The sequence below is a fragment of the Herpailurus yagouaroundi genome, unplaced genomic scaffold (assembly GCF_014898765.1).
Source record: "Herpailurus yagouaroundi ecotype Mexico unplaced genomic scaffold, PumYag 159, whole genome shotgun sequence".
Lineage (NCBI taxonomy): Eukaryota > Metazoa > Chordata > Mammalia > Carnivora > Felidae > Herpailurus > Herpailurus yagouaroundi.
In genome coordinates this window covers 21,029,095-21,101,183 of record NW_024412400.1, presented here as the reverse complement: position 1 = coordinate 21,101,183, position 72,089 = coordinate 21,029,095, and the positions used below count along the sequence as shown (strand labels likewise).

Genomic DNA, 72,089 nt, shown 5'->3' with positions numbered 1-72,089 from the left:
TCACTTGAGAGGAGTGTGCCTTCTCCTTTGTCAGATATAATGTTCTGTATATGTTAGATCCATTTGGTCTACAGTGTTAGTTAAATCTGCTGTTTCCCTATTGAGTCTCTGTATTTAAGATCTATCCATTGTTGAGAGTAGAGTAGTAAAGTCTCCAAATATTCTTATACTGTTATTTCTCCTTTTATCTCTGTTAGTTTCTACTTTATGTACTCAGGTGCTCTGGTGTTGGTGCATAAATACTTACAATTGTTATAATTGTTATATGTTCTTAATGTATCAACCCCTTTATCATTATATAATTGCCTTTGTCTTTTGCCATTTTTAGTTTAAAGTCTGTTTTGTTTAATGCAAGTATAGTAGGCTACCCTTGATATATATATATACACATATATATACATATATATACATATATGTATACATACACATATATATGTATATATATATATATTTTTTTTTTTTGCTAAAGTACTTTAAGAGGGTTATTCTGCATTCTTGGACAATTTATAGATCTTCATTTATTTAAGGTCAAATATTACAGTTTTATTAGTTTCCTTTGGTGGTGTCATATTTACCTGATTTTTCATGATCGTTTGTTCCTTACATTGCCATTTGACCATTTTATTAAGTAGTCTTCTCTTCAAGACCTCACAGATTTGCTTTGACAGACACAGTTTTTCACCAGTCAGTTCAGTTTGGATTTCTGGACATGTCTGCTGGCAATGTTCTAGGGCAGGTGGGACTTCTATTAGATTCCATTTGGGAGCAAGGCAACTATTTAAGCACTAGGATAAGGAATGGGGTGTTCGTGTGCCACTAACTTATGACAGCTGGATAGAACTGCTGACTTGTTTCTTTGCCCAACTGAGGCTATAGGATGGGCTTCTGAGTTGCCTGGATTCTCTGGTCAGGCTTACCTAATGATTAGTACTAGATACTATACTCAGCTCTAGTTGGTGCTATGAATTAGCTCCCTGCCCTGGAAGGGCAGTAGGAGAAAACCCAGGACCTACACATTTCATTGTTTGGAACCCAAATCATACAAGAGTGTGTACTGAGTGTCTTGGTCAGGTGAAGAACTGTTTGTTTCTATAGACAAGAAAAGCCACAGGTTGTGTTCTCTGTTCAAGTGCCACTGTAAACAGGGCTGTCAGATTGGCTATGCAGCTTCCCATGTTCTCTAGAAAGGTGTTTTGACTGCACAGGCTGTATTCAGCAATAAGTAGGGCTATTATTTATTATGACTGTGCAGACATGGGGAAGGAGAAGAATCTCCAGGGCCACTGCTACTTTTATTTGTGATGACTCAAGTCAACCCATGCTCACAGGCCCTCGTGGAATAGGGACACTTGCTTTGCTCTGGGGGCAATATATCCAATTACCTCTCAGCTCAAGAGGTGCCATGTTATGCAGCTTCTGGGTATTCTCACCAGCCTTCCTTTTAGACACTTCATAGCAGGTGGCATTGTGATTAAGTTTCCTCACTTTCAGGTAACTCTGTCACAGCCTTTCTGGTTGGGAGAGTCTGGGAACCATTTCCGAAGCATGTGGAGTTATGACTCAGCATTTCTGCCTAGGTGTGGGGAGACCAGGCTCCAGGGACAATGAAACTCCTCATTTGTGGACCCAAATGAGGCAGAATTGCATCCTGCTATATTTTTTGCTCAAACTGTGCAAGTTAGTTCTGCAGGTGAACAAAGACACTAATTGAGACTACTACTTGGACAATGCAGGTAGGAATTTGGCCTGCCAAAATCCATGTACTGGTTGTTGGAAGTTCCTCTTTGCTTTTCTACCACAATCAGATTCCCAGTGGTTAAACCCTGTAGATTCCCCTGCAAGTCTCATGGGTCGAAACCAAGGTAGGGTCCCCACTAAGCAACCCACAATGCTGGAGGTACCAGATGTCATCCATGGGCTCTCTTTCCCCACCTCAGGAACTATAGTCTCAGGAGAGACCTCTCCACGTGATACTGCACTGGTCTGGGCAGTGTGGTCAGAGAGTAGCTATTCTCCATAGCTTTCTAATGCAGTCTGTATTTGTCTCTGTGGTGCATGAAGGGGCTTCAGCCTCACTGCCCTGTTTTAGGATTCTTTCAGTGGTGTCTTGCCAGGAATAGTTGTTAGTTCTTCTCATGAGGGGGAACAAAGGTATAAATAACCTATATCATTATCTTGGTGGTTTTATTCTATGCCTTTATTCTTCATTGAGTATTGCATCAGACTAATCTGATCCTATTCCTACTCTATTACTATCAATTTTCATCACTTCTATCACCCAAATTCCTTAGAAGTAGGTCTCTAAATAACTTTTTTATCAGTTTTTATTTAAATTCCAGTTAATAAACATACCATGTGACATTAGTTTCAGGTATACAATACAGTGGTTCAACACTTCCATACAACAAATGGTTTTCATCACAGCAAACACACTCTTTAATCCCCATCATCCATTTAACCCATCCCCTCACCCACATACCTTCTGGTAACCATCAGTTTGCTCTCTATAGTTAAGAGTTTGTTTCTTGGTTTGCCTCTCTCTCTCTCTCTCTCTCTCTCTCTCTCTCTTTTCTCCTTGCTCATTTGTTTTGTTTTTTAAAGTCCACATATGAGTGAAGTCATATGGTACGTGTCTTTATCTTACTGACTTATTTCACTTGGCATAATATTCTCTTGCTCCATCCATGTAATTTGCAAATAGCAAGGTTTCATTCTTTTTTATGGCTGACTAATACAAATACCACCTCTTCTTTATTCATTCATCAGTCGATGGACACGTGGGCTTTTCCCATAATTTGGATATTGTAAATAATGCTGCTATAAACATCAGGGTGCATGTATCCTTTTGAATTAGTACTTTTGTAGTTTGGGGGTAACCACCTACTACAGAAATTACTACAGCAATTGTAGAATATATCTAATCTTAATTTAAAAAAAATTTAAGTTTATTTATTTTGAGAGAAAGAGAACACAAATGGGGTAGGGGCAGAGAGAGGAAGAGAGAATTCCAAGCAGGGGCTTGACTCGCAAATTGTGAGATCATGACCTGAGGCAAAATCAAGAGTTGGATGCTTAACCAACTGAGCCACCCACTTGCCCCTATTTTTTTTTTAACTTTTTGAGGAATTTATATACTGTTTTCCAAAATGGCTGCATCAGTTTGCATTCCCACCAACAGTGCAAGAGTCTTCTTTCTCCACTTATTTGCCAGAACCTGTTGTTTATTGTGTTGTTGATATTAGCCATTCCGACATGTATGAGGTGATACTTCATTGTAGTTTTGATTTGTATTCCCCTGATGATGAGCAATGTTGAGCATCTTTTCATGTGTCTTTTGGCTATCTGTATGTCTTCTCTGGAGAAATGTCTATTCCTGTCTTCTGCCCATTTTTAATGGTATTATTTGGCTTGCGAGTGTTGAGTTTGGTAAGTTCTTTATATATTTTGGATACTAACCCTATGTCAGATGTGTCATTTGCAAATATCTTCTCCCATTCAGTAGGTTACCTTTCAGTTTTGTTGATTATTTACTTTGCTGTGCAAAGGTTTTTATTTTGTTATAGTACCAATAGTTTATTTTGTATTTTGTTTTCATTGCCTCAGGAGACATTGAGAAATAAGTTGCTAAGGGTAATGTCAAAGAAGTTACTGCCTATATTCTCGTCTAGGATTTTTATGGTTTCCAGTCTCACATTTAGGTCATTAATCCATTTAAAGTTTATTTTTGTGTATGGTGCAAGGAAGTGGTCTAGTTTGATTCTTCTCCATGTTGCTGTTCAGTTTCCCAGCACCATTTGTTGAAAAGACTGTCCTTTTCCCATTGGATATTCTTTCATGCTTTGTCAAAGATTAGTTGACCTTATAGTTGTAGGTTCATTTTTGGGTTTTCCATTCTGTTCCATTGACATACATGTCTATTTTTCTGCCAGGGCCATGCTGTTTTGATTGCAATGGCTTTGTCATAAAACTTGAAGTCTGGAATTGTGATGCCTCCAGCTTTGCTTTTCTTTTTCAAGATGGCATTGATTATTCTGGGTTTTTGTGGTTCCATATAAATTGTAGGATTGTTTGTTCTAGTTCTGTGAAAAATGCTGTTGGTACTTTGATAAGGATTGCATTAAATCTGTAGATTGCTTTGGGTAGTGTGGACGTTTTAACAATATTTGTTTTTCCAATCCATGAGCATGGAATGGCTTTCCATTACTTTGTATCATCTTGAATTTCTTTCATTTATGTTTTATACTTTTCAGAGTAGAGGTCTTTCACCTATTTGGTTAGATTTATTTCTAAGTATCTTATGGATTTTTGTGTAACTGTAAATGGGATTGATGCTTTAATTTCTCTTTTTGCTGCTTTATTATTGGTGTATAGAAATCCAACAGATTTTTGTACATTGACTTTGTGTCCTGCAACTTTACTGAACTTGTGTATCAGCGCTAGCAGTTTTTTTGGTGGAATTTTTCAGGTTTTCTGTACAGGGTATGATGTAATTTGAAAATAATAGAAGTTTGACTTCTTTCTTGCAGATTTCCATGCTTTTTGTTTTTGTTGTCTCATTGCTGTGGCTAGGACTTCCAGTACTGTGTTAAATAAAAATGATGAGAATGGACATCTCTGCCTTGTTTCTGATGGTAGAGAAAAAGCTCTGTTTTTCCCCACTGAGGGTGATATTAGTTGTGGGTTTTTCATATATGACCTTCATTATGTGGGGGCATGTTGCCACTGAACCCACTTTGGTGAGGGTTTTGATGATAAATTGAAGTTGAACTTTGTCGAAAGGTTTTTCTGCATCTGTTGAAATGATCTAAGGTTATTATCCTTTCATTTATTAATGTGATGGATCAAACTGATTGGCAAACATTAAATTACTCTTGCAATCCAGGATAAACCCTACTTGATCGTGGTGAATGATTTTTTTAACGTATTGTCAGATTCGGTTTACTAGTCTTTTGTTGGGGATTTTTGCATCTATGATCATCAGGGATATTGGTCTGTAGTTCTTTTTGTGGTGTCTTTATCTGGTTTTGGCATCATGGTTAATTATGGCCTCACAGAATGAATTCAGACGTTTTCTTCCTTGAGAATAGGTATTAACTTTTTTTTTAATGCTTTGTATAGGCACGTGGGTGGCTCTGTTAGTTAAACATCCAACTTGTGATTTTTGACTCAGGTCATGATCCCATGGTTCATGAGTTCGAGCCCTATGTCAGGCTCTGTACTGACAATGTAGAGCCTCTTTGGGATTCTCTTTCTCTCCCTCTCTCTCTGTTTCCTTCCCTTGCTCACTCTATCTCAAAGTAATTAAACATCTTTAAAAAAATGGTAGAATTTGCCTGTGACGCCATCTGGCCTTGGACTTTTGTTTGTTGGGACTTTTTTCATTGATGATTAAATTTCTTCACTGGTTATCCATTCAAATTTTCTATTTCTTCCAGTTTAAATGTGGATAGTTTATGTTTCTAGGAATGTACCTATTTCTTCTAGGTTGTCCACTTTGTTGGCATATAGATTTTCATAATAGTTTCTTTTTTATTTTTTTAACATCTTATTTTTTGAGACAGAGACAGAGCATGAGCAGGGGAGGGGCAGAGAGAGAGGGAGACACAGAATATGAAGCAGGCTGCAGGCTCTGAGCTGTCTGTACAGAGCCCAACTCATGAACTGCAAGATCATGACCAAGCTGAAATCATAGGCTCAACTGACTGAGCCACCCATAATATAATATTCTCTTATAATTGTTTGTACTTCTGTGGTATTGTTGTTAATTTTCCTCTCATTTGTGATTTTATTTAATTGGTCCTTTCTCTTTTTGATAAGTCTGGTTAAAGGTTTACCAATTTTATATATTTTTTTCAAAGAACCAGCTCCTTGTTTTATTAGTCATTCATATTTATATTTCTATATCATTTATTTCTGCTCTGATCTTTATAATTTCCTTCCTTCTGCTGGCCTTAAGCTTCATTTTTCTTTTTCTGGATCCTTTAGGTTTAAGGTTAGGCAGTTTCGTATTTTTCTTGCTTCTTGAGGTAGACCTGTATTACTGTATACTTCCCTTTTAGGGTTACTTTTGCTGCATCCCAAAGGTTTGTTTGAACTGTGTGTTTTCATTTCATTTGTTTCCACGTATGTTTTTTAATTTTTTCTTTTATATCTTGATTGACTCATTCATTGTTTCGTAGAATGTTGTTGAACTTCCATATATTCATGCTCTTTCCAAATGTTTTCTTGTGGTTGACTTCTACTTTCATAACATTGTGGTCAGAAAAGTTGCACAGTATGGCTTTGATCTTAATTTTGTGGCCCAATATGTGATCTTTTCTGGAGAATGTCTTACATGTGCTTGAAAAGAACATGTATTCTTCTGTTTTAGGATGGAATGTTCTTATATGTCTCTTAAGTCCATCTGGTCTAGTAGGTCATTCAAAGCCATTTTTTTGTTGTGGATTTTCTGCGGATTGTCTCTCCATTGATGTAGATGGGTTGTTAAAATCCCCTATTATTATTATATTATTATTGATTAAATTCTTTGTTATGAATTGTTTTATGTATTTGGGTGCTCCCATGGTGTGTATGTATATTTCCAATTGTTATAGCTTCTTGTTGGATTGTCTCCTTTATTATTATATAGTGCCCTTGTTTGTCTCTTGTTACAGTTTTTGTTTTAAAGTCTAGTTTGTCCGGGGCGCCTGGGTGGTGCAGTCGGTTAAGCGTCCGACTTCAGCCAGGTCACGATCTCGCGGTCTGTGAGTTCGAGCCCCGCGTCAGGCTCTGGGCTGATGGCTCAGAGCCTGGAGCCTGTTTCCAATTCTGTGTCTCCCTCTCTCTCTGCCCCTCCCCCGTTCATGCTCTGTCTCTCTCTGTCCCAAAAATAAATAAACTTTGAAAAAAAAGTTAAAAAAAATAAATAAAAATAAATAAAGTCTAGTTTGTCCAATGTAAGTATTGCTACTCTGGCTTTCTTTTGATACCCATTTGCATGATAAATGTTTCTCCGTTTCCTCACTTTTTATCTGCAGGTTTCTTCAGGTCTGAAATGAATCTCTTTGAGGCAGCATATAGATGGGTCGTTCTTTTTTTGTTCTTTTCCAATCCATTCTTACATCCTATGTCTTTTGATTAGAGCATTAGTCCATTTACACTGAAAGTAATTATTGATAGATATGTATTTATTGCCATTTTATTACTTGTTTTGTTGTTTCTTGAGATTTCTCTGACCCATTTTTTCTTTCTCACTTTTTATTTCTCCTTTGCATTCAAAGAGGCCCTTTTAATATTCTTTGCAGGGATGATTTAGTGGTCAGGAGCTCTAATTTTAATTTTTGTTTTTCTTGGAAAAACTTTATCTTTCCTTCTATTCTAAATGATAACCTTGCTGGATAGAGATTCTTGGTTGCAGATTTTCCCCATGCAGTACTTTGAATATATCATGCCACTGCCTTCTGGCTTGTGGTTTCTGTTGAAAAATCTCTAGCTAGGCTTGTGGGTTTTCCCTTGTAAGTTAAGTACTTCTTTTTGTCTTCCTGCTTTTAAGATTTTTTCTTTATAACTTGCAAGTTTAATTAAAATATTTCTTGGTGTTGCCCTGCTTTAGTTGATTTTGATGGGAGTTCTCTGCACCTTCTGGATCTGGATATTAGTTCCTTTCTCAGATTAGGGAAGTTTTCAGCTATTATTTCTTCAAATAAGTTTTCTACCCACTTTTCTCTTCTTCTGGGATGCGTATGATATGAATGTTACTATGTTTGATGGAGTCACTGAGTTCCCAAAGTCTATTCTCATGTTGCTTTTCATTACCTTGTCTTCTATGTCATTAATTTCTTCCTCTGCTTCTTCCAGCCCACTGTTCATTGCGTCAAGAGTAATTCTAATCTTGTTTTTTAAATTATTTTTTTGATGTTTATTTTTGACAGAGAGAGAAACTGAATGTGTATGTGGGGCAGGAGGGGACAGAGGGAGAGGAGACACAGGATCTGAAGTAGGCTTCAGGCTCTGAGCTGTCAGCCCAGAGCCCAATGTGGGGCTTGAACCCATGAACTGCAAGATCATGACCTGAGCAGAAGTCATACACTTAACTGACTGAGCACCCAGGTGCCCCTATGAATCTAATCTTGTTTATTGCACTCTTCATCTCTGATTGATTCTTTTTTTAACTCCTATCTCTATGGTAAGGGTCTCACTGAGGTCTTCTGTTCTTTTTCCCAGCCTAGTGGGTATTCTTATGATCATTGTTTTGTATTCTCCATCAGGCATGTTAGTTCTATCTGTTTCACTTAGGTGTGTAGCATGGCCTTATCTTTTTCTTTCATTGGGGATAAATTCCTATATCTTTGCATTTTGTCTGAGTTGCTGCCTTCTCTGTATTTGAAAAGCCAGTTATATCTCTTGCTGCTGAAAGTAATGTCCTTATGAAAAAGAGGTCATGTAGTATCCAGGGCCTGGCACTTCAGGGATTATCACTGATGTGTGCACTCTGCTTTTATGTTCTGGCTGCTCTATCCTTCAGGCCAATTATCTAAAGAAGCTCTCCTTGCCTGCTGTGGGAAATGTTTGGTCCCTGGCCTGGATGTGGTGACTTTTAAGTAGGTGTGCTCTGGTCTGCTTGTGAAATGAGACTTGTCACCTCCTCTACAGCAACTGGGACCATGCAGAACTCACTGGTTGGGAGACATGGTGTGGGCAGTGGTTTTTGCTTATCTTCTGGGGTAGGTCCTGCTGTGCTGGGACTGAAGCAATAGTGACTGAGAAGGGTAGTTGCACCGAGTAAAAAGGGGTGGGGCTTGGTGTATGCAAGATAGAAAGCCAGTGTTGGTGCTGCCCTATTCCCACAGGTTGCTCTGTATTTATGCTGAGGGGTGGGGGTGAGAAATGGTGCTCACCAACTTCTTTGTTCCCTGAGAGATGTCTTCATGAATGCTTCCTCTCAGGGACACACTCTGAGAAGAGTGAATAATCTCCCCCTGTATGCTCCAGGTGCTCTTCAGATAAATGTTTCCATGCTTTCTGCCCCTGAGTTGTTTGACTTCCTTCTTTCTAGGAGCAGTGCATTGCCCTCTAGGCTCTATCCCAGCCAAGACCATTGACCTTTAATGCTTCAGGCTTTAAGCCCTGCTGATTTCAAGAACTCCTAAAATTCAGCCCCTCTCATTTTCCAAGCCAATGGCTTTGGAGAAATACTCTTTTTTGTGCATTCCCATGTGTGTGCCTCTCTTTCTCACCCTTCTTTGCAACCGTGGCTCCCTCCTGTCTGTACCACCTGTGATCTCTTTCTCCTCTAAACCACATTTGTGCATTTCCTACCTTTTTCAGTGTGGCCTTTTCTCTCCCTTTAATTGTAGAGTTTGTTTTGTCATTATTCAGGTCTATTTCTAGGGTATTGAGGATGATTTGATAGTTATCTAATTATGTTCACAGGGGCCTAGAGACCTCCTACTCCACCACCATCTTCCTCTACCCTGGTCTCTAGATTCCTTTAACTTCAGACAAATTCTTCCCCCAAATGCTTCTGCCTTGTTAACACCAGTTTCCCTTTACGGTTGACACAAAAATTGATTTAAACCTTCATATATGGTTCATGTTTTGTCCACAACAAGAATGTCTTCTTCCTCTTTTTGGACATTCTTAACTTATCTATGGTTTATCCTCAGGTCAGTCAGTCATTATTTCTGGATTATATCCTCTCTTATCACTTCCTTTAACTCCTCAGGTTTTCCAGGATTCAAGTCTGACAGTGATTAATGATAGAACCTACTAGTTTTCATTGAATAATAAAGAAGTTTGTATATAACGGTGACTTTTTAATTGTTTTGTTTATAAATATATCGACTCTCCATTCTGCCTACTAGGTTGTTATTTGGGTCTTTTGCTGCTTTTAGAAAACATTGTAGTAAAAATTTCCTAAATTTGTAAAAGGTTTTCCATTTTGGTTGGGATGCTTAAAACAAAAGAATGACTTTGAGAATTATATTTTCAGGAAAGGACCCAGTGTGTCAGATTTCTGTCGGTTATTTGAGGACAAATGGATGTTGTAGGAGAAAACAAAATACACAAACTCAAATTACACCGTATATACATTACATATTTCTGTTTTAAGAATGGATAAGGCAACATACATTCACAAAATTTAGTGCCCCAGAGTTAGATATTTGTATATTTCCCTGGTTTAAAATCTTATTCAAAGAATCCTAAATATAAATGAGCCAAACATTCAGCCAATGAGATGCCCACGTGTAGTTCATCTATTGTTTTAGATGTGAGTCATGCGCATTGGTACAAGATGGAGTATCATATGTCAAAGCATATGCCTGCACTGTAGCCAACTGCAGATAACATATGCTTGGAAATAAAATATTTGTGAGCCTTATTGCTTATCAAAAATTAATGAGAGCAACTGTGTGTGTTTATACTATTTTGGGTTTATAAACAGATCAGCAGGGTTAATTGTAGAAACTGTTTCTGCAGAACAGTCATGTGTAGCTTTTTCAAGCTGTGATGTTTTCTTTCAACATCTCCACTCTGAAGCCCGCACACACACACACACCCCTCCCCACACAAGCTCACACATACAAACACATTTACTATGGGGGTGGGTGAGTATTGGAATCACTATTAATAGATACTGTGGTTAAGATTTTCTTTGCTCCATGGTGTAAGAGCTTAATCACTAAAAGTTCACTTGTGGAAATACATTTCCACTAAAAAATAACTTGTGTAAACTTGAAATAGAAGCCATAAAAATGTACCATACATATATCTGTGTAAGTCTCCTCATTCATTAGGTGTATTCACTTACGTGGCCTTGTGCAATTTTAAAGTATCTGGTGCCAGATGTGTTTATCATAATTTTATGGGTGAAGGAATTGAGGTTCCATTAGGTAAAGTTACTTTCATAGTTGATTCAAAGCCTTACCTGATGCCTCCACCTCCAGGGTAGTTTCCACTGCCTGTAGCTGTTCAGCATCATTTGAGGATGATATTAATAACCAGCTGATGTTTCTATTAAATGCTTGACCGAGTGTGAGAACTGGGATGGTTGTATATGTCATCAGCATCAGAATTGCTATTTATAGACTTCAAGAGAATGTTTGGTATAAGGAGGTTTGGTTGCACCATCAGGGCATGTGGTGATGTCTCTGGTCCTTGGAAAACCAATAATATAAGTAAGCTTATTTTCCAAAGCAATGACATTTCCTCTTTCTAAGCAAAACTATCTGAAACCTGAGTACTCAATCTAACTTCATGAAGTGCTTCACAGCTGATAGATGGTGCGTCTTCTCTCTAAACCTCGAAATTTATTCATCATCCAAACATTGACAATTCTATTTCCATAATATCCATTATTCCACCCTCTGTTCTCTCTCCCACCTACACCATCTTAAGTCAGGACTCCATCACCTCTCTCCAGGACTCTTGCTAATGTCCTTTGATATTCTTGACTTCAATATGTCCTTTCTCAATTCTACTTTGCACACCGCCATGATAGTTCTTAGTGCAAATCTGAGCATGTCTCCTACAAAAACCATTTGTTCTCAAGAGTCTTCTGAGCACAGAAAATTATGGGTTTTTTTTGTAATGGGATTAGGAATAATCAGCATTTTTCTATATTACCTAAGTTTGTTTTGATGTAACATTGTTTCATGTGCATATTGTATGTTTTAGGCCCTGCCTAACTCTTTAAAGCTACCATGCCTAACTCTTTAAAGCAGGTACCGTGTAGGCCATACTGCATAAAGAAGACTTATGGCACAATTGGCTATTTCATTCTTGGTCTAGAACAGCACTGTCCAAACCGTGAATGTAATTTTAATGTGCTAGTAACTATATACAACATTTCAAATAAACTGGTTAAATTAAGTAGTGTTTTTATTCAATTTAATATGTGTAACATATTCCTACTGATTCAATAGGTAATCAATTAAAAATTATTAGTGAAATATTTCCTATGTTAATACTATGTATCTGAAATACAGTAAGTTGGTTTTTTACTTAGAGCACATCTCAATTCAAACTAAAGAAATTCAAATGCTCAATAACTACATGTGTCTACTGGCTACCATATTTAACAGCACAAGGGTAATACTTATTTCCCAACTGTTCCCTCTTTCCTCACTTTTATGGCCAGACTTTTAGAACATGTCTATCCTTGCTTTCTGGACTTAATCACCATTGAATATTTTCAACTGCAGCAGTCTAACTTTTGCCCCACTTTTACACTGAACTGATTCTTGCTAAAGTCCTTAACAACTTCTTTGTTGCCACATATAATACCAATCCTTTTTTTCTTAAGTAGGAATTCTGAATCAATTAAGTTCCAACCAGGAATACAAGAGCCATGCCAGTTATTTCAAATGGAGGAGATTTAATACAAGGAAACTGTTACAAAGATGGAAGAATTAAAATCTCAAATATGTTTGGGGTATTAATTTTAAAAGAGGAAACAGAATGGCACAAAATAAAGTTGGAAAATTATTCATAGAAGGATGATACGTAGTATTGTAAGCCATGTTTAGGAATTTGAGTATTTGAAGAGCTTAGGGAGCAAGAACAAAAAGCAAGTTAGTACAGGAAGGAACTACAGGAAACTTTAGTAACCATCCCTAGGGTAGGGTAAATATAGTTCTGCCACAGCTCAGGAGCACACTTGGAGCTGGCACTGGTGGAAATGAATGTTGCTATTGTTAAAACTACAGCTTGGGAACCTTTGACATTGGGAGAGCCCACAGTCCCCACCAGACGTGACCACTGGTAGAGACATGATCAGAAAGAGTGACAGAAAAATTCAGTAGTTTCTCCCTTTCTTACAGCTTCCAATTTCCAGTAGGCCTCTCTCATTGCCTAAACTGAAATGGAAGTCAACTAATACAGTCTGGGGAATGTAGTTTGGAGTGGCTCACTCCCCTGTAATTCACAGCTGAGCACACAGAATGGGAATGAGCTGAATACAAATAGGTAAATGAAATCTGACCATTCTAGTAACATTCAGTACAGAAAATATTTTTCTCTATCTATGAACACTTCCACTCAATCTCCTTACTAGACTTTTCTTTCTCATAAATATTAACACTAAATATTATTCAAAGTCTTTTTTCTAGTGGATGATTTCATATACTCTCCCTGGATCCCCATGCCAACAATTATTTTCTTTAAAATGATGATTCTCTAATCAATTCCTCTATTTTCGCTGAATTTTGGATCCAAACCAAACAAACTGCCCACTGGAGAACCTTACTGGGATGTACCATGTGTATATAAAATTCAGAACATTCAGAATGGAAGTCCTTCTATCTCCTCTCAATAACTATCTTTATCCTGCATCATAGTTACTGCATCTTAGCCAATGAATGACATTCCATCATAATCCAGGCAGAAACTCTCTTTCATTCCTGCATCTAATCAGCAAGTCATGTCTACTCTGCTAACTAAAGACCACCCAAAGCTGTCCGTTTCCAGAACCCACTGGAAGTTGAAGTTATCATCATCTCTCACTTGCTTACTGCATCAGTTTCCTATTTGGTCTCACTGTGTTCAATATATTTTCCACTTAAACCACATTGCAGTTTAAGAGACTGTCTTAATTTACAGATCTAATTCCATTCTTTTTCTGCCTACAACTTCTGGACCTGTAAGATCTTCTCAGTTTATATATCTAGCCACATTCCATGTCATTTCCTTCTCTCTTTGGATGTCACCACTTAGATAAAACTGAATTACATTTCCTCTTGTCGCTTATTTCTTGACCTTGGGGCTTGGTCTTTCTTTTGGGTGGCACAAATCCCTCCCCCACTCCTTTGCTTCACTCCTCACTCTGCTCTTTACATGAACACTCCTACTTATATTGTAAATCTCAGAATTAAGTTTCTTTATCCAAGAAGATGACCCTGGTACCCTTAAATCTCAATCCATCATTGAAGAAAGTTTTTTTTTTTAACGTTTATTTATTTTTGAGACAGAGAGCATGAATGGGGGAGGGTCAGAGAGAGGGAGACACAAAATCTGAAACAGGCTCCAGGCTCTGAGCTGTCAGCACAGAGCCCGACGCGGGGCTTGAACTCACGGACCGCGAGATCATGACCTGAGCCCAAGTCGGCCGCTTAACCGACTGAGCCACCCAGGCGCCCCGGAGAAAGTTTTCTCTATCTTAAGTATTTGTTGTCATCATCCCCCTCTAAAATGCAAGCTCTTGTCAGTTTTCTTCCTTTATTGTACAATATGTGCCACTTAATAGATATTCAATAAATATTTGTAAATAAATGAATGGCTAAATGGAGACATGGATGACTTCTCTAGCATCCTTTAATATCTTTGCTGTTTATACTCTGATAGATGGCTTCAACACAGATTGCTCATTGTATTTTAGTCCATACTATCTTCTTGAACATAGCACATGAATTTTAAAAGGGAATGTTCAATCAAGTCTTTTTTTTTTTTCCAGTATTCCTTTTCTGAGTAATCAATAGAGAGACAGAATAAAGGACCAATAGGGGATTTATAACTTTCTTGATAATTGTGTTTCCCAATGTGTGGTTCTTCATTTCCTTAGTATTACTGATGACCGGGAGATTTCACTCACTTTTGCAGTTCTCAGAGCCCAATATTTAGTTGGTGTTCTGTGACTGTTAGGTAAATGAAATAAGTGCATACTTAATGAGTAAAAATTTGTGTTCTAAGGAAAAATTCTTGGCGTAAATTTTGCTCAAGAGTCACCTTCTTAAGAAAGAATACCAATATCGACATAAGAAAGCAGGTCATTGGGTTTGGGAGTTGTTGCAGTTGCTCCGTGAAAGCATGAGAGCATGGGGCTTATGCAATTGCCCTGAAAAACTAATGATTCTTTACAAATGTTCACGAATTCAGCAAACATTCACTTTTCCTGAATTGGATGCTTAAAACAAACAATTAACAAGGGGGAAAAAACCCCTCTGAGAGCTCTATTTTTAATATTTATTCCATTTTTTAAAAACTTGATTTAAGACTATTCGCAGACACAAATTAGCGTTCTTTAAGATGTCTCTCTCCCCATACAAGCATAAAATTGGAAAGGGGCAGTGAAAATTCTCTTTTTCAGCCTACCCTCCAACACCACGACTTTAAAAACAGATAAGCAAATTGGTGCCCGGAAAAGCCTGGTGACTTTCCCAAAGTCACAGAGTTCTTAAGATGCTACTGGAACTTAAAATTAAGTTTCCCTGGGAAAAAAAAGAGAGAGAGAGAGAACAATAACTAACATACACTGAGAACTTGCTATGTGCAGTAGTCCCCCTTATCCATAGAAAATAACATTCCAAGACTCTCAGTGGATACCTAATATTGCAAATCGTAACACACCCTGTATATAATGTTTCTTTTCTATACATGTATAACTATGATAAAGTTGAATTCATAACTTAGACACAGTAAGAGGTTAACAATAATAAAATAGAACAATTATACCATATGTTGTAATAGAAGTTATGTGAAGACCATCTCTCTCTTGCAAAATACCTTCTTATACTATACTCACCCTTCTTGTGATGATGTGAGATTATTAAATGCCTACATGATGAAATGAAGTGAGGTGAAGAACATAAGCATTGTGATGTAGCATTAGGCCACTAATGATGTGACAACAGTCATAAGGAGAATCATTTGCTTCCAGACCACAGCTGACTTTAGGTAACTGTAGAAAACTACAAATAAGGGGGAGCCACTATATTTGGAAATAGCTGAGCATTGTAGCTTTGGGCCTCCTTTCAACATATGCAGTTATCCTTAAAAAGACTGACTGTAACCTAAATTTCTGCCAAAATGTATTGGCATACATGAGGTAGATGCTGAGCACTACTTGAAGTTATGAGATTGAAGTGAAAAGGGTAAACTAAAAATAGTGCATACAACAAACTGATAGAACTACCTTGTCTTCTTACCCTTAGAACCCCAAATTACAGTGACACATTTCAAGATAATTTTATTTAGCCTTTTCTCTAAGTGCCTGCTGAGGAAAAAGGTGGGGGGGGGCGGCATTTCTCAGGCAGCAGAAAATTTGGGGAGAAAATTGGAAACAAAGTGAAAGAGGTGAGCTAGGATAGCAAATTTGCAGTTGAATGTAACAGTAAATTTACAGGAGACTGCAAAACAGTCTCCAATGGAATAGTTATATGTATTGCATCTCTACTGATTTCTACCCATTTTTTCCTATTAGGACTAGTGCGTGGTATCTGCAGTTGATCCATGCAGTGCTCCACCAGGTGCTAAACTGTCAGTTGGGCAACCACAAATCTTCAGTGAAGTCAGGAACAAATGTGTTTATTAGCATCTCCATTTATTGTCAAGGAATACACCCACCTTACTCCTTGCCCACCCCTCCATCTGCACATTGCTGGCAAAGGGAAAAATCAAGCTGAAAATTCTCTTTGAGGCTCCTTCCTTCAACCAGTTTTCTGAGTGAAGATGCTCCTCCTGGGAGGGACATCTCAGTTCCACGGAAGGGTTAAATAATGCTGGGCAGGGAGCCAGGCTCCTATGGCGAAGCCACACAGCCCTGAACTCTTCTAGGAAGGTGAATGCATCCCCTAATGAAGTGCAGCTGATGGGCTAATGCAGCAGAGCAGCTCCCTGAGCAGTTCTCAGCCTGCAGTCACAGGAAGCTCAAATCCATGTTTTTAATTCACTTGCTCTGATTATAATGGATGGGGAGAAGATGCAAAGCACTCTCCCTTTTTCAGAAAAGCCTTGGAGGTCATCAAGTGTCCCAACCCTTTCAAGAAAATAGTAAACTTGGTTAAATCCAATTGAGGACAGGTTCCTGGGGTTTATCCTTGGCAGAGGAGCTAGTACATTTGTATAAACTACTCAGATCTCAAATACTCCTCAGTTTCTGATGAAAAGAAATTGTTCGTGGATCAGATAACTTGTATTGGCCAACATTTGAGTGAGTAATTACAGAGGAGAATAGTTAAAATGGTATGTGTTGTCCACTTGAAAGAACTAATATCTTCTAGGAAAAAATTTAGGCCAATATATAATATTTGGCTACACTTACTGAATAATGGACACATTTTTATTTGTTCACACATAGCCTTTCAGGGGATATCTGAAGGTTAAAAATGTATAAATTCCCCTTTCCTAATAAAAACTTAAGTAAATTGGCTTGGTCTAGCAGTCACCTGAGTTGTATACTATATAGACTTAAAACTGGAATTCTTCCTTTCTTTCTTTCTTTCTTTCTTTCTTTCTTTCTTTCTTTCTTTCTTTCTTTTTCTTTCTTTCTTTCTTTCTTTCTATTTATTCTTTTCTTTCTTTCTCTCTCTCTCTCTCTCTCTCTCTCTCTCTTTCTTTCAGGGGTGCATGACTGTCCTCTGAAGCCCCTGGAATCTCAGAAAAAGATGTGATCACACAGGCCCAAAGTCAGAGACCTGTAAAAGAGTGATGGTCCTCTTCCCTGCTCCCTAAATGACCCTAACACATGGGTTTTGCAATCATTTTGATCAGTTATGAGGTTTGTGATTTGAAATGATGAATTTGATATTATTCAAATAAATATTTATTAAGCATCAATTATGTTTCTTTGCTATCTATGGTGATATTTAAGACAGGAATCTTGCCCTCAAAACTTTTCTCAACTTACTTGATAATTTAAAATGCATTTGAAAAAGTTATAAAAAATTAGCTTATCCTAAGTGGCGAAGATAGGAATTACACAAAGTCAGAAGGTGAAAAAAAAAATAGTAAGGGGATGTATTTAGAAAGAGAATAGGGCTGCAGTCCCAAAGAATGAATGAACTATCAGTAGCAGAGGAAGGGATGGACCAATTCAGTGCATGAAATAGAATATTATCAAATATATCAGGCATAGTAGTATAGAGAACAGTGATCTGTGAAGAATATTACTTTGTTAGTAATTTCTTGGAGATAAAGTTGGGTACGTAATGTGATCCTGTTAACAGGCAGGTAAAAATGGGTTCCTAAGTTGCTGAGTGCCTAAAAACTATAATTTTTGAGAGAATTACTCTAGAATTTCTTTGAAATTGTTTTTAAGGTCATAAGAACACGTTTTTCTCATGGGTGCTCTCAGTACTTTCTTGCAATTAAAGTGTGTAGAAAGTTCTCCAAAGTTGTACTGACTGTGACCCAAATTCTAATCATCTTAGACTTACTCTGGCGTTCTTTCTCTACCTTTTTTCCCCACCCTTACTTTCATTCTAGGGACAGTTTCATGGAGACTATAGCGCATGGAGATGAATGTAGCCATGTCCTGCCACTTTATTGAAAATTGACTCTTTCTATTCCAGTCCCAGTTCTCAAAGCCACCTCATGCATAAACAGTATAAGAAATCATATTTGAAATAGGGTCAAATGAAAACCTCAAGAATAACCAGTTATTCTCCAGGATTAAAGCAGTTGCCAGAGGACTTCAGCTTGAATGCAATATGTTCCCTAATTCAGTGAACATGAATTGGATGGCTTCTCTGAGCCTTGGAATATACCGTAAGAGGTAAAGCACAAACCTACTAGCAACTTACCATACCTAGCATCCAGTTTTTCCCTTGAGTGAATTAACAACAGTGGCATAGAATCAAGCATTAGCCTCTTAGAATAGGAATTGAAGTCTGTAGGTGTGATTTATGAATAGTTGTTAAATGTCTTCTGCCATGATGCTATTAGCCAGGAAGGAATTGTAGGGTTGGTGGGTACAGTTCTAGAGAGTAGAACCCAGGGTATATGGAACAGTAGAGAAGGGGCACCTAAACAAAATTATTTATCATTACATGTTTGATCTGAGGCTCCGTCTGCTCCCAGTACTGTACGGGAATAATAGTACATTCTTTCTTACATCTGATTCAAGGCCCAGTTGCAGAGTGTAAACACGTATGTCCTGAACATCCCAGAGGACCTTGAGAGTAGAACCTGTAAATGTTATTTTATTATAGATTAGGAGATCCTAAAATTACATGTAGCTATCAGGAAAGTTGGAAAGATAAATTCTGTGGATGGGTCTGGCTACCCTTACCTGGAAGAATAAAAGTCAGGCAAAGGAGACTATGGGAAAAGAGAAAAAAAACATTTCCCTTTCTTTCTGGGTTAGCATTGCCAAAAAGGGAATATCAAAATAATTTCATCTGGCTGATGAAAACGTAGGGTGAAATATCCCAGGCAGAGAGCTGCACTGCTCAAAGAGAATTAATTTTATAGTTTTCTGCCATTTTTTTTTTCTTTCCCTCCTCTCCCCCATGGAAGTTCTTCTGTCTTATTCACATACTGGTAGAATAAAATGAGCACATAGTCTGCTGTTTGGAGCTAGTGTTGTGCAGTCATTTTCTTTGGAAGACAGATTAGGACTAATTACACATGCATCTTTCTTATCAAGCTTTGACAATCTGGATATTTGGTGGCAGCACGAGAAGAGGTTGGCTGATGGAGGCTTTGAGTACAAGGGATGCTTTTCAAGGCCAAGAGCCTTAAAGAGGCATCTGGTATTATTTGTCCTATTGCTTGCTCCCTGCTTCTCCTACATCAGTGCTATTAAAATATGGCTAATGACCAGATTTATTGGAGGAACATTTTTTTCTTAAATGTGTGTTCTCCACCTCCACTTTAGATTTTGTGAATAAGAGTTTCTCAGGATAGGTTTGTATAATCTACAGTTTCAAAAATATTTCCCAAGTATTTCTAATTATCATCTAAATTTTGCATCTGTAATCTGAGATAAGACTTTAAACTAGTGGGGTAACCTAACAAGGGTAGAGCTAAAACAGAATGCTTCTTAGATGAATACCTGAAAGGTTCTAGAGCAAATGAGACCATAAGTCCTCCATTTATCTTAAGAGTGCCAGCAATCCAGCCACATACCCCTTGAAACAGCCATTAGCTGTTGCTTTGGTTATAAAAGATACTCATAAAAACTGCTCAACATGGTTGAATGCTCTTTCCTTTGTCAACAAAAAAAGCCAGGGATTGAAAGAACTCCATCCTAGATAACGGAAGGGGACATCTTCCCCTAGAAACACTGCAATTAGTAGACTGTTACATGCACAGGTAGAGAGGTCATTTGGATAATTTTTTAATTTTTTTTTTTTTACCTCATTTGACAAAATATCCTTCAGGTCCATCCATGTGGGTTGCAAATGGCAAGACCTCATTTTTGGTGTGTGTGTGGGAGGGTGGGGCGGGTAAGTAATATTCCACTGTATACACACACACACCAAATCTTCCTTATCCATTCACCATTGGACATTTAAGTTGCTTCCATATACTGGCTATTGTAAATAATGCTATGATAAACATAGGGATGCATATGTCATTTTGAATTAGTGTTTCTGTTTTCTTTGGATAAATATTCAGTAGAGAATTACTGGATTCTATATTTCTATTTTCAACTTTTTGAGGCACCTCCATACTGTTTTCCAAATAGTTTCACCAATTTACATTCCCACCAACAGTGCATGAGGGTTTGTTTTTCTCCACTTCCTGTCCAACTTGTTATTTCTTGTCTTTTTTATTCTATCCATTACAGGTATAAGGTGAAATCTCCCTGAAGTTTTTTTTTCTTTTTTAATTTTTAACTTGTTTTATTTTTTATTTAAGTTTACATCCAAATTAGTTAGCATGTAGTGCAACAAAGATTTCAGGAGTAGATTCCTTAGTGCCCTTTACCTGTTTAGCGCATCCCCCCCTCCCACAACCCCTCCAGTAACCCTCAGTTTGTTCTCCATATTTATGAGTCTCTTCTGTTTTGTCTCCCTCCCTGTTTTTATATTATTTTTGTTTCCCTTCCCTTATGCTCATCTGTTTTTTTCTCTTAAAGTCCTCATGAGTGAAGTCATATGATTTTTATCTTTCTCTGACTAATTTCACTTAGCATAATACCCTCCAGTTCCATCCAAGTAGTTGCAAATGACAAGATTTCAATTTTTTTAATTTTTTTTAACGTTTTATTTATTTTTGAGACAGAGAGAGAGACAGAGCATGAATGGGGGAGGGGCAGAGAGAGAGGGAGACACAGAATCGGAAGCAGGCTCCAGGCTCTGAGCCATCAGCCCAGAGCCCGACGCAGGGCTTGAACTCACGGACAGCGAGATCGTGACCTGAGCTGAAGTTGGACGCTTAACTGACTGAGCCACGCAGGCGCCCCAAGATTTCATTCTTTTTAATTGCTGACTAATACTCCATTGTGTGTGTGTGTGTGTGTGTGTGGTCGTCTTCTTCTTCTGTATCCATTCATCCATTCTGCACAGCAAAGGAAACAATCAGCAAAACTGAAAGGCAACCGACAAAGTGGGAGAAGATATTTGCAAAGGACGTATCAGATAAAGGGTTAGTATCCAAAATCTATAAAGAACTTATCAAACTCAACACCCAAAAAACAAATAATCCAGTGAAGAAATGGGCAAAAGACATGAATAGACACTTCTCCAAAGAAGACATCCAGATGGCCAACACATGAAAAAAATGTTCAACATCACTCATCATCAGGGAAATGCAAATCCTTAAAGTTTTGATTTATATTTGCCAGATGATTAGTCACGTTCAGCATCTTTTCCCGTGTCTGTTGGGCAACTGTTTGCGGTCTTGGGAAACTGTCTATTTAGGTCCTCTACCCATTTTTTCAATTGGATTATTTTATTGTTATTGTTTAGGGTTGACTTGTCTGAGTTTTTTTATAATAATTTTGGGTGTCAACCCCTTAAGGGATATATCATTTGAAAATATCTTCTATTTAGTAGGTTGCCTTTTCATTTTGTTGGTGTTTCCTTCTGCTATGCAAAACCTTTTAAATTTTTTTTTTTTTAAATCTTGGCTTTCATTTTTTTTTTTCAACGTTTATTTATTTTTGAGGCAGAGAGAGACAGAGCATGAACGGGGGAGGGGCAGAGAGAGAGGGAGACACAGAATCGGAAACAGGCTCCAGGCTCTGAGCCATCAGCCCAGAGCCCGACGCGGGGCTCGAACTCACGGACCGCGAGATCGTGACCTGGCTGAAGTCGGACGCTTAACCGACTGCGCCACCCAGGCGCCCCTATGCAAAACCTTTTAAATTTGTTTTTGTTTTTTGTTTCCTTGTCTGAGGAGACATGCCTAGAAAAATTTTGCTAAGCCTGATATCCAAGAGATTACTTTCTATATTTTCACCTAGACATATAATTTTTCATTAGATCTCATGTGTAGGTCCATTTTGAATTTTTTTTTTTGCACGGTATAAGAAAGTGGTCCAGTCTCATTCTTTTGCATACCTGTCCACTTCTCCCAGCACCCTTTAGTGAAGAGAACATCTTTTCTCTACTGTATAGTCTTATCTCCCCATACCATAAAAGCATGGGTTAGCATGGGTTTATTTCTGGACTCTCTATTCTGTTCCATTGATCCATGTTCCATCTGTTCCATCTGATCTGTTTTTGTGCCAGTACCATACTATTTTGATTACGACAGCTTAGTAATTTATCTTGAAATTTGGGATTGTGATACCTCCAGCTTTGTTCTTCTTTCACAAGATTACTTTGGCTATTCAGTATCTTTTGTGATTCCATACAAATGTTAAGATTACTTGTCCTGGTTCTGTTAAACATGCTATTAATATATTGATAGAGACTACATTGAGTCTATACTTGCTTTGGGTAGTAAGGACATTGAATAATATTATTCTTCTAATCTATGAGCATGGTATCTTTTCATTTGTGTTGTCTTTGAATTTTCATCAATGTTTTATAGTTTTCAGAGTACAGATCTTCCACACCCCTTTTGAAAGTTTATACTTAAGTATTTTATTCTTTTTGGTACAATTGAAAATGGGATTGTTTACTTAATTGTCTTTTGGCTACTTATTAGTGTGTAGAAATTCAATAAATTCTTTATATTAATTTGTATCTTGAAACTTTACTGACTTCATTAATTCCTTCTAGTAGTTTTTTTTTTTTTTATTTTGGTGGAGTTTTTAGGGTTTTCTATGTATAATATCATGCTGTTTGCAAATACTGACAACTTAATTTCTTCCTTACCAATTTGTATGGCTCTCCTTTCTTTTTCTTGGATGATTGCTGTTACCAGAACTTGCAGTACTATGTTGAGTAAAAGTGGCAAGCATAGACATCCTTGCCTTGTTTCTCATCTTAGAGAAAAGTTTTCAGTTTTTTATAATGAATGTGATGTTAGCTGTGAGTTTACATATATGCTCTTAATTATGTGGGGTATGTTCCCTTTAAACCCACTTTGTTGAGAGTTTTTATCATAAATGGATGTTGAATTGTCACATTTTTTTCTGTATCTATTGAGATGATCATAAGGTTTTTATCCTTCATTTTATCAATGTGGGGTGTCACAGTGATTGATGTGTGAATACTAAACCATCCTTAAATCCCCAAAACAACTTCCTCTTGATTGATTGTGGTGAATTTTTTTTAACGTGTTATTTAATGTGGTTCACTAATAATTTTTGTGAGGATTTTTGTATGGATTATTATCAATGATCTTGTCCTGTAGTGTTCTTTTTTTGAAATGCTTTTGTCTGTTTTTGGTAGCAGGGAAATGCTGGCCTCATAAACTGTATGGGGAAGATTTCCTTCCTCTTCTATTTTTGGAATAGTTTGAGGAGGATAGGTATTAACTCTTTTGTTAATTTTTTTTTTAAATTTTTTAATGTTTTTTATTTTATTTTATTTTTGAGACAGAGACAGGGCATGAATAGAGGAGGGTCAGAGAGAGAGGAAGACACAGAATCTGAAGCAGGCTCCAGGCTCTGAGCTGTCAACACAGAGCCCAATGCGAGGCTCGAACTCACAGACGGTGAGATCATGACCTGAGCCGAAGTCGGAAGCTCAACTGACTGAGCCACCCAGGTGCCCCTCTTTTCTTAAATGTTTGATAGAATTCATCTGTGAATCCATCTGGTCATTAACTTTTGCTTGTCCATCTGGTCCTTTTATTTATGAAATATTTTCATTCATAAATTTTTAACTATGGCATTGTCATTCATAATTTTCTTCTAAGTATGGCGTTTTATTTTCTACTTAAATCCCTTTAACATTTCTTGTAAGGCCAATTTAGTGGTAATACACTCCTTTAATTTTAGTTTGTCTGAAAAATTCTTTAACTCTTCTTCAATCCTTATTGATATCCTTGCCAGGTAGAATATTATGGGTTGTAGGTTTTTTCCTTTCAGCATTTTGAATATATTTAATGCTACTCTCTTCTGGCATGCAGTTTCTGCTGACAAAATGGCTGATCACCTTATGCAGTTTCCCACGTACGTGACTAATTACTTCTCTCACTGCTTTTAAATTCTCTTTATCTTTCCCATTCTAATTATTATGTGTCCTGGTGTGGATATCCTTGGGTTTATCATCTTTGAAATTCTCTCTGCTTCTTGAACTGGGACGTATGTTTCCTTCCCCAGATTAAGGAATATTTTAGCTATTACTTCTTTAAATAATTTTTCTGTCCCTTTATCTCTCTACTTCTCCTGGGACCCCTATCATGTGAATGTTTGCGTGTGATGTTTTCCATGAAATCTCTTAACGTATCTTCTTTGTTTAAAATCTTTTTGCAGTTCAGGTTGGTTGCTTTTCATTATCTTGTTTTCCAGATCACTGATCCATTCTTCTGCAGTCTCTACTCTGCTGTTGATTCCCTCAGTGTATTTTTCGTTTGAGTTGTCATATTCTTCACTGTGATTGGTTCTTTTTGGTATTTCCATCTCCTGTTTTAAATTCTTGCTAAGCTCATCTTTTTTTCTAGTCTAATGAGCATCTTTATGACCATTACTTTAAAATCTCTATCAGGTACACTGATTATCTCCATTTCCAATAGTTATTTTTCTGTGGTTTTGTCTTGCTCTATTGTTGGGAGCATATTCCTATCTTTCCTCATCTTGCTTGATGTTTTATGTTTTTTTCCCCCATAAATTAGGCAGTACAGCTACTTCTCAAACTTGAAGGAATTATCTTATGTATGGTAATTCCCTGTGTAGGCGGCATGTACTTGGTAACTTTGGGTGACTGGCTGGAGCTATGGCTGGGGTGCACACGGGGTCCTGGGGCACTCTGTGCTCGAGGTACCTTGTTGGGATAGCCAGAGCTAAAGTATAGGCTGGGTATGTCCTAAGGTTCTCCATGAGTGAGTATCCTGCCAGAAAAGCTAAAGCTGAGGTGGGTGCAAGCTGAGGTATCGTGGGGCTCTCTGCACAAAGTGCACCCTGGTAGGGCAATCAGAACTGAAGTGTACGCAAGCAAGTTGGTCCTAGAACTTTCCACGTAGATGGTATTCTGGTAGGATAGCTGACACTGAAATGGGTGTAAGCCAAGGTGTCCCCAGATGCTCAGTGTACAAGGCACCCTAGTGGCTGGAGCCTAGGTGGGGTATGGGCTTGGGGTCCCAGGGCCCTGTGTGCACGGGTGCTCTGGTGGGGGGCAGCTGGTGACAAAGCAGGGTGTCAACCAGCGTATCCCCAGTGTGTTCAGTGCAGCGCGCATCCTCACAAAGCAGCTGAAGCAGGGTCTAGCTAGGTGATCCTGGGGTGTTTCACCCAGGGGATACTCTATTAAGATAGCTAGAAACTAAGAATAGGTGCCTGCGATGGACCCAGGGTGCTCCACAGGAGGGGACCACCCTGGTGAGGTGCCTGGAGCCATGTCAGGCATGAGACAGGAGGTCCGAGAGTGCTTTGCACCAAGGATTTCCTAGCAATTCATCTGAGTGAAGTGGTGGAGGCCTGGAATGTTCTGGGGGTAATTTGCATCTGTATCACCTTGGGAAGACAGCTGGAGCTGTCTGAGCACCTATGAGGCTGTCTAGGTATGTGCCACACTGGGGCTGCCTTATGGGGATGGCCATAGCTGGTGTGGAGTAGGGGCTCAGGGCTCACTGAGGTAGTAGGCCAGGTAGGGCACTCAGACCCTGCTCTCATCTGAACTGTCAAGGTGGAAGGGGAACATAGGCAGTGGTGTTTGCCAGGCCCTCCTTCCTGGAGAGAATCCAGTATCTCCCCCAGTGTTTGGTGAGGTTCTAGGGCTAGATCCTTTGCATTCTAGTTGGTATTTTAAACTGTGGCTTTTAGTAGGTGTGTCTCAGGGCATTTGGGGCTGGTATAGACTAGGGGCCCAGCCATGGCAAACAGACCCTGCTCCTATCTGCACGTTCAAGATGGAGGTGGAATACAAAGAATGGTGCTCAGCAGCCCCTGCAACCCAGTGAGAGTTTGAGCAATTCCAAGTCACTTAGCAGAGTTCTAGGGCTGATTGCTTTATATTCTAGTTGCCCTTTTAAACCACAGTTGTTTTTTTTTTCTGTGCCCAAGGCAGACAAATCTGCTCACAGTCTCTTAGTACTACCTTTCCCCTCTGCAGTTTGCAGCATCAGGGAGCGGGGGTTCCCTTTGTTACCATGTCTTCATCTCTCTTGCCATTCTCTATGTGGCCTATCTTTCATTGTGCAGAAGCTGTTCAGTCAGCCCTCAGTTCTTTTTCAGGAGGAATTGCTGTATAATTGCACATATAGACTTGGTGTGCCTGTGGAGATGATGAATTCAGTCTTCCTGTGTTGCCATCTTGGATCAGAAGATCACTCTTTTTTCAATGTTATTGAAAAAATAATTGACATACATCACTGTGTAAGTTTAAGGTGTATACCATAATGGTTTGATTTATGTATGTGGTACACAGATTACAATAGACTTAAACATCCATCATCTCTTATAGGTACAATATTAACAACTTTCCTGTATGTCATACAGCAGTGTTAATTATAGTTATCATGTTGTACCTTATACCCTTAGTACCTATTTTTCTTGTAACAGATGGTTTGAACATTTTAACCACCTTCCTCCAATTTCCCCTCCTCATTCCCCTGGCCTCTGGTGAACACAAAACAAATCTGATACACACACACACACACACACACACACACATACATATACCCCACAACTTCTGTGTCCATTCATCCATTAACGGACAAAGATGGTTTCTATATCTTGGCTATTGTAAATAATGCTGCTATGAATATGGGGGTACAAATATCTTTTCAAGATAGTGTTTTTGTTTCCTTTGGATATATTCCCAGAAATAGTACTGCTGGATCATATGGTAGTTCTATTTGTTAAGAAATCTCCACACTGTGTTCCATAGTGGCTGCACCAATTTAAAATCCCACCAACAGTACACAAGTGTTACCTCTTGTCCACATCCACACCAGCATTTGTTATCTCTTGTTTTTTGTTTTTGGGCTTTGTTTTGTTTTGTTTTGTTTTTTTGATGATGGCCATTCTAACAGGTGAGAGGTGATATCTCATCATGCTTTTAATTTGCATTTTCCTAATGACTACAGATGTTGAGCATCTTCCCAAGTACTTCTTGGCCATTCATATATCTTCTTTGGAAAAATGTCTATTCAGATCCTTCACCCACTTTTTAAAGTTGGATTATTTGGGGGTTTTTGCTATTGAGTTGTATCAGTTCCTCATATATTTTGGATGTCAGCCTTTTATCAGATAGATGGTTTGTGAACAATGTTTCCCATTTCTTAGATTGTCTCTGTTTTTGTTGATGGTTCCTCTTGCTGTGCAGATAATATTTAGTTTGATGTACTCCCACTTGTTAATTTTTATTTTACTGCTTGTGCTTTAGGTATGATTTCTAAAATTCATTACTAAGACACGTGTCAAGAAGCTTTTTTCCTACTTTTTTTTTCTAGGAGTTTCATGGTTTCTGGTCTTACATTTAAGTCTTTAATCCATTTCAAGTTAATTTCTGTAAATGGTGTAATGTAGGGGTCAGTTTTCATTCTTTTACACGTGAATATCCAAATCTCCCAGCACCATTTGCTGAAAAGACTGTGTTTTTTCCACTAAATATTCTTGGGTCACTTGTCAAATAGTTGTCTGTTTGTGCTTGTGTTTATTTCTAGGCTCTCAATTCTGTTACATTTGGTCTATTTTCTTTCATGCCAGCATCACACTTTTTTAATTAGTATAGTTTATAGCATTGTTTGAAAGTGTGATGATTAGGAAGTGCGATGCCTCCTGCTTTGCTCTTTCTCAGGATTATTTTGGCTGCTCAGGATCTTTTCTAGTTCCTTATAAATTTTAGGGCTCTATTTCTGTAAAAAAATGTTATTGGAATATCAATAGGGATTGCATTCCATTCATAGGTGGCTTTTGCTATTATGGATATTTTAATAATATTAATGTTGCCAATGAATGAGCATGAGATATCTTTGCATTTCAGTCATTTTCAATTTCATTCATCAATGTCTTGTGGTTTCCGGAGTACAGATCTTTAACCTCCCTATTTAAATGTATTCCTAAGTATTTTATTGCTTTTGATGCTATTGTAAGTCAGATTGTTTTATTTCCTTTTCAGAAAACTTGTTAGTGTATACAGGTGGTACTCATTTTGCAAGTTAATTTTGCATCCTCCAACATTATTGATTTATTAGTCATAACAGTTTTTTGGTTGAGTTTTAGGATTTTCTATATGTAAAATCATGTCATCTGCAAATACAATTTTTACTTATTCCATTCCAATTCTGATGGTATTATTTCTTTTTATTGCTTGATTGCTCTAGCTATGGACTTGCAGTACACCGTTAAACAGGAGTGGTGAGAGTCGGCACCCTTGTCTTGCTCCTCATCTTACATGAAAAGTTGTCAGCATTTCCACTGAGTATGATGTGATGCTTGTCCTATGTGGCCTTTATTATGTTGAGCTATGTTACTTCTATGCCTCATTTGCTGTGTTTTTATCATTAATGGATCTTAAATTTGTCAAATGCTCTAATGCATCTATTGAGGTGATCATATAGTTCTTTTCTTTCATTCTATTAATGTGATGTATCACGTTGATTTTGAGACCATCATTGTATTCCAGGGATAAATCCGATTTGATCACAGCGAATGGTTCTTTCAGTGTGCTGATGAATTTGGTTTGCTAATATTTAGTTGAGAATTTTTGCACCTATATTCATCAGAGATATTGGTCTATAGTCTTTTCCAGCACTGTCCTTATCTGGCTTTGATATCAGAATAATTTTCATTTTAAAAACTGAGTTTTGGAGTGTTCTCTCCTCTTTGTTTTTTGGATGTATTTGAGAAATACTGGTATAAATTATTTTTTTAATTGGTCAAATTCACCAGTGAATCCACCAGATCTTGGGCTTTTCTTCATTGGGATTTATTATTACTGAATCAATCTCCTTACTTGTAAAACTGATCTCAGATTTTCTTTCTTAACTCAGTCTTGGTAGTTGGTACATTTTTAATGAATCTTTCCATTTCTTCTAGGTTGTCCAGTTTTGGTGTATAGTTGTTGATATTAGCATCTTATGATTCTTTGTATTGCTGCAATATCAGTCGTAATGCTTCTTTTTCATATATACTTTAGTTAATTTGGTTCTATCTCTTTTTTCCTTGGTCAGTCTAGGTAAAGGTTTGTCAATTTTGTTTTTCTTTTCAAAGAAATAACTCTTAGCTTTTCTATTGGTTTTCTTTTCCTTCGTTAATTTCTGCTCTAATCTTTATTAATTTTTTTCCCTTTTGCTAAACTTGGGATCAGGTCTTCTTTTTCTAGTTCCTTAAAGCATAAAGTTATGTTGTTTGTGATCTTCTTTACCTCCTAATATAAGAGTTTATTGGTATGAACTTCCCTCTTAGAACTGCCTTTGCTAAATTCCCAAGTTCAAGGATGTATGGTTCCATTTTTGTTTGTCTCAAGAAACTTATTTTCCATTTAATTTCACCTTTGATCCCTTGATTGTTCTATAGTGTTGTTTAACTTCCATATATTTCTTAATATTTCAGGCTTTCCTTTTGTTATTTCCAGTTTCATGCCACTGTGGTCAGAGAAGATACTTGGTATGATTTTAATCTACTTGAATTTGCTAAGACTTCTTTTGAGACCTATGATCTATCCTAAAAATATATGTTCCATGTGAACTTGAGAGGAATGTGTAACCTGTGGTTGTTAGAGTGTCTCTGTCTGTTAGGTCCATTTGGGCTACAGTATTGTTTAAATCTGCTGTTTCCTTACCGATTCTTTATCTAGATAATCTATCCATTGTTGAGAGTGGGGTATTAAAGTCCCCAGGTATTACTATATTGCTGTGTATTTCTCCTTTTAGTTATGTTAGCTTTTGCTTTATGTATTTAGATGCTCAGGCACGTATATATTTACAACTTTTTTGATGTATTGACAAGTTTAACATAATATAATGACATTCTTTGTCTCTATCATTTTTAAAGTCTATTTTGTCTGATAGAAGTATAGTCACCTCTACTTATTTTTTGGTTACCATGTGCTTGAAGTATCTTTTTCCATCTCTTCTCTATTATAGAATCTTTTACTACATACTTGCCATTACCATTGAGTTTTACACTTCTTTATGTTTTTATGATATTAATTAGCATCTTTTTTATTCTAACCAAAGAATTCCCTTTTGATTTTCTTATAAGGCAGTCTAGTGGTAATGAACTCCCTCACCTTATTTGGGAAATCTTTATCCTTCCTTTGTTTCTGAAGGAAATCTTTTCTGGGCATAGCAATTGGTTATGCTCTTTCTTTCTTTCTTTCAGTAGTTTAACTATGTCATTCCATTTTTTTCTTGACCTGAAAAGTTCTGTTGAGAAATACACCAGTTGTCTAATAGTAGTTGCTTTGTCTGCAACCTCTTTTTTTCTCTTGATGTTTTTATAATTGTTTTTTACTTTTGACAGTTTAATCATAATAGGTCTTGGTGTAGTCCTATTTTATTTTTTAAACGTTTATGTTTGGGAGAATGCACATGTGAATGAGCAGGGGAGGGGCAGAGAAAGGAGAGAATCCCAAGCAGGCTCCAGGCTGTAAGCATAGAGCCTGACATGGGGCTTGAACTAAAAAACCATGAGATCATGACCTGAGCCAAAATCAAGCCAACAAAAGTCAGATGCTTAACCAAGTGAGTCACCCAGGTGCCCCAGTGTAAATCAACTTACTGGGTTTATGTGTGTTTCATTAATCTGGATGTTTATTCGTTTCCCAGGTTTGGGAAGTTTTTAGCTATTCTGCATGGTTGAATCTGCTTCTGAAAGTCTTTCTCTTTTAGTGGGGCAAGGGTGTGTGATGTCTTTTATTTCTTTGTTGAACCCATATTGTCCATGCATTGTTTTTCTAATTTTGTTTAATATTTGTGTGTTCTCATAGTTTGCTAAAATTCTTTAGGAGGATTATTTGAATTTTTTGACAATACATACATCTCTATTTCTTGAGAGTTAGTTGTCACAGCTTTATTTCCTTTGATGGCATCATACTTACTGGATTTTTGTGATCCTTGATTCATTATGTTGGTATCTGTTCATTTGAATAAGTAGTTTTCTTTTCTAGGCTTCATAGGTTCACTTTGGCAGACATAGTTCTTCATCCCCACCAGGTCAATTTGGGTTTCTGGGTATGTTTGCTACTAATGTCCTTTAGCAGCTGGGGCCTATGATTAGGGTCTGTTTTTGAGCAAGGCAACTCTTTGAACTCTGATTTTGGGGATGGAGGAGTGTGCCACTGGTTAAGAACAGTTGGATAGGACTGCTGGCTTCATTTCCTATCCAAGTAAGGCTTTAAGATGGGCTCTGCAGTTGTCCAGTGGCCTTAATTGTTCTGTTGACGCTTACTAGATATTTGGGACTATTATATTCAGTAGTAGATGGGATTATAAATTAGCTTTTCTGCCCTGATAGGAAAGCAGGATGAGACTCAGGGTTTGTACAGATCTTTGGGGACAGAAACTGGGCAAAAGTGCACTGACTTCCCCAGTCAGGTAAAGAAATAAGTTGTGTTCTACAGATGGGCAAAGCCATAGGCTGTGCTCCTGGTAAGCAGGGCTGTTGGATGAACTAAGCAGCTTCCTCTGTGCTCTGATTATATTCCCCTCTCCGGCGGACTAAAGACTGCATTCAGTAATGAGTGGGGCCATAAATAGTTTTACTGCCTGGGCACAGTGGGTGAAGCAGGTCTTAAGCTGGTAATGCTTTTCATCTTAACTCAAGCTGCCATGTGTGGCCCAGGTTCTCTGGATGAACACAACTACTGGCTTTGCCTGCCTGTCTCTTGGCTTCAGTGTTTCTGGCTTATGAACTTTTTAGGTCAGATGGGGCCTGAGAGTCCTAGTGGGTATGTTTCAGCTTTCTTGCATAAGTGTATTAGGCCGATGTCAGTGTAGGCAACTTTCAGGTTTTTTTCAAGGCTTTTGGTTCAGATTGGCCCAGGAGGGTACCCTCAGCCTTGATGATAAATTAATCCTGCTGCCAGGGTGTAGCAGAACACAGGAGGAGGCCTGGTACTGTTTCTGCTCTGTCTGGGGGGGGGGCGGGTGGGTAGGAAGGACGGTATTCTCTCTTTCCTCTCTCAGCTTAAGATTTACTGGTTACATAGCTTCCAGGTATTGTCACAAGTCTCTCTGGCCAGCTGGAGCCAGGAGACACTGTCCCTAGTGGGGGTGGCTATGACTTAGCCCCTTGCCTGGGCATAGGCAAACCAGGCTCTGGGACCAGCAAAACTTTTCATTTGAGCATCTGAATTGGGCAGATCCATACCCCAACAAATTTCCTGGTCAGATAGCACCACCAACTTGGTTCTGTAAATAAGCAAAACCACTGGTTGGTTTTACTAGTAGGATGTAGAAAGAAAGAATTTGATCTGCCAAGATCTGTATGCTAGTTATTGCAAGGCCTTCATAATTCTCTGTCACTGTCAGATTCCTAGTGTGTGAGACCTGCAGATTTTCCTGCCATCTCTGTCAGTCAAGGCCAGATTTGGGGCTCCCATGAAGCAACCCAAAATGTTGGGGGATTGGAAGCCCCCCAGGCTGCTTTTCCACTGCAGGAACTGGAAGCTCATAGGAGACCTCTCCATGTAGTGCTGCACTGACCTGGACAGGGGACAATACAGTGTGTATCTATTATTTCTCCTACCCTTCAAATGAAGGAATTTTTAGTCTCTCTGGTTCAGGAGAGATGCTTCAGCCTCCCCTCCATATTCTAAAATTCTCTCAATGGTGTCTTGTCCATGAATATTTGTTAGTTCTTCTTGTCAGGGGGGAGCAAAATCAGGAATGACTTCTGTCACTATCTTGGTGATATCACTCCTACGTCATTTTTCTTATTTAGAAGCTATGTTGCTGATTTATTATAAAGGGATATAACTCAGGAGCTGCCAGATGGAAGAGATACGTAGGCAAGGTATGTGGGAAAGAACATGGAGCTTCCCTGCTCTAAGTGGGCCACTCTCCCCAGATTTCCATGTGTTTACCAACCCAAAACTTCTATTGGATTTATTTCGATAAGGACAGCTTATGAAGACTCTGGAATATACCCTTGTAGGAAAAGGAGCAGCCCTCTAATTTATGTTGAGGTCTAATCTGTGTCTGTGGTGTTTGATTGCAGAAGGATGCTTATCCTTATACAGGGAAAGTCCTTGTTTTCCACAAAGGGTCTGTAGAGCTGGGATCTAGAGACAGGGTTTGTGGCTTGTGGTTCCACACACATGGAAGGGTACCTCAGGATCAGAACGCAAGAGTTCACTTCCTTAGAGAGCTACTTGCCCTTTACCATGATAAGACCTTTCTCAGAGCTGGAGTTGCTTTGCTCAAAAACAGCTACTGCATTCATCCCAGTGTTAAGATTGTATCTGGAATGACTTCTGCTGACTTAGCCATTAACCCTCATCACAGCTCACCACCTCCAACCTTCTAATCCAAGGAGTCAGCAATGTAGACAGCCATAATTATAATTAATGATGGAAAACCAGTGCCTATTCAAGTGTCAGGAGTCACTGTACAAAGAGGGCTGACCCTCACATGTTGAGAAGAGGGCTGACCCTCTTCTTGGCAGAGACTGGAGTCTTCTGGACTTGCTCTGCTTTAAGCTAAGGCAGCAGCCACCTCTCAGTTTCTGGAAAAAAGCACTAGAGCTCCAGGGATTCTCACATCTTCTGCAGAGGTGACCGTTCCTTCACGTTCCTACTTGGTAAGTATGAAGTATTAAAGGAAAAAGAAGCAAGAAAACGAGTTAAAACAGTATGGGCAACAAGATGGATTTGGTTGTTCCTGATAGTAAACAATGAAATCTTGAATAAGTGTGGGGGAAGTCTGAGGTGATAATGTCACTGTAATTTAGAAGGATGATTAATTTTAATGGATAGATAGGCTGAACTGAAGATAGAATACTGGAGACAGTAAAATGACTTTCCAAAAGTGGAAAGGAAAAAAAAAAGCCATATGACAGCTACCTAGTCAAAAAGAATGAACATTCAGTGTCACCTAGGCTCAAAATATCCAACATAAAAAATACTTTGCTTTTTGGCAATTAGCCACCAAATAATATAAACTTTATATAAGATACCTAACTTCTTCTTTGATGTTTGTTATTTTCACTTTTAATTTTTTTTTGTTACCATTCTAATTCAGAAATGAACTGCATTTTGCAAGAAATACCTGATTTTTCTAGTTGGCCTGAACCAGTGATTCTCAAATTGTGTTCTCAATAGCAGGATCATGGTCTCCTGAGAACTTATTAGAAATCTAAGAGGCATCATATATCCTATATTTTTTTTATCAGTCATACAAAGTCTATTAGGGTGACCTCTTTAGTGCAGGACCTTCACAAATGGTGATTCACAAACTCAAACTTTCCATCATGTGGTTTCTATCATCTCAAAGTTATTGTCAAAATATTCAATAAATTTCATAATCTGTTTCCTCCCTTCTTATCCAATTATTACACTTAAACACACATTCATTTTTAGTTTTGATTAACTATGTTTTCCTTTTGCTTTCCCATAAACTCTTCATGAAATATGTCCCCCTCTCACTTCATCGTGCCTTCTTTTTTTCACCATCTCCCTATTTACATATTTCATGTTTTCCAAGACTGAATTGAGCAACTCTCAGCATGAATGTCAGAGAGACTGGAATTTCGAAATTTAGAATTTAGAAATGACCCTCAGGTGCCCAGAAACCATGTCTTCACTATTGACTGTTCCCTTGGTCATTGACAATTGAACCAGAGATAGATAGGTGCCTAACTGGGCCATTCAGATTTTTGTTGCAAATATATATCTATTACCCATAATACTGAAAACACTGAAAAAATGTCTAGTGATTATATACTTGGTATCTATTCCATAGAATATTCTTTTAGTAAGATGTTACTATAACCAGGTAGGTTTCTTAACAATATGGTAATATGTATGGGGGGGGGGAGTAGGGAGGTGTAAGTATGCAAGGTTAAATTCTGATAGAGCTACAGCTGGTTCTGGTTCTATATTATCTAGATATTTAGTATTTTGTCTGGAATAATAACAGAATTTTTTTTGTACTTTAGTTTTATTTCTGTATAAAGAAGGGAGTTTAATCCTAGAGTTCACGGATCATTGGCTCTACTTCTTGAATAGGAATTGTTAAGAAACATATACTTACCAAATTTTATATTTATAAATAAAATTATATTGAGTTTAATATAGTGCCTTTTACAAGAAGCACTATATATTTCATTGATTTTAAGCTCATCATTTTCACAAAAAGGAAAGCTGTATTTTGATGTTAGAATCCACTCCTCTTAGAGATGTTGAAAGCTTCCCAGAATATTATTGGCTAGTTCTCCAGTTAGGAGAGGGGGGGAAGAAACCAAAAAACAAAACACTTCATCACCTCCTTGTGTTTAATAAGACCAAGTAGTTTCAAAATCAATTCTCTAGTTCCCATCATAGAAATAATTCCTTTAATTAGAGTTTGCCATGTCATAGCTTCTGCTTGTTAGTCCATTATTTCCAACCTAAGTTTCAGAGAAGAGACTAATCCTCTAGGTCTGTTAATGAGTTTCCAGAATGATCTGAGATAGAGATAATTCTCTGAGGTTAAATAACGGAAATAGTGATTGACCTTCATCTTCTTCTCAAATTCAGGTATAATTAATTCCTCAGCTGCCTCCAACCTAGGTTGCACTATGGAGATTCATATATTTCTGACCTTGGTACGGACTTCATCTCTTTTTTGCATTAATTGACTATGTTGCCCACTTAGGGAACACCATCACCCCAAGTGAGGTTGATTAGTATATGCTTACATTGCAAACTTTCTCAAAAAAAAAAGATTGGAATAAATTCAAGGTTATATGTGTGAAGAAAATTACCTTTGCTATCTATGTAGTTCATCATATAGTTTATTTTTCATTAACTTTTTAACTGCATACTTTCATCATTTGAAATTCTCTACCAGTTTTTGTTTATCTACAGTTAAATTTTTCAAGTTTTTTTTTTGGTTCCTTTTTCCAGTAGCTTGATTATGACCTAGTATACTAAAAAGTAGGTATCAATTACAGAAGTGGTTTTTATAAAAATGAAAGTTATTTTTCCAAATATAGTATGATATGGGAAACAAAGGTAAATGAAAAATTAGATTTCCTTACAACTTACAGCCCAATGACAAGTCTTTGAGACAGGCAGAGTGACATTCCTCTAGGAGCTCAGCTGCCTGGATGATTACACTTTGCTAGGGGCTAGGATCCTGTAAGTCTACTTCAACATATAAAAATTCCTTTGGAAACTTCCTTTATATCTACCTTCCCAAGATATATGTTGGCAATCATACTCTAAGCTTACAGCCTCTTGATATACATCTGAAGGGTCTCATGACTGAGTTTTTACTAAACAATTATAAATGACCTTTTCCTAACAGCAGCTAGCACCTCAAGGTCCTGGAAACCTTGTTTCCAAAATACCTTAGAGACTTGCACTATCCCTAGCCCCCTCCCAACCTGAAGGTACATAATTATAAGGTATATTAGTCACCCAACACAACCCCAGTGCAGCTCTTTCTGCCCACCGGTCCTGTCTCCATGTTTTAATAAGACCACCTTTTTGCACTGAAGATGTGTGGCTCTCAGAATTCTTTCTTGGCCATCAGCTCCAAACCCCAACATTTTCTATATCCTAGAACTCTTAATCTAAAAATAAGCTGAAATTAAAGAAGAATTGTTAAAAACGTGCTTAAAGAAAACTTGTTTGAATTAAAATTTTTAAAAAATAATTATTGAACAGAAAATTCAGAAAATAGTGACCAAAACAAAAAATATCCAAGCTCATTTGAATGTTTTGCTGCTGCTAAGATTACCAGTTTAAAATGATTTTTCAAGTCTTTTGTCATACGTATATATTTTATACAAATGGTGATAAGACCATATGTAAAAGTTTGGCTGTTTATGTTGGGTTTAAAAATGTTATATTCAGGGGCGCCTGGGTGGCGCAGTCGGTTAAGCGTCCGACTTCAGCCAGGTCACGATCTCACGGTCTGTGAGTTCGAGCCCCGCGTCGGGCTCTGGGCTGATGGCTCAGAGCCTGGAGCCTGTTTCCGATTCTGTGTCTCCCTCTCACTCTGCCCCTCCTCCGTTCATGCTCTGTCTCTCTCTGTCCCAAAAATAAACGTTGAAAAAAAATTTAAAAAAAATGTTATATTCATTAATTATATTTAATGTTAATTTCTATATTATGTCCCAGTACATGATGGTACCATAATTGTTACCCCATGATTTATAATAGTGAAAATTTGAAAATAATATAAATGTTAATACTTAAGATTTTGTGTACTGATATTTTTCTCTATTTTGAATGACCTTCTTAGAAGAGAGTCTAGAAGTTTTACTGAAGGATTGGAAGATACAAACATTTTTGTAACACTTGTAATGCATTGTCGAATTGCTTAAGGAAAAAGAGCTATCAGCCATTATAATATGTTAAAGAACATGTCATTCCAATTGCTAATGCTACCATAATTCCTATTTCATCACACATAAGCTAATGTTAACACTATTTTAATTTTTATTTAACAGATAAAACATATCCTATAGATAGATATGTTCATATATATAGATTAGATACAGATATAGATATTATAGGAGATGAGAGGGAGAGATTTATTTTAAAGATGTGGCTTATGCAATTGTGGGTGATGGCAGATCCAAAATTAGGATCTGGGCATCCAGAAGGCTGAACATTTTGGTAAGAGTTGATATTGAAGGGGAGCAAATCTGACACCCAAACATGCCTCTTTGGCATAAGGACTTTTCAAGCTGGATATTTTTAAGAAACTGCTGCTACAGGAAAAGCTCTGAAAACCAAATAGAAGTTACCTTTTTGTAAGAGGCATTTACCTTTATGAGGGAAACCTTCATTTGTAGAGGTGTTTCCCTGTCTCTACCAGGAAAAGGGGAGTTAAAAATTTCTGGAAACTCTCGCCAGTGGAGATGACAGGGACTTAAATCTGCATAACACTCGTATCCTCATTTCCTGTGCTTTTCCATAGCTCGACTCCACACACACATCTTTTGTCTTAACTAAAGATGGTATTTAAGGAAGTAACTTGGGTCAAGTCAGGGAGTTACTCAGTTTTCCTGGGAATTTAATGTTTCCCATGTATAGGAGAAGAATACATATTATTATATTTATTTTCCCAGTATTTATATGTCTTTTACTACAGGAGGTCTCAGCTAAGAACCTATAAGGGTAAAGAGTTAATTGCTTTTCCTCACCTACAGTTTAGTGACCCATGATGGAGCCTACTGAGACACTGTACTCACTTCAGAGCCTGCAGACAGGAACCTGGAAAACTGGCAGAAGCTGGCAAAGGGTAAGAATTGTTACCAAAATCCGTTCTCCCGGATCTCACACTGTAGTGCCCAGTCATGAGCAGAAGGTAAAAATTTAAACTTGTCCCCTCCCTTACAAGTGGGAGAACCAATATGTGTGAACAATTGCCTTGGGTATAGTCACATTGGTAAAGATTTATTATGGGCACACTTTCCCCCAGTATTACTGAGAAATAATTGACCTACATTACTGTGTGTATAAGATGCACAGCAAAATTGTCTTATTTACAAATATTTGGAAATGATGACCACAAAAGGTTTAGTTACTATCCAACATCTCCTATAGATAAAATAGAAGAAAGAATTCTCCTTGTGATGAGAACTCTTAGAACATACTCAACCTTTCTATACATTAGATAGCAGTAATAGCTGTACTCATCATGCTGTACATTACAGGACTAGTAGTTATTTATCTTGAAACTGGAAGTTTATACCTTTTGACCACCCACTTCCAATTCTCCTTTTCCCCACTCCCTACTTCCGGTAACCAAAACTATGATCTCTTTTTCCATTTGTTTAAGGGGTTTTGTTCTGTTTTGTTTTAAAATTACACATAAAGTGAAGTCATACCTTTCTCAGACTTACTTTGCTTAGCCTGCCTTCAGGGTTTGTCCATGCTATCACAAATATTATCATTTTCTTATTTTTATGGCTGGATAACATTTCATTGTATATGTATACAACAACTCCTTTAGCCATTCATGCATCAATAAACACTTAGGTTGTTTCCAGGTGTTGGCTATTGTAAATAATGCTGGTATGAACATGGTGCAGATTGCTCTTTTAGTTAGCATTTTCATATCCTTTGGATATATTCCCAGGAATGGAATTGCTAGTTCATGTGGTGAATTCTATTTTTAATTTCTTGAGGAATCTACATACCATTTTCCATAGTGGTTGTGCCAATTTACAATCCTGTCAAGAGCGTACAAGGCCTCCCTTTTCTCCACATCCATGCCAGCATTTGTGATCTCTTGTCTTTTTGATAACAGCCATTCCAACAAGTATGAAGTGATAAAATATTGTGGTTTTAATTTGCATTTCTCTAATAACTAGTGATACTGAACATCTTTTCATGTGCGTGTTGGCCATTCATATACTGTCTTTGAAAAAAATCTGTCCTTTGCCCATTGTTTTACTTGGATTATTTGTTTTATTGCTATTGATTTATGTAAGCTCCTTATAATCTTGGATATCACAGACATACTTGTTTTTTTGTTTTGTTTTGTGCTTTTCTGTATTGCACTTGGCAGATACTGCAGTTTTTTTCAAATGTAGTTTGTGGAAACTCCGTGTTTAAGCAAGTCTGTTGGCTTCATTTTCCCAACAGCATTTGCTCACTTGCTTGTTTATGTCATTTTTGGTAATCTCACAATATTTCAAACTTTTTTATTACTACATTTGTTATGGTGATCTGTGATCAGTGATTTTTTTTAAACGTTTATTTATTATTGAGAGACACAGAGACCCAGAGCGTGAGCAGAGGAGGGGCAGAGAGAGGAGGAGACACAGAATCTGAAACGGGCTCCAGGCTCTGAGCTGTCAGCACAGAGCCTGACACGGGGCTCTAACTCACAAACTGAGAGATCATGACCAGAGCCAAAGTCGGTCGCCCAACCAACTGAGCCACCCAGGCACCCCATGTGATCAGTGATCTTTGTTACTCTTGTAAATGTTTTGGGCACTACAAACCATACTCACCTGAGACTGTAAACTTAATTGATAAATGTTTATGTGTTCTGACGGCTCCCCTCATCAGCCATGCTCTCCCTCGCTCTCCCTCGCTCTCCCTCGCTCTCCCTCGCTCTCCCTCGCTCTCCCTCGCTCTCCCTCGCTCTCCCTCGCTCTCCCTCGCTCTCCCTCGCTCTCCCGGCCTCCCTATTCCCTGAGATACAGCAATATTGAAGTTGGGCCAAATATTAATCCTACAATAGCCTCTACGTGTTCAAATGAAAAGAAGACTCACACATCTCTCTTTAAATCAAATGCTAGAAATGATTAAGTTTAATGAGGAAGGTATGTCAAAAGTCAAGACAGGCTGAAATCGAGGCCTCTTGTCTCAAACAGCCAAGTTGTGAATGCAAAGGAAAGTTTTTGAAGGAAATTAAAAGTGCTACTCCAGTTAACACATGAATGATGAGAAAGTAAAACAGCCTTATTACTGATGTGGAGAAAGTCTGAAGGTCTGAACAGAAGATCAAACCAACCACAAAGTTGCCTTAATCGAAACCCTAATCCAGAGCAAGGCCCTAACTCTCTTCAGTTCTATGAAGGCTGAGAGAGGTAAGGAAACTGCAGGAGTTTGGGAAAACTGAAATTAGCAGAGGTTGGCTCATGAGGTTTAAAGAAAGAAGCTGCCTCCAGAACATAAAAGAGCAAGAAGCAGCAGCAAGTGATCAGAAGATATAGCTAAGATCATGAATGAAGAGGGCTACCCTAAAGACATTTTAAATGTAAATTAAATAGCCTGCTATTAGAAGAAGACAGCAGCTAGGATCTTCACAGCTAGAGAGGAGAACATAATGCCTGGCTTCAAAGCCTCAAAGGACAGGCTCACTCTCTTGGTGAAGACTAATGAATCTAATGACTTAAAGTTGAGGCCAATGCTCATTGGCCATTTCAAAAATCCTAGGGGCTTTAAGAATGATGCCATATCTACTCTGCCTGTGCTCTATAAATGGAAGAACAAAGCTTGGATTACAGGACATCTGTTTATAACATGGTTTACTAAATATTGTAAGCCTGCTGTTGAGACCTCAGAATGAAAGCTTTATTTCAAAATATTAATGTTTATTGCCAATTCATCTGGTTATCCAAAAGCTCTGATAGAAATGTACAAGATTAATGTTATTTGCATACCTGCTAACACAATATACATTCTGCAGCACATGAACAGAGAAGTCATTTTGACTTAACATCTTACTTTTTGCAAGGCTATTGCTACCATAGATATTGATTGTTTTGATGGATCAGTAAATTGAAAGCCTTATGGAAAGGATTCACCATTAGAGAGGTCATTAAGAGGATTTTTGATTTAAGAGAACAAAATATCAACACTAACAGAAGTTTGGAAAAAAGTTGATCTCAACCCTCATGGATGACTTTGAGGGGTTCAAGACTTCAGTGGAGGAAGTAACTGCAGATGTGGTGGAAACAGCAAGAGAACTAGAATTAGAAGTGGAGCCTGAAGATAGGACTGAATTGCTTTAGTTTCATGATAGAAAGTGAATGGATGAGGAGTGGTTTTTATGGATGAGCACAGAAAGTGATTTAATTCCAGTATAGTTAACATTATTACGTTAGGTTATAATAGGTTTAGGTGTACAATATAGTGATTCAACAATTCTGTACTCAGGGTTTATTGTGTAAGTGTACTCCTAATCCCTTTTAACTATTTTATCCAACCACCTCCCCACCCCGCCCACCTCCCCTCTGGTAACTGTCAGTTTGTTCTTTATAGTTAAGAATCTGTTTTCTTGGTTTGTCTCTTTTTTTGTTATTTGCTAGTTCGTTTCTTAAATTCCACATATGAATGAAATCATATGGTATTTGTCTTTCTATAACTGACTTTATATTGCTTAGGATGATACTATCGAGATCTGTCGATGCCATTGCAAATGGCAAGATTTTTCATTCTTTTTTATGGCTGAATAATATTTCATTATATATACATACCACTTCTTCTTTACCCATTAATCTATTGATGGATACTTGGGCTGCTTCCATAATTTGGCTATTGTAAATAATGCTGCAATAAACAAAGGTGTGCATCTATCTTTTTGATTTAATGTTTTCATATTCCAGTAATGGAATTATTGGATAATATGGTACTTCTATTTTTAGTTTTTTGAGGAACCTCCATACTTCACAGTGGCTGCACCAGTTTGATTTCTGCCAACTGTGCATGAGGGTTCCTGTTGTTCCACATTGTCATCACTAATTGTTGTTTCTTGTGTTTTTGATTAAAGCCACTCTCACAGGTGTAAGGTGATATCTTACTGTGGTTTTGGTCTGCATTTCCCTGATGATGAGTGATGTTGAACATCTTTTCATGTGTCTGTTGGTGAACTATTGGTCTTTGGAGAAATGTGTATTCTAGTCTTCACATTTCTAATTGAATTATTGGTTTTTCTTGATGTAGAATTGTGTATGGTCTTTATATACTTTGGATGCTAACCTTTTATCAGTTAAGTCATTTGCAAAGATCTTCTCCCATTCAGTAGGTTGTCTTTCAGTTTTGTTGGTTGTTTACCTTGTGCAGAATCTTTTTACTTTGATGTAGTCCCAATAGTCTATTTTGCTTTTGCTTCCCGTAAATACTGCTATGGCTAATGTCAGAGAAATTAATGCCTGTGCTCTTTGCTAGAATTTTTATAGTATCAGGTCTCACATTTAGATCCTTCATCCATTTTAAATTTATTGTTTTTCAATGGTGTAAGAAAGTGGTCCAGTTTTGTCAACACCATTTGACTGTCTTTTTCCCACTGCATATTATTGCCTCCTTTGTCAAAGATTGACCATATAATCATGGGTTTATTTCTGGATTTTCTTTTCTGTTCTATTGATCTATGTGTCTATTTTCGTACCAGTATTATATTATTTGGAGACTACAGCAATGTAACATATCTTAAAATCTGGGATTGTGATACTTCCAGTTTTGTTGTTCCTTTTCAAGGTGGCTTTGGCTATGTGTGTTGTTTGTGGTTCCATACTAATTTTAGGATTATTTGTTCTAGTTCTCTGAACGATGCCATTGGTGTTATGATAGGGATTGCATTAAATTTGTAGATTGCTTTAGGTAGTGTGGACATTTTAATAATATTCTTCCAATCCATGAGCAAGGAATATCTTTCCATTTGTTAGTGTCATCTTCAATTTCTTTCATCTATGTGTTACAGTTTTCAGAATATAGGTCTTTCACCTCCTTAGGATCCTAGGTATTTTATTATTTTCAGTGCAATTGTAAATAGAATTGTTTTCTTAATTTCTTTCTTCTGCTTCATTAGTGTACAGGAATTCAATGGAATTCTGTATATTGATTTAGTATCCTGTGACATCACTGAATTTATCACTTCTAATATTTTTTTGGTGGCGTCATCTACAAATAGTGACAGTTTTACTTCTTCCTTACCAATATGGATGCCTTTTATTTCTTTTTGCTGTGTGATTTCTATGGCTAACATTTCTGGTGCTGTGTTGAATAAAACTGGAGAGAGTGGGCATCCTTGTCTTATTCCTGATCTTAGAAGAAGAGCACTCATTTTTCACCACTGAGTATAATGTTAGCTGTGGGTCTGTGATATATAGCCTTATTATGTTGAGGTATGTTCCCTTTAATCCTACTTATGTTGAGGATTCTTATGAGTGGATATTGTACTTCATCAAATGCTTTTTTCTACATCTATTGAAAAGATCATTTGGTTTTTATCCTTTCTCTTGTTGATGTAATGCATCACATGGATTGATTTGTGAATACTGAACCACCTTTGCATCATAGGAATAAATTCCACTTGATCATGGTGAATGATTTTTTAAATGTTTTGTTGGATTTGCTGTGCTAATGCTTTGTTGAGGATTTTTGTATCTGTAATTGCTGTGGGATGAAAGCAGAGTAGGGGCTCCCACAAAGTTAAGACTGCTTGTCTCCCCTGGGCTCTCTTTTCCCACTAGAGGAATCAGAAGCTCATGGGAGATCTCTGTGCATGGTACTGTGATGGCCTCAGGGAGGGGAAATGTGGTCAATGTGTACCTTCTCCTCTTACCTTTCAAATGCAGTCTGGCTTGGGCTTTGTGACACAGAGGTGTAATTTGGCCTCACCCCCCTGTCCCAGCATTCTTAGTGTATTGTTTATCAGCAGTTGCTGAATTAGTCCTGACTTTATTTTCCCTCACAAAAAGAACTAAGATGCCATCTTAGTGGAATCAGTCACAAACATTTAAGAATATATTCAATTTAAATTTTCATTCTGGGGCACCTGGGTGGCTCAGTCAGTTGGGCATCTGACTCCAGTTCAGGTCATAATCTATGGTTCATGGGTTCCAGCCCCACGTTGGGCTCTGGGCTGATAACTCAGAGCCTGGAGCCTGCTTCGGATCTCTATCTCCTCTCTCTCTCTCAAAAATAAACTTTTTTTAAAAAGTAAAAAAAAAATTTCATTCAAAAACAGTGAAGTTCCCCTGGTTATGGTGTCTAAAGGTAGACTAATGGTAAATTTCTCACATCTGCAACTCAGCCATGCTGAATTATATGGTGAGCTCACCTGAAGGCTTCAGACATGGGTACTTTATTATGGTAATTTCAATTTCTGAGTAGATTTCTCTGTCACCATCCTTGGGCCCCTCTACCTAAGGAGCCTCACATGTGTCACAGTCCCACGAGCAGCGGCAGAAACTCCAAGCTTCTGCCTACCTGCCTCCTTATCATTCTTTCCCTGCTCAGTGAATATTCTTATTTTCTACTGATTCTTTTTCCTCTAGGAGATGGCCATTGAGTTCTTTGGTCTTCTGTGTTGTCATAAGGAAGAAACAATAAGCCAGATGGGTTTTCTTCTCATCTTACACTGTGTCTCAAGCACTTGGCTTTGTGACCAGTGAGAACATTCCTTCTGGGTCTCTGCCAGTCAGAATATGCTAGTGTTGGCATGCATCTGGCAGACAGATGAATAGGTTGTGAATCCAAGAAGCAGCATCCTCTCTGTCCAAGTATGCCAACTTGGAGGGGAGCATATCATAAGGGGTCAACTTCCTTAAGGGCTTTTGTTGTCTCAACATTTGTGTCCTGTTAGTGCTAGAAAGGTCCCAATCCAACAATGCCTGCCCAGTGTCACAGATGAGCAGGTCTATGAGTGGAGTCATCTCCCATTCCTACGGGAAAAACAGAGATACCGTTTTCTCTATACCATTTTTGCTGCCTGGGACATTGAAGGTCTTAGCTTTCTTAGGCTGATACAGGAAGTGAATATCCTGAATCTTGTGAAGGGTGCATCTGTTGTATCTTTTGGGATGCTTCTTGCAGTCATAAATCAAGGGTTACTGGTTTAAATTGACATTGGGATTAATGGAAGTTCCTCTTGTCAGTGGCCAAATGATGAATCTTCTGAGATGGAAACATTTCTGTATTTGAAAAAAAAATTCCAGCTCAAATTTTCAAAAACTGTTGATACTATGGCAAGAGTAACTGAAAAGAGAACACAAAGGAGTATGGCAGCTAGCCTGAGACTCCCTTGACAGGATGAAATTAAAAAGCCCTTTTTGTCTCCACTGGAAGAAGATCCAACCAAATTTAGAGAAGAGTGAGAAAGCTGAGCAGTCCTTCAAATCTCATTCTTAGGAACCTTGATTGGCTGCTAAGGAATGTTCTTCCCGCCCATGATTGTACTGTAGTTAGCAGATAAGCCAAATGGCCTCCTGAGGAGCCAAACTCCCTCACAGAGGAAACAGGTGACCAGCATTTCTTCTGGGCTATCCTAGGGTTGAGGAAGAAATGGATCAGCAGGATGCCAATGTTCAGAGGATGAGCAAAATAGTAGTAGAGGCTTATCCCTTTAAGGCAAATTGGTCCACCATTGAACTGTGCGCTCCGTAAAAGAACATTAAAACGGCTTTGTTGAATACTCTATGCAAACTTTGCAAAGGCATACTGCATTAGATCTTGATGCTCCAGAATGTAGAACTTTTTAAATTTCCATTTTAGTCACAAGTTTTCTCCTTGATATAAAGAAGCAAACTGAAGATAATGTAGCTGGATGGGCGGTTAGTCCTTTGACATTATTCAGGCTGCAAAGCAATTATTTCAGAAATTAGAAGTAATTGTCTTGTCTTACCAATCATTACAAAATTAGTAATGTGGCTCTAGAAGCAATTCAAAGCCCACCTATTCTTTTACCAATCCTAAACCCTCCTCTATTTTTCTCAAAGCTTGTAGGTTTTATAAAGGATCAGGATACTGGAAACAAATGTTATACACTTTAAAAAAGAAGGAAAATTTAAATAGAAATTACTCTAGATCTTGGATTAATAAGCAAATATATTGTCCCTCCCCCCAACTCCCTCCAAAAAAAAAAAAAAAATACAGGAGAAAGCCTGGATATTTTCTCTGTGTCTTTTGGTGTGGATTCTCTCCCCCATCTTCTTCAGGACTTAGGAACTAGCTCTTTTAAATGCAAACTTCAGGGAAATAGTTCTCATCAGGAAGAAAAAAAAATGCTATGTGGAATTGAGCTAATGAAAACTCTTAAGTGTCTTCTTGACAAATCTTAGAAGAAAAGCTTTTAGTCATCTGAGTGCATAAACTGCTAGAAACACAATTTGGATTCAACTGTTATTTATAAACCACTGAGTTTTATAGCATAGTACCTGATTCATGGTTGAAATTTTACAATTGCAGCTATAATGTCTCTGTGTCTGTATGTATATTTGAATCTACATACGTATGTTATGTATATGTGCTATTTTTTTCTGGCTGGTAATGCAAAAATTAATTTGTAAAGAGCTGTATTTGGTTGGCTTAAAAATAAGTACTTATCAAACTAAGTATTTCTAAACCCCAAAATGTAGAAAATAACCCGTGTTTTCCAAGTTAACATGATCTGAGATAATCTTTGGTGAATAAAATTTGTTGCTTTAATTAAAATAGGCACCTCTTCATAGTTACTAGCATTAAATATAATGCAGACATAGAACTTTTATTTTATCTGGGTTTACTAGTTCAGTAAGTTCATATTATCTGTTAGAAAATGTGATAGCCAGAAAAATAGATTGGGATAATGGTTGACTTTGTCTCATGTCTCCTGGTTTTTGTGAATACTCTAAATGTAATTGTTGGAAGCAAGTGATTTAGATAAAGTGGGATAGGAGTTTTTGTGTAAACTTTTCAACAATGATCATGTTTTACAGTATGTGTCCTTAAAAAAGTTTTCCAGGGTAACCTGGGTGGCTCAGTCAGTTAAGCATCCGACTCTCGATTTCGACTCAGGTCATGATCTCACAGTTGGTGAGATTGAGCCTCGAGTTGTCTGTGCTGTCAGGGTGGAGTCTCTCTCTCTGTCCTAACTCTGTTCACACACACTCTCTCAAAATAAATAAATAAACATTAAAAATAGAGTTTTCCAACTCTCTTTGATAAGTTGAAACTTTAGTGCTCTGCTAAGTTAAATGATGGAAATATATTGTATATCTAGGTTACAGTTGACTGATGAACAATATGGGGGTTAAGGTCACTGACACTCCACACGGGCAAAAATCCATGTATAACTTTTGACTCCCCAAAGGCTTAATTACTTCTAACAGCCTATCATCCCCATGACTTACACATTTCATAACTGTTAGCCTGTACCTCCCACTCCCATACACCCATTTTGCTTGTCCTGTCTGTCAACCACTAGTTTGTTCCCTGTATTTATGGGACATTTTCTGCCTGGTTTGTTTTGCTTGTTAGCCCCCACATAGAAGTATATATTTGTCTTTCCTTGGCGGATTATTTCACGTAGCATAATACCCTCTAGGTCCATCCACATTGCCACAAATGGCAAAATTTCATTTTTTATGGCTGAGTAATATTCCACTTAAATAGATATAAATAAAAAATAGAATAAAAATGAATGAATAAATATCAATCACTTATTCTGTACCAATTCATCTATTAATAGATACTGAGGTTGTTTCTGTAACTTGGCTATTATAAATAATGTTGCAATCAACATACAAGGGAATACATCTTTTTGAATTTGTATTTTCATTTTCTTTGGTAAATACCCAATAGTGGAATTACTGGGTTAGTGAGTATTGCTATTTTTTTTTTTAATTTTTGAGGAACTTCTACACTGTTTTCCATAGTGGCTGTATTAATTTACATTCCCACCAACAGTACACAAGGGCTCATTTTTCTCCATATCCTTGCCACCATTTGTTATTTCTTGTCATTTTTATACTATCCATTTTCAAGAATATAAGGTGATATCTCATTGTAGCTTTGACTTGTGTGTCTCTTGTGATTGGTGATTTTGAGCATCTTTTCATATATAATGGCCATCTTTATTTTTTCTTTGGAAAAATAGTTATTCATGTCCTCTGGCCATTTTTAATATTATTTGCTTTTTTGGTATTGCATTGTATAAACTGTCTATATGTTTTGGATACTAACCCCTTATTGGATATATCATTTGCAAATATTTTCTCCCATTTACTAGATTTAATTTTTGTTTTGTTGATGGTTGTCTTCACTATGCAAAAGCTTCTTATTTTGGTGTAGTCCCAATAGTTAAGTTTACTTTTTCTTTAGCTTCCTTGGACTCAGGAGACCTATTGTTGCTAGGGCTGATGTCAGAGAAATTACTCTGTGTGCTCTCTTCTAGGGTTTTATGGTTTCGGGTCTCACATTTGGGTCATTAATCCGTTTTAAATTTATTTTTGTGCATGGTGTAAGAACATGGTTCAGTTTCAACCTTTTGCATGTAGCCGTTCAATTTTCCCAGAATGATTTGTTGAAGATGTTGTCTTTTCTCCATTTTATATTCTTGCCTCCTCTGTCATAGATTAATTGACCCTCTAGGTGTAAGTTTATTTATGAGCTCTCTGTTTCATTGACCTATGTGTCTATTTTTATGCCAGCCCCATCCTGTCTTGATTATTATAGCTTTGTAGTGTATCTTGAAATCTGGGATTTTTGTACCTCTAGCTTTGTTCTTATTGCTCAAGATTGCCTTGGCTATTTAAGGTTTTGTGATTCCACACATATAGGATTATTTGCTCAAGCTCTGTGGAAAATGCTGTTGGTATTTTAATAGGTACGGCAATGAATCCATAGCTTGCTTGGGATAGTACGGTAGTAATTTTAACAATAGTAATTCTTTCTATCCGTCAGCATGGTATTTCTTTCCATTGCTTTGTGTCATCTTCAATGTCTTTCTGTCGTCAATATTTTAGTTTTCAGAGAGTAGGTCTTTCACTTGCTTAAGTTTGTTCCCAAGTATTTTATTCTCTTTGGTGCAACTATAAGTGGAATTGCTTTTTCATCTTTCTCATACGTCATTATTAGTGTATAGAAATGGAACAGATGTCTGTATATCCTGTATCCTGCCACTTTACTGAATTTATTACTTCTAGGTTTTTTTGGTGGAGTCTGTAGGATTTTCTACGTATAGCATCATGTCATGTGCAAATAGTGACGGTTTAACTTCTTCCTTACCAATTTCAATGCCTTTTCTTTGTTCTTGTCACAGTGCTGAAGCTAGGACTTCCATTACAATGTTTAATAAAAGTGGTGAGAGTGGACAACCTTCTCTTGTTCCTGATCTTAGAGGAAAAGGTCTCAGTTTTTCACCACTGAGTATGATGCTAGCTGTGGCTTTGTCATATGTTATGTTCCCTCATATGTGTATGTTGAATTTCGTCAAATGATTTTCTGCATATATTGGGGTCATCACGATTTTTTTATCCTTCATTTTGTTACACTGATCGATTTGCAGATTTTGAACCATCCTTGGCATCCCCAGAATAAATCACATTTGGTGAATGATCCTTTTATTGAATAAGGTTTGCTCATATTTTGTTAAGGATTTTTGCATCTATGTTCATTGGGAATATTCGCCTGTTGTCATCTTTTGTAGTTTATTTATCTGGTTTTGGTAGCAGGGTAATGCTGACCTTGAAGAATGTATTTAAAAGCTTTTTCCACTTCTATTTTTTTTGGAATAGTTTGAGGGGAATAGGTATTAACTTCTCCTTCAATGTGTGGTGGAATTCGCCTGTGCAGCTATCTGGTCCCAGACTGTTATTAGTTGGGAGTTGTTTTTTTCTGCTTCAATTTCATTACTATTAATTGATCTGTTCAGATTTTCTATTTCTCTGACTCATTTTTGGAAGACTGTGTTTCTAGGAATGTATCCATTTCCTCTAGGTTGTCCAACTTATTGGAATATAATTTTTCATAGTTGTTTTTGTAATCCTTTGTATTTCTGTGATGTCAGTTGTTATTTCTCCTATTTCTTATTTGGGCCTTCCCAAAGTTTTATTAATTTTATCTCAGGGAGTTCATCCACTCTTCATTTCAGTCATGTAACTATGTTTATGATCATTACTTTGAATTCCTTATTACACAGATTGCTTATCTCCGTTCAGTTCTTTTTCTGAGGTTGTGCTCCCTTGTCTCCTCATTTTGCTTGACCTTCCATGTTTATTTTTAGGAATTGCGTGATACAGCTACTTCTCCTAGAACTTTTGTCCTCAAACTATTCCAAATTTCCAAAGTCATTCAATGAGGCCAGCATTACCCTAATACCAAAACCAGACAAAGACATCACAGAGAAAAAAACAAAAACAAAAAAACACTACAGGCCAAGATCAAAAATCCTCAACAAAATATTAACAAACCACGTATAACAGTACATTAAAATGTTTTTCACCATGATTAAGGGGGATGTATTTGAGAGATACAAGTGTGATTTAGTATTTGTGATATAGCACATTAACAAGAGGAAGGATAAAAACCATATAGTCATCTCAATATGTGCAAAAAACAGCATTTAATAAAACTCAACACCTGTTCACGATAAAAACCCTCAACAAAGTGGGTTTAGAGAGAATCTTCCTCAACATAATAAAGGCCTTATATGAAAAACCCACAGTGAACATCGTATTCAATGGTAAAAAACTGAAAGCTTTACCTCTAAGGTCAGAAAAAAAGAAAGATGCCCACTCTCACCACTTTTATTTAAATACAGTACTGGAAGTCCTAGCTATAGTAATCAGACAAGAAATAAAAGGCATCCAAATCAATAAGAAGTAAAACATGATAGTATATATAGAAAACCCTGAAGACTTCATCAAAAAATGATAATGGGGGCTCCTGGGTGGCTCAGTTGGTTAAGCGTCCGACTTCGGCCATGATCTCGCGGTGCTTGAGTTCAAGCCCCGTGTCGGGCTCTGTGCTGACAGCTCAGAGCCTGGAGCCTGCTTCAGATTCTGTGTCTCCCTCTCTCTCTGCCCCTCCCCTGTTCATGCTCTGTCTCTGTCTCAAAAATAAATAAAACATTAAAAAAAATTTAAAAACAATAAAAAAATTAAAAAAACGAATAATGAAGAAGCAGAAACAGAAAATAAGAAGATAATCCTATTTACAATTTCAACAAAAGGAATAAAATTTCCAGGGAACAAATTGAATCATAAAGGTGAAAGACGTATAATTTGAAAACTATAAGACAGTGATGAAAGAAACTGAAGAAGACACTAACAAGTGGAAATACATCCATACTTGTGGATTGGAAGAATTATTATTAAAATGTCCATACTACCCAAAGCAATCTACAGATTCAATGCAATCCCTATCAAAATACCAACAGCATTTTTCACAGAGCTAGAACAAATAATCCTAAAATTTATATGGAATCACAAAAGACTTTGAACAGCCAAGACAATCAGAACAAAGCTAGAGTTATGACAATCCCAGATTTCAAGATACACTCTGGTGTTCTAATCAAAACAGTATGGTACTGGCACAATAATCAAAAAATATATATATATATATATACACACACACACACACACACACACACACATCGATGGAACAGAAAAGAGAGCTTAGAACAAACTCATGCCTAAGTGGTCAATCTATGACAAGAATATACAATGGGGGAAAAGACAGCTTTTTCAAAAAAAAAAAAATGGTGTTGGAAAAACTGAAAAGCTACACACAGGTGAATGAAACTGGACCACTTTCTTATACTCCACACAAAAATAAACTCAAAATGGATGAAATACCTAAATGTGAGACCTTAAACAACAAAACCCTGGAAAGAAAACAGGCACTAATCTCTTAGACTTATGACTATGTCTCCACACAAGGCGAACAGAATAAATAATAAACTATTGGGACCACAGCAAAGAAAACCATCAACAAAATGAGAAGGCAACATAATGAATGGGAGAAAATATTTGCAAAATATATATCCAATAAGGGGTGAACATCCAAAATATATAAAGATCTTGTACAAGTCAACACCAAATGAATAAACATTTTTTTAAAAAAGAGATACAGATGGTCAACAGATACAGGAAAGATCCTCAACATCATTAATCATCAGGAAATGCAAATCAAAACCACAATTAAGGATCATGTCCTAGAAATCAGAATGGGTAGTATCAAAAACACAAGAAGTAAGTGTTGGTGAGGATGTGAATAAATGGGAACCCTCATGAACGACTGGTGGCAAATGTGAATTGGTGCAACCACTGTGGAAAACCGTAAGGCATTTTCTCCAAACATTAAAAAGATAAATACTATGATCCAATAATTTCACTACTAAGTATTTATCCCCCCAAAACAAAAATATATATGCACCTTGATGTTCATCCCATCCTTATTTATGTTAGCCAAGATATGAAAGCAACCCAAGTGTCCATTTATAGACAAATGGACAAAGAAGGTATTACACATACACACCCACACTCACCCTAGACTATACTGGCCACAGCATGGATAGACCTAGCAGGTATTATGCTAAATGAAATAAGTCAGAGAAAAACAAACACCGTGATTTCACTTACATGTGGAATCTAAAAAACAAAACAAACCAAGAGACTCTTAAGTATACAAAACACACTGGTGGTTCCCAGAGGCAAGTGTTGGGGGGAGGTGGTGAGTGAAATGCATGAAGGAGATTGAGAGGTACAAATTTTAAGTTATAAAATAAATAAGTGACGAGGAAAAAAGCATAGCATAGGGAATATAGTCAATAATACTGTATGGTTACAGATGGTAGCTACATTTGTGGTGAGCATAGCATAACATAGAGTTGTTGAATCAATATGTTGTACACCTGAAACTGTTATAATATAACATTGTATGAAAACTATACTTCCAAAAAAAAAATTTCAACGAGATTCCTTATGAAAAGTTCCAGCAAAGCATATTTAAAAAGATCCAATATGGTCAATAGCTATATTCTTGTTCCACTTATATAATCAGACCAAAATTATTCAAACTAGACTTAATTTGCAAACAAATTAGTTTTATTGTGATTATTTTTAGTAGAAATCTGGGTGATCATAGAAAAATTATGTTTACACTGTTGTAAATAACTGGATTCTAGTGCTATTGGTTTTAAGGTTTTATTTTCTACTTATGGACTGGATCCTGAATTCTAGCTTCTTCAAAATCTGGCTATGAATTTCCAAACAGATGTTTGCAATTATCCCCTACCCTTGTGACTTGTGTAGTTTTTGTTCTTAGTAATTTTTTTCCTGATGCCTACAAACTGAAGGGGGACAACTTGATGTAAACATCAGAGAAATAACCACAGCAATGCTTGCATATACAATCCTCATGCCTACTGCTGTGTGGGCCACTCACAAAGTTTACCTGAACACATGATGACATCATCGGAGACACTGAAACATCAATAGATGTTTTGAGCCAGGCATCTAGAAATCTTCTGGACCGTTGTTGCCCTCAGGACTCAGACTGGTGTTATAGTCTGTTCCAACAATTTCCCTTCATTCTTCCTTTGTTTCCATTGCAATGCCTCGTATTAAATACAAGATTGCTCATACTATAAAGGCTGAAATCTGAAAGTGCAAGGACACTACTGTTTAACTGGAGTTTGATGAGATAGGAAGAAATGATTGTGAATCCTCTTACTTCAGGGTTCAAAGGTGGGACTGAAGGGGAGCCAAATCTATGACCCAAAAATATGCCTCTGTGGCGTAAGAATTATTTTGAGCTGATAATTACAATACAGCAGACATAGTAAATGCTCTGAAAACAAAGTAGAAATCAACTTTTTGTAGGAGACATTTAGATGTATGAGGGAATTCTTCATTTCTTTTTTTTATATATATATATATATTTTTTTTATTTATATATGAAATTTATTGTCAAATTGGTTTCCATACAACACCCAGTGCTCATCCCAAAAGGTGCCCTCCTCAATACCCATCACCCACCCTCTCCTCCCTCCCACCCCCCATCAACCCTCAGTTTGCTCTCAGTTCTCAACAGTCTCTTAGGCTTTGGCTCTCTCCCACTCTAACCTCTTTTTTTTTTTTTTTCCTTCCCCTCCCCCATGGGTTCCTGTTAAGTTTCTCAGGATCCACATAAGAGTGAAACCATATGTATCTGTCTTTCTCTGTATGGCTTATTTCACTTAGCATCACACTCTCCAGTTCCATCCACGTTGCTACAAAAGGCCATATTTCATTTTTTCTCATTGCCACGTAGTATTCCATAGTGTATATAAACCACAATTTCTTTATCCATTCATCAGTTGATGGACATTTAGGCTCTTTCCATAATTTGGCTATTGTTGAGAGTGCTGCTATGAACATTGGGGTACAAGTGCCCCTATGCATCAGTACTCCTGTGTCCCTTGGATAAATTCCTAGCAGTACTATTGCTGGGTCATAGGGTAGGTCTATTTTGAATTTTCTGAGGAACCTCCACACTGCTTTCCAGAGCGGCTGCACCAATTTGCATTCCCACCAACAGTGCAAGAGGGTTCCGGTTTCTCCACATCCTCTCCAGCATCTATAGTCTCCTGATTTGTTCATTTTGGCCACTCTGACTGGCGTGAGGTGAATCTGAGTGTGGTTTTGATTTGTATTTCCCTGATAAGGAGCGACGCTGAACATCTTTTCATGTGCCTGTTGGCCATCCGGATGTCTTCTTTAGAGAAGTGTCTATTCATGTTTTCTGCCCATTTCTTCACTGGGTTATTTGCTTTTCGGGTGTGGAGTTTGGTGAGCTCTTTATAGATTTTGGATACTAGCCCTTTGTCCGATATGTCATTTGCAAATATCTTTTCCCATTCCGTTGGTTGCCTTTTCGTTTTGTTGGTTGTTTCCTTTGCTGTGCAGAAGCTTTTGATCTTCATAAGGTCCCAGTAATTCACTTTTGCTTTTAATTCCCTTGCCTTTGGGGACGTGTCGAGTAAGAGATTGCTACGGCTGAGGTCAGAGAGGTCTTTTCCTGCTTTCTCCTCTAGGGTTTTGATGGTTTCCTGTCTCACATTCAGGTCCTTTATCCATTTTGAGTTTATTTTTGTGAATGGTGTGAGAAAGTGGTCTAGTTTCAACCTTCTGCATGTTGCTGTCCAGTTCTCCCAGCACCATTTGTTAAAGAGACTGTCTTTTTTCCATTGGATGTTCTTTCCTGCTTTGTCAAAGATGAGTTGGCCATACGTTTGTGGGTCTAGTTCTGGGGTTTCTATTCTATTCCATTGGTCTATGTGTCTGTTTTTGTGCCAGGGAATTCTTCATTTCTAAGTGTGTCTGTCTCTATACCAGGAGATCTCCAGAAATCATCACCACTGAAGAAGGCAAAGACTTAAATCTGCATAACAACCCTATTCTTATTTATCGTGTTTTACCTGATAACTTCCCCAAAATGGCTCCCCCCACCCCAGCTTCCTTTGTCTTTAGCTGATGATGGTATTTAAGGTGGTAGCTTGGGCCATTTCAGGGAGGTACCTGGTATCTCACATATACACAGGAGGTATGCATGTTACTAAACTTCTGTTTTTCTCCTACTAATCACTTTTTTTTTTATTAGAAGGAGGCCTCAGCAAAGAATTTAGGGTAAAGGGAAAAAGTTTTTTCCTCTTCTACAATGTTACGATCTTGAGCTTGAAATTTAGAAACTCTGGCAGAATTCCTCCTTCTTTGGGGACATGAAGCTTTGCTCTTAGGGCCCTCAACTGATTGGATGTAGCCCATAGACAGCGAGTAAAACAGATTATCCTCCCAAAAGTCTACTGATTGTTAATCACATTTAAAAAATACCATCACAGGGGCGCCCGGGTGGCGCAGTCGGTTAAGCGTCCGACTTCAGCCAGGTCACGATCTCGCGGTCCGGGAGTTCGAGCCCCGCGTCGGGCTCTGGGCGGATGGCTCAGAGCCTGGAGCCAGTTTCCGATTCTGTGTCTCCCTCTCTCTCTGACCCTCTCCCGTTCATGCTCTGTGTCTCTCTGTCCCAAAAATAAATAAACGTTGAAAAAAAAATTTTTTAAATACCATCACAGCAGCATCTAGACTGGTATTTGATTCAACAAGGGGGTATCTAGCCTAGCCAAGGTGACACATAAAATTAACCATCAACCTCTATATTTTAAGTGAAAGTAAGTTTCAACATTTTTCAAAATCAATAAACAAAAGTCCCTTCACAAATTTTAACTGTCTATATTAGTTTTTCTACCTATTAGATAATTTAAAACTATTTCCAGCCATTTTTCTGTCTAGTACTCTGCCTATATTAACTATTTTTGAATGTAATTAAAAATCAATCAACACATATGGCTGGATGACTTAAAATATATTGTAGTTAATCCTATTAACAAAATAATTCTTAAATATTTAATATTTTCTTAAGAAAATATTAATGTTATTATACAAAAGAGGGAAACAAGTTTAGAATGTTGTAATTTGCCTCTCTGATCATTTAACTAGTAAGTGGATGAGCACCGTATCAATGCAAGCCTGTTGAGTTCCAAAGCCCTTACTCTTTCCAATAGTGTGTTTCATGCTCTTTCAAAACTATCTTTGTAACTCTTTCCTATCTCTGCAGAAATGTGGTTGCTGTCTACTTATAAGAGTTCTCGGCAAGATTATTTTCCCTAAGACTAAAACTTCTATTTTAAATACATTTGTGGCGATAAGCACCAAACCTAAAGTAAACACATGCAAAAAGGGGAAAAAAGAAAAATCCCTATAAACTTCAACTTAGGAATATAAAGGCAGCTGAGGAAGCGGTCAATTACACAAAACAGGTAAAGAGATAAAGCACAGTAATGGCACAAGGACCAAGCAACCACAGATCTTAGAAAGTACTGGGAGCAGGGGAGCAAATTGTTCCTTTTGGAAGGAGATTTCTTTGAAATACAAATGCCATGTTTTCCATTTGTCAACATGGGCTCAAGGAATCACACAGAAAAGCTGTATTTGTGGGAAGCAGTCTGAATCTTTGGCAGCAGAGTAGAAAAAGGTTTTCAGTTGTGTTGTTTCTGGCAGCCTCCTGCCATCTCCCCACACTCCAGGAGACTTCAGGAAACAATAATCAAAAGGAGTTTGACACAGCATCAGCAGAGATAGTTAAAAATACGCACAAGACCATCATAATAACACAAATGAAGAATATTAACCAGAAAAACATCACTATGGATCATTTAAAAATCAAAACCGAGTATCACGGGAAAGTCTCAAGTTCAGAAAAATCCAATTAATGCAATAATTGATCATGAAAAGTGTACTCCCACAGCACCACACAAAATACCTCAAAAATGCAAACAATCGCAGTAACTCTTACCAGTAAAATGTCAACATAGCCCATTTTTTTTTAAAGAAATAATTGTTCGAAAAAGGTGAAATATCTGTAACTCACACCATAGAAAATTGACCAATCTCCCTAATTAGAGTTTCTGGACATCTAGAAGAAAAAAAAACTAAGGAAAATTAAAATTGCCTGAAGATCTATTAGTCATTTGATAGAAAAGGAAATAAAAAGCACTGCTAAACATGTGAAAAAAACTCATTAATAAGAAAATGCAAATTAAAACCGTATCGAGCTTGGTAGACCACACTGGCCTTCTTAGTGAATCATGCCGCCATGTAGTACTGCTGTGCCAATATTCACTGTGATCTCCTTACCTTTTTAGTGCACACCAACTCCAGGACTGCTTCCCCTCCCTGCAGCCAACATCTGCATCCTTTTATGGCATGCTGCCCTTGGCCTGCCGGAATTGTTATGCCTCAAATGGAGAAATCCAGAAGTGCCTATAAATTCTTTCATTTACCCAAAGCAATGACCAATGAATGCAGAAGTATAAACACTCCAGCTTCATTGTGACTTGATTAGAAATATTAAAGGTGTGATATCCACTGCTGTGTCCTCCCCTGGGGGCAACCGAGGTACTATTACCTTCCACTCATATTGCTTGCCATCCTTGGTATCCTGTCCCACTTTCCTACTCTTTTACTGGCTTTCCTTGATAATACTTACTATTGAGTGATTTTCACATGAACACTTGTCTCAGGTTTTATTTCCTAGGAATCCAACTGAAGATGTCATCTAAGCTTTATTTCAATAGGATTTCATGGATCCTCCAACAAGTCAAAAAAAGATGGAGATGGCCAGATCGTTGAGGCTAGGACATAAAGGAGAAAATTCTCAAGTATAGAAACATGTATACTGACTTCATATAGTTGACCATCTTTCTGGCATATAGAAATTTGACTAAAAGCAAACAGACCAGAAGTTTTCCAGGTTTTTTGAGGGTGTTTCACTGTTAAAGCAACCACTAGTCTGACCTTCAAAGCCTGCGGCTATTTAATACCTCAGACAACCCCAAGGCTGCATAGTCCTCCAGAGGGGAATTCTACCCAATGGCCATTTCAGAAGTGCACATTATGGCTAAAATAAAAGGGAAAGCTTCTAAGAGGAAAAGCCCTGACCCACAGAAGAAATAGACTGCCAAGTAACAACTACTGGATGTGCTAAACCAGAAACTTAATCCATGGGGAGACTGAGAATGTTGATAGTCCTTGCCTGGCAAGACTTAATAACTGTTATGAAGAATACCTACTTTGTGTTCCCCATTCCAAGTCTTCTCCAAAGAGAAGTGTTTGTTGTAGATATTCTGTGCTCACTCCATTCTCCGTCATTCTATATTGGGAATAGTAGGGATTGAGATAGAAGTAAAATACTTTCATTTTAGCTTTTAGAGTGCTAAACAAAGAATGGCCATACACATAACTGAAGGAAAGTATTTTATCAAGCCTAAGCACCTTGGACCTTGCAATGAAAGCAATAATTAAATGGAAGTTTGACTCCTTTGGGGAGGATTAAGTAATAATAGGTATAAGAAGAGTGGACTGTGGAAGGCAGAACTAGTTGTGCATATATATCCGTTGTTCTAGCTTTAGTAATAGAACCCCTCAATTTTAGAGGGCATGTGGATTTAGCATGGCCTGCCAGCTAAAGACACCTTTCAACCTTTGTGCATAGATGTGGCAAGGCAACGTAAATGAGTTCTAACTAAAGGTATATGAACAGAAATGATGAGTTCAACATTCAGTTTATGCTCTTAAGGAAAAGGGGTAGGTCTTCCCCTGTCCTTTTCTCTTATTTCTGCAGCTAAAATGTGCTCCTGCTTGTGAAAGCTGAATCGCATGACCGTATCAAACCGGGACTACTTAAGGTTGGAATGTTACAGGAGAGGGAAACACTTTTTAACCACTTTTTTAACCACTTTTGTCTGGGCCTTTGATTTAGCTGCTCAGCTAGTATCCTAAGGAATACTAAGAAGAATAGCTTTGCATACAGTCATGAGTTTAAACTTCTAGGAACACATACATCACCTAATTCATCTTGTCTTCAAAGAGGGAAATATTAATTGTAAGTGGACTTCGAATGCTCTAGGCTTCCTAGAAGACAAAAAACACTTGCATCAGTTATTGGACAAGGCTACTAAAGACAGACTTCACATTTATGATAATAAACTATCATTAAGTTTTATAATAAAATATTTAATGTTTCTAATCATAACATCCTATAAAGGAGGTTCTCTTATTATGTCTATTTTACAGATGAGAAAACTGAAGTGGAGAGATAAGTAAGTAACAGTGGAGATTAGGATCCAAGCAATCTGAATCAATATTCTGGGCTTGTAACTGTCACTGTCTACCCCTCTCCTATGTATAGTATAGTTCAAGGACTTGCAAGAAAAGCCTTATTTTCAGGAAATAGACTGATGTATCTAAGACTATGTAAGAGATGCTAAGGAAAATTAGCAAAAGACCTCTCAAAATCCAGGCTTGGGACCCGAAATGTAGATATAAATATCTACATTTGTTTGGAAAACAACATGTTTACAGGTGAATTAAAGAGGATGGGTATGGAAATAAGTTTTTGTTACACCAAATTTAAGCATTACCTTACCCGGCTTCTGTTCTGAAAAGGTGGTAAACAGAATCAGAAAAACCTTTATAAAAAAAAATACTTTCAGTTTGGTTCTACCATTTCTCAGAAAGTAAACTCTCCCTGTATTCTGATTTTCTCTGAAAATTGAGATCTCCAGTCTCCTAGAGGGAATGACTTCCACTCTGAGTGTAGTACTGCCGACCATCTCAAGCACAGAGCACTGGTTTAACCTGCTCAGGAAAAAGTTAAAAAAAAAAAAAAAACATATAAAATTGAGTGGAGCAGTAGGTCTTAAAGGCCAGTAATGACCCAGTTTAGAATCAATGAGAGCATTGGGAAAGGAGACAAGGAATCGTGAAAGAAGGTAAGCAAAGTACATGAAATTTGATTTAGCCTGGGAGAGGAAACCTGAGTATTATTCCAAAAGCGTTGTAAAAAGGAGCTGAAAAAAATTCCAAGCACAGCTGAGGATAGAAGTATACATTAGAAGCAAATGTCTTTCAATGCATAAACTCCCTGAAATGTCAAATGGACATTAATTATCTAGGAATCACTCTGATGATATCCTGTTGTTAATTCATTTGTCAGACAGCAGAAGTTAGCAAGCCCCAGAAGGAAGCCATCAAATGTGTAACAGACAGGGAGCCTTGGCAGGCAGGCAGGGAGATTTTGGCCAAGCCCATACTAAACCACTTAAGGAAATGTAAAACTTAAAGACTGTCCTGAGTCAGTCCCGGAACTGAAGACCTGGCAGATTTAGGCCTGAAGGACAAAAATATATATTTACTTACATACGTATGAATGTGACTCTTAGAAACTGACCTAATTAAATGCAGGTTTATACACTTGACAATTTTGCTCTTCCTCACCCACAACCTTTCCTATAAAATAGTTAATGCTCTCTCTGGTTCCTGCTTATAATATACATCATAAAGAATTCTACCAATATAGTTATTTTTCCATCTTCTGCAATCCATTATTTTAGCTCTGAAGACATTTACCTGAACAAATACACCTGCAAAAGATGACTTAATTTCCTCAAATGCTTGGGAAAGTGGATAGGGACTTGAAATTTCAGAGGAGGAGATTCAGACGGTTCAGGGTCAGTGGTAGTTATTAACTCTAGGGGGCTGACTTCCCTGTCTCTGGCCTTTAGAGAAATCCGGATACATGTTAAATGGCAGTTACACAATTACCCATTTCATTGGAGGCAGGAAAGGCTGAATTCCAGAAGGCTCTAATTTGAATATCTTTGGTTGAGATAATACTCAAGAAAAGATTTTGAGGTAGATGTCCTGAATATACCTTGTCCAACAGAGAACAACTATTCAGATTAAGACTTCAGGAGATGTGTGTTGTTCTCATGTTGTTTCTGCAGGTAGTTGAGCTGTGTGAGCTAGAAAGTGACCTCTGTATTCTGGACAATGCTCTTAGCTCTAAAATGAGTGAGAATGAGTAGAGAGCCCCTGAAATTACTTAGGAAACTAACACTATAATTTAATTCCTCAATGTCCTAAAGGAAGAGCACTGTGGGAAAGGATCTCTTAATCATCAAAGGAAAAATTAAGATACTGAATGTCTATTAGTCTCCATATGCACTCTTTCTCAAAGCATTGTAATTATCCTCATCATAATTTTTTAACTTAGTTTTATTCTTATGCAAGACATATTTAATCTCCATTCTTCAAATAATTCTTTTTTTTTTACTGCAAACTTCATTTTGTCTTTATTCAACAACCTTCAAAAAGAAAGTATCTCAACCTTTAGTCTATTTTTGAACAAGTGTTTTGGAAAGGCCTTGGACCAATTGCTGTTCAACAGAACTTGCTGAGATGATGGAAATATTCTAATTCTGTGCTGTCCAATACAGGAGCCACTGATCATATGTAGCTCTTGAGCACTTGAAAGTTGGCTAGTGCAAATAAGCAACTTTAATTTCTATTTAAATGTAAGTAGTTACATGTGACTAGCACGTGGCTACCTTACTAGACACCATAGACCAACAGATCAGAAAACCTGCGAGTAGATACCAAACAAAACGTGAGTGACTGTTTATCTCCCAGTTAGCTTAACAATCTGTCCAAAGTATTGAAATAGATATCAGGACAGGAGTTGTGTCCAAATCAAAAGAGTTTGTGGGGATTAGAAGTGCAGTTTTTACGAGGCGCCTGGGTGGCTCAGTCGGTTAAGCCTCCGGCTTTGGCTCAGGTCGTGGTCTTGAAGTTCGTGAGTTCAAGTCCCGTGTCGGGCTCTGTGCTGACAGCTCGAAGCCTGGAGCCTGCTTCAGATTCTGTGTCTCCTCCTCTCTATCTCTCGAGAATAAATAAACTTAAAAAACAAAAAAGTTGAAAAAAAAAAGTGCAGTTTTTAGCCCAGGGTGTTTGGCAGAAACTGACTCTGCTAATCAAAGAGGGGAATTTATGGAGAATCTAGGGACTCTTGAAGAATCAAAGGAAAAACTGAGTCACGAGGCCTCAGGAAGGACAGCAACCAGTGATGGTCCAGGGAAACAGGCAGTGGGCATAAACGGATAGTTTCTTCTGGAATGCTCCATTGGAATGAGATCCTTCCAACTATGTTCCTTTCTGGACCTTTCTTCCCTAAATTCAAACTCCAGCTGTAGATGATCAGGGTTTGGATCATATAACACTCCTTGTTCATGGAAAAGCATGAATGAAAAATCCAGGGGGCTGCCACCAGAAGAAAAGGGTAACCAATGATAGATGTTAATTTTTATTAACTGGCAAGATGCTATGTCCTATAGTTACAGATTTGCCCCACTACAAGAACATCTCCACTATCTTGGCCTTTATGTTTAGTGTATTTTCATTCTAAATATGTTAAGATGTATATTATCTTATTTAAGTATAAAAGAAATTTTTATGAGAAGGTTTTTGTTTTTTTTTTTTTCCTATTTTTCCATAAGCAAACTGCATCTAAAGCTTGATTTTGTTGCTGGAAGTTAGGTTGGACAGCACTGGTCTTAGCGGGTCAAATGACTTGTTAAAGTGGTCACAGTTGCACTGTAGGCAAGGTAGGAATTAAGCCTGGTTTCTTGTGATCTTCCCCAGCTCTATGATCAATGTTGTAGCTGTGTCTCTGACAGTGATTATTCCTTTTTTTCCCTGATAGTATTCCATACAAAATCTTTCTGTTCCTTTAAAAAGTATTACACCTCACAGTTACATAAACTTCCTTACCTTTCAATTATTATATTTAAGAAACTAGAGTCCAGCAAAAATCACTGGGCCAAGAGATATTATGGCAATTCATTCTTTTTTTTCAAATGCATGAGATAAGCAAAGGACATGTGACCCTGAAATATCTATAGACAAATTTTAAATAATGTCCCCAAAACACTAGATACTACATCATTCCAAACTCCTTACACCTTGAAGGCTACTTGATTATAGTAGGTCACAGTAGCTTTTCAGGTTTACACCTATTAATATTAAAAATAAACCTTTCTTTCCCCCCTCTATTCCTCTACATTAGCACTTGAGAATCTTTAGAGGTGATTCCCTTTTCTTGCACTTGGCAGTAGATGGATTCCTACATGAGCCTGTGACCAGCCCTCCAGGTGGCCGCTTACAAAGCAGTCAGCAGACAGATCAATCTAAGAGCTTGCCACTCAGCTTCTCCGGAGAAGAGACAGCATCATGGAAGTGATTAGGGAGGATTTAATGACTCCTCCATCCTGATAACTGAAGAACCCTCCCTACAGAGAGTGATCAAAGAGAACCAGATATTTCCAACATATAAACTCACTAACATAACCATAGAGATGATAAGTGATACTGGTCCTCTCATTTCAGCATGTTTTATTTAGCAATCCTCAATCCAGTTCCACTTTCAATGAAGTGAGGGAATTATACATTTAATTATTTAGACAGGAAGCTAATATGTATATATCAAAACCAATCTACCTCATGGAGAATAATAATTTTAAAAATGTGATGTATCTTTTAGTTAATATTTAACCACATATAGTTACGTTGTCAAGAAGATATGAAACTCCTCTGAAACTTAGTGGTGCAAAGCCCCAATCTCCAGACATAGCCATGGAGCCTCACTGTTTGCCCAGAAGCATCACATCAAGTCAATTATACAGACTTAGGCCTCAAGAAAAGACAGATCCTGGGTTAGAGGACATTTACCACGAGTGTCTGTTTTCACCTGAATACAGTCAGCCAGGACTTGGAGGTTATGAGGTCATCACTCTACACTTTTCTTAAACTTGGGAAGAAGAATTGAAATCAGTTGTTCTTATTATCATAAGTTTTAAAATGGCATATCAGATCTTGAAGAGGAGCAGAGCTTTTCTTAAAACTGAGTTGTCTTGCACCTTCTGCTTCATCTGTTAGGGCGGAATCATACACACCCCTGACATAGGTATGAGAAGTATAAAAAAATACATACAATTTTTGAAAATACTTGGAATCATTATGCAACATGACCCAACAAATGTTACTTTAAGAAAAAGATGTATCCAACTCCTCCATCCAAACTTTTAATTCCTCTTAACCTATCCAGTGATGTCAAGAGCAAACTGGCAGTCCCAGGGAAAGAAGACCCACTGACACAAATTTACATACTAAAATCATGTAAACTAGTATTTTGAAATATATTTCGGCATTTGAAGGCATTTTTCAGGAAATGTTTTAGCAGTTCATTTCTGAAGCTTTAACTGAGTAATGTTCACTAAGAATTTACTATATTCCAAATACTGTTTATGTTACTCTCATATAATATTTATAATAACTCTTTAAGATTTTTATATTTTCTTAAAAACTTTTTCTATAAAGCCATTGAACCTCAGAGGAGCAAAATGTCTTCCAAGTTTGCGAAACTACTTAACAGTAGAACTGATATTTTAACACCTGTTAGCTATCTCAAAGGTCTATCCAATTTCTTTCGACTATACTGAAAATGTTTCTCAAACTCCATGTATACAAGGTTGTATATTATATATACAATATAGCTATGCATTAAACACCTCAAATATATTTATTAGTTATCCTTACGTTTTAAATCTCTAAAAACATGAATTAAATAATATCCCGAGTGGCTACTTGCTCCCAGCATTGTTCTTGCTTTAGATTCATTATTTATAGCATTCATAGAGGTTGAAAGGAGAGAGAGAAAGAGGTGGCAGGGGGAAATCTCAGGATACTTAATCTTTGGCTCTCGCTTCCTCAAATAACAAACCTATGCTCATAATGTAGAACACTGTGAGTATAAAGACACCCCGGCTTTATAGTTAACTTGACTCTTAGAAAAGTTGCTGAGACTTTGCCTCAGAGAAAGTCCACAGGAAACAATGAGAAATCTAGAACAGCCACAATGCCATCACCTGCTTCTACCATAAAAGGCAGAATAACCTCAAAGATAAGGTGATTTCAGGATATACTGAGACACTTTAGTACTAAGTGTACTAAGGTACTAAGTGACATAAGACAAGTGAATGTACATGAACAAGTATGATGTTCTTCTAGCAAATTACTAGCAAAAATTTAATATAGCCACTGAAGTGGAAATTGGCAATTTAAAACCTGAGAATAAATTGATAAATGGGACTAGAGCTTTGAAAAAGGAAGAATTTACTTGCAACTAAAGTAAGATTTACTGAATTCCTAGAAGTATCACTTTATTATATTTGGAAATTTTTTATTTATTTGTCATTGCTCCTTTTGTCCTTCTGTTTGGGTTTTTCAATATATATGTATTGATATTTTAAAGTTAAATTTTCCAACTTATTTTCATCATTTAAAATACAGACATTTATATTTAGAAGGTAAAAATCAGTCCTCTCCTAACATATATTTTTGTTTTCATTACCTAGCAATGCATAAATTCCTCTATGTCACACCAAAGAGTGGCACCATCCAGTTGACGCTTATAGTAAATATTAAAAAAATTACAAAGAACTTGCTTAAACATAAATGATAGACACAGTGAGAAAATCTGATGATCATGATGTTAGCCTTTTACATAAAACTAAGTTGAGGGAGAAGAACAAGAGAAAGAATTAGAATAAATAAGAAACTTAGTTCAAATCTAAACAATCAGAAACATACCTCACACCCCAAGACTTATACTCCCTGCCTTCCAGGACAAATGTCCACTGGAGGCAATGAGTCAGAGAGAGTTGCTCACATGGTATTTATTCACTAAGGGGCATTTTGAGGCTTGAACTACTTCTATTAGTAGATGCATAAGCATCATTATGTGAGTAATTTAAAGTGTTCCTGACAGAAAGCTCAGGGTAGAGTTCTATGGGGATCTATTCTTCTCTGACAAGGTTCTGCTGAAGGGGAGGTATAAGAATTTCAATAAAGAATTTACATTAATTCATGAGCATTACTCATTTGGCACAATCAAATTTAAGTCAGTTGGGGAATATCAATGTTTATTGCCAAGACTGAATCCTTGCTGCAGTCCCATTATTTAAGACTTTTTCTCACATTTTGGTTTTTTTAATAATATTTTGAAACCTCTCCTCAGAGAACCGCTCGTGCAATCATTTAAGCCACTTGCTAAAATAAAGTTTTCTGTTTATGTGTAATTTTGCCCCTTAAAATCCATTAGATAAAATCTAACAGGTCAAAAATCACAATTTTAGATACATTATTTTTTCTTCTTCCTTGGTCCACTGCCTTTCTAGCAAGTGGAAAATAGAGTTTTGCATTGGGATCTTAATTGAATCATCTCCATCCAAAAAATAAAGCCACTTACATGTTTCTTGGTGTCCATTAAAAGATCTTGTTCAGATTTGTCCCTTTTATCTCAATAAGATAGCCAATTCTAAACATTTCACATGATAAGAAAAGACCTCCAAACGTAAGTTTTGGTGCTAAACTTACTGGACTATTTTCAAATCCTACCCTTGCCAAACCTCATTCCAGATCAAATGTCGGGCAACCTGAGGAGAGTTTTTGTTTCCTTTCTCCTTCCTTTGCACTTCTCGGAAGAATGCAACTGAGCAAATAGTTTTAACTTGCTCCAAGAAAGAAAGGGGCTTATGCAGCCTGGGGGAATCCCTAGACAGAAGTAGTGCTTTGTAAATACTCTGAAATTGTCAGAGCAAGTAAACCATTAGCCTTTGCAAACATCCACAAATACCCTCAGGGTTTGAAAAGTCATTGGTAATATAGGAACAAGATGTAGTAGAAAGTCTGGTTACCAGGCAAGTAAGCTGAAACATAACCACATCCGCTGTGACTCCTAGGCCTTTCTGGTCCAGAAGTTCAGGTAAGGACACGTGGAAGCTGTGTAAGTGAGCAACTTGAGCAAAGATGGGCAGGCATAGCTAATAGTCTGCAGTGGAAAGCCAATGTCTCTCTGTTCAGCCAGGGAACTGGGGGTGTAGTTTAACTGGAATTAAGATAAAAAGCTTTTTCACCTTTAGAGCTGCTTCTCCCACTGTGCCCAGGCATGAAAACTAATTTATAGCCCCACTCACTGCTGAAGACAGCCTTTAGCCTATTTGAGCAAAAAGTCTAATCATAGCACACAGAAATCTGCACTGCTCCAACAGCCCTTCTTACAGTGGTACTTAAATGGAGAACACAACCCATGGCTTCCCCCATTTGCCCAGCAAAATGGTGACCTCACCTGCCAAAGTAAACTTGTAAAGTCTGGAAGAGGAGACTGATTACTCAACTGCACAGATACCAATGTAAAAAATCAAAGATAATGAAAAATCAGGTAAATATATTACCTCCAAGGAAAACTAATAAAGCTATAATAGCTGACCCTAAAGAAATGGAGATCTATAAACTGTCATTTAAAGAGTTTAGAATAATCCTCTTAGGAAGTTTAGTGAACAACAAGAACACACAGACTAACAATTAAATGAAATTCAAAAAACAAGAAAAAAAAATTTTAATAAAGAAGTAAAAACCATTAAAAAATAGAAACCATAAAAAAATCCTGATTTATAAGATACAGTAAATGAACTGAAGAATTCATTAGAGTTTCAAAAGCAAACTAGATAATACAGAAGAAAGAATCAGCAAACTGGAGCATAAAACATTTGAAACAATCTAGTCAGAAGATTAAAAAAAAATTAAAAACTCAAAGCCTGTGAGCTTATGTGACACATGGAAAGAAGCAATATTTGCATGATGGAAATACCAGAAAGAAAAGAGAAAGTGACATAAAGAGTATTTAAACAGTAAGGTCTGAAAACTTCCCAAAACTGGGAAGAGAAATACAGATCCATGTCCATGAAAGTCAAAGGACCCTAAATAGGGTGAGCCTGAATAAAGCTGCATTGAAATACACATAATTGTCAAAAGACAAAGAATTTGGAATGCAGAAAGAGAAAAATTACATGCAAGGAAAACCCCTAATGCTGTTGACAGATTTGTCACCAGAGACACTTCAGGGCAGAACAGAATGGGTTGACATGTTTAAAATATTGAAGAAAAAAAAAATCTGTCAACTAAGAATTCTATACTTGGTGAAACTGTCCTTCAGAAATGAGAGCAGGATAAAGACTTCCTGAAAAAAATCAAGAGCTGAGAGAATTCATTACCATTAGACATGCCTTATAAGAAATGCTAAAGGGAATTCTTTAAGTGGAAGTAAAAAGACAGGGGTAATTAACATCATAAAAACATTAAAAAGGTAGCACAAAACTCATTGGCAATGCTAAATACTTTGTTAAACTTAAATTCTGTAATATGGTAGGGGTGGTGCATAATTCACTTACAACTCTAAAGTTAAAACAAATGTATTAAAAATAACCATAACTAAAAAATCTGTTATTAGTTACACAACATAAAATATGTAAATTGTAACAGCAAAGACCTGAAATGTGAGATGGAGGAGAAATACAAGTATAAAGTTTAGAAATTCTATTGAAGTTGTTATTATTTTAGAACAGGGTATTATAATTGTAAAGTAATTTATGTAAGCTTCATAGCACAAGGGAAAAACCTAAGAATTACACAAAAGAACATGATGATGAAGTCAATGCCTACTGATAGACATCAAAACATAAAGGCAGCAAGGTAAGTAATAAGGAACAATGGATCTAGGAAACAACCGGAAATCAATTAACTAACATAATGGCAACAATAAATCCTGTCTATCACTAATTACTTTAAACATCAATGTATTAAATTATTAATCAAAAGATACAGAATGGGAGAATGAATAAAATAAATAAAATAAAAAGATCCAATGATATACTACCTACAGAAAACTAAGCCTTAAAGATACACTTAGAGTGAAGAACTGGAAAGAGATATTTCACACAATTGACAGCAACAACAAAAAGCAGAATTAGCTATACTTCTATCAGACAAAATGGAACTTTAGGTTAAAAATGGTAAAAATAGGCAAAGTCATTATATGGCAAAGAATTAATCATTTATGAATATATAAAAATTATAAATATCTATGTGTCCAATATCAGAGGACCTAAACATATACAGCAAAGTGAACAAAGCTAAAAGGAGAAACAAGCAATAATACAGTAAGAATTGGGGACTTTACTACACTGTTCTCAACAATAGACAGCCTATCTGAATAGAGAATCAGTAAGGAAAGACTGGATTTCAACACTATAGACCAATTGGACCTAATAGATAAATATAGAACATTTTATCTGACAAATGATAGAATACAGATTCTTGTAAAATGCACATGGAACTTTTTAAAGAATAAACCACGTGTCAGACTACAAAATAGGAGTTAGCAAAAACAAGAAGACTAAAATATCAGGTACAATTCTCTGACTACAATGGATGAAATTAGAAATAACAAGAAGAAAACTGGAAAATTCATGAATACATGGAAATCAAACAACATTCTCCTGAATAGCAAATGAATCAAGAACAAATTAAAGGGGAAATATGTTTCTTGAGACAAATGAAAATAGAAACACAATATACCAAAACTCTTGGAATACAGCAAAAGCAGTTCTACAAGAGATATTCACAGTAATAAACACCTATATTAAGAAATAAGAAATATCCCACATAGCCTAACTCTATACATTAAGGAATTAGAAAAAGAAGAAACTGAGTCCAACATTAGCAAAATGAAGTAAATAATAAACATTAGAACATAAATTACTGAAATATAGAACAGGAAAACAACAGAAAAGATTAACCACCCCAAAAGTTGGTTTACTGAGGACTTTAAGATAAAAACAGATGAACACAAGGGAAAGGAAGCAAAAATAATATAAAAACAGGGAGGGGACAAAACATAAGAGACTCTTAAAAATGGAGAACAGAGGGTTACTGGAGTGGTTGTGGGAAGGGGGATGGGCTAAAGGGGTAAGGGGCATTAAGGAATATACTCCTGAAACCATTGTTGTACTATAAGCTTGGATGTAAATTTAAAAAAATAAGAGTTGGTTTACTGAAAAAACAAACAAAATTGACAAAGCATTAGCTGTACTAATGAAGAGAAAAAAAGATTATCTAAATCAAGAAAATTATAAATGAAAAAGGAGACATTAAAAATAATACCACAGAAATACAAATAATCATAAGAGGCTACTATGAGCAACTATAAAACAACAAACTGGACAACCAAGAAGAAATGGAAAAATTCTTGGAAATATACAAACCGGAAGATGAATCATGAAGAAATAATTCATGATTCAGACCTATTACACATAAGGAAATGGAATCTGTAGTAAAAAGTCTCCCAATGAAGAAATACCCAATATAAGATGGACTTACTGGTGAACTGTGCCAAACATTTAAAGATGAAACACCAATTATTCTCAAACTCTTTATTTTTTTAAGTTTATTTATTTATTTGGAGGAGGGGGAAGGAGAAGAGAGGAGAAAGAGAATCCCAAGTAGGCTCCACACTGTCAGCATAGAGCCCAATGCAGAACTCAAACCCATGAACCATGAGATCATGATCTGAGCCAAAATCAAGAGTCAGACACTCAAATGACTGAGCCACCTAGACACCCCTATGAAACTCTTAAAAAACAATCCGAGAGGGGAGAGCCATCCCAAACTCCTTTTATGAGGCCAGCATTATCCTGATATCAAAGCCAGATGAAGACACTACTAGTAACTATAGGCCTCGATCTCTAAATAAGTATAAATATAAATATTCTCAACAAGATATTAATAAAGTGAATTCAACATGACTCAGCAAATTCAAAATGATTCAAAGGATCATTTACCATTATCTGGTGGGATTTATCCCTGGGATGCAAGAAGGGTTCAACATACACAAATCAATAAATGTGATATACATTCCATTTACAAAAATAAATGAAAAATAATTTGATCATCCCCAAAGGCACAGAAAAAGGTGTTGGCAAAATTTAATATCTATTCATAATAAAAACCACTTAAATTAGGCATAGAAGAAACATACTTCAACATAATGAAGGTAATCTATGACAAACACACGGCTATCATCATATTCCATGATAAAAGGTTGAAAGCTTTTCCTTCAATGTTGGGAACAAAAGAAGGATGCCCACTCTCACTGTTGCTACTCAACACAGTTCCTGAGGACCTAGTTGTAGCAATTAGGCAAGAAAAAGAAAGAAAAGGTGACAGAGTTGAAATAGAAGAAGTA

At 37.2% G+C, this 72,089-nt stretch overlaps 2 long non-coding RNA genes across 2 annotated transcripts; one reads left to right on the top strand and one right to left on the bottom strand.

The window, feature by feature from the left end:
* Positions 1-38,502: 38,502 nt before the first annotated feature.
* On the top strand, positions 38,503-58,436 carry LOC121033318 (uncharacterized). Its single transcript, XR_005791829.1, has 2 exons — positions 38,503-38,598; positions 58,258-58,436. It is a non-coding gene; the product is annotated as an uncharacterized LOC121033318 (long non-coding RNA).
* LOC121033317 (uncharacterized) lies at positions 41,217-60,765 on the bottom strand. Its single transcript, XR_005791828.1, has 3 exons — positions 60,752-60,765; positions 59,181-59,183; positions 41,217-41,372 (listed from the first exon to the last, which is right to left on the bottom strand). It is a non-coding gene; the product is annotated as an uncharacterized LOC121033317 (long non-coding RNA).
* Positions 60,766-72,089: the final 11,324 nt, after the last annotated feature.